Source organism: Equus przewalskii, chromosome 12, assembly GCF_037783145.1.
Source record: "Equus przewalskii isolate Varuska chromosome 12, EquPr2, whole genome shotgun sequence".
Taxonomy (NCBI): domain Eukaryota; kingdom Metazoa; phylum Chordata; class Mammalia; order Perissodactyla; family Equidae; genus Equus; species Equus przewalskii.
Genome location: NC_091842.1, coordinates 25703051 through 25764967, shown reverse-complemented (window position 1 = coordinate 25764967; position 61917 = coordinate 25703051). Strand labels below are relative to the sequence as shown.

At 42.3% G+C, this 61917-nt stretch overlaps 2 protein-coding genes across 23 annotated transcripts; one reads left to right on the top strand and one right to left on the bottom strand.

Annotated features, from left to right (window-relative positions):
- Positions 1 to 1268: 1268 nt before the first annotated feature.
- On the bottom strand, positions 1269 to 20766 carry LYRM1 (LYR motif containing 1). 14 transcript variants are annotated; one of them, XM_008532241.2, is made up of 6 exons: positions 19845 to 19969; positions 12478 to 12714; positions 7840 to 7998; positions 7482 to 7628; positions 3388 to 3480; positions 1269 to 2276 (listed from the first exon to the last, which is right to left on the bottom strand). In XM_008532241.2, exons 3-6 carry the CDS (start codon positions 7996 to 7998, stop codon positions 2160 to 2162), a joined length of 516 nt encoding a protein of 171 aa, XP_008530463.2. In that variant the 5' UTR covers positions 12478 to 12714; positions 19845 to 19969; the 3' UTR covers positions 1269 to 2159. The 14 variants fall into 14 exon arrangements, with proteins under 14 accessions (XP_008530463.2, XP_008530460.2, XP_008530462.2 ...); XM_008532238.2 differs by having other exon boundaries at positions 12653 to 12714; XM_008532240.2 differs by lacking the exon at positions 19845 to 19969 and adding an exon at positions 19053 to 19695 and having other exon boundaries at positions 12653 to 12714.
- On the top strand, positions 19757 to 58305 carry DCUN1D3 (defective in cullin neddylation 1 domain containing 3). Of its 9 annotated transcripts, none has more exons than XM_070568388.1 (4): positions 19757 to 19954; positions 43098 to 43228; positions 51236 to 51771; positions 53049 to 58305. In XM_070568388.1, the coding sequence occupies exons 3-4, from the start codon at positions 51341 to 51343 to the stop codon at positions 53530 to 53532; spliced, it is 915 nt and encodes a 304-aa protein (XP_070424489.1). In that variant the 5' UTR covers positions 19757 to 19954; positions 43098 to 43228; positions 51236 to 51340; the 3' UTR covers positions 53533 to 58305. The 9 variants fall into 9 exon arrangements, with proteins under 9 accessions (XP_070424489.1, XP_008530468.1, XP_070424487.1 ...); XM_070568385.1 differs by lacking the exon at positions 19757 to 19954 and adding an exon at positions 20359 to 20546; XM_008532246.2 differs by lacking the exon at positions 43098 to 43228 and having other exon boundaries at positions 19758 to 19954.
- Positions 58306 to 61917: the final 3612 nt, after the last annotated feature.

Sequence of the window (61917 nt, the reverse complement as noted above, 5' to 3'; positions counted from 1 at the left end):
TATAATTTAAAAATTTGAGGTCATTTTCTGTTGGGGCCAATGTGGTAATTAAAGTCTCCCCCTGGGAAAGAGCAGTATGTTCTTCAGAAATCCTGGTGAGTTAGGGGCTGGAGTCCTTGGGCAGAGATGGCCAGCGATCAGCTTGGTGAGAAGCTGCAGGCCCTCCCTATAAATAGCTCAGCAGATGACATCAGACAAACTTTGTCACCAAGCTAGTCCTTGCTCTTTAAAAATCTAGCCGTTGAGTAAATAGTTATAGTTTTCAGTCCTTGTCAGCATTGGAAGAAAATTTCATTGGAAGAGGGGATATAGGGAAGATAGATTCTGCCTTTGAAAGTCCAAAGATGAAGATCTTATAGTCTTGGAGAGACAATGAAGGAAAAAAAACCTATTATGAACAAACATAGGTTACATGGAAGGTTTGGTAGGAAATTGACAATTCTCTTTTTGTGTACTTGCATATGCATCTTTGCAAAGGAGGCTAGGCATATAAAATTCACATTTAGGTAAGATTCCTGCCACACACAAGAGACTAGCTAGCAATTAGATGGACTTCCAACTTGGAGGAGGCTGGGTGAGAAGGTTTCTTCTACACTCAACAGAGTGAGACAAAAATTGTACAGTCAAAATCACTTCGAGTTATTTAGAAAGGGACCACGATCGAGACAGGCAAGCCATGTCTCACTCAGTCCAGCACAGCCAGTTTTTCTTCCAATGCAAGAACAGATCACTGTTTCTTTGGTTGACCACCAGATGAAGTAGTTGGCTTGGGTTCACAGGCCCTATGTTGCATGAGAAATACTTAAACATTAGAACCACCTCCAGGCAGGGAGATGCTTCCACAATGAGACCAGATGGAAGGAAAGTGACTGATGGAACAGCAGCTTCCTGTCTCACAATTCAAACTAGGTTGGAGTATGTGCTCACTGAATGGCCAACACACCTGCCAGCATATTTAAATTTCTCTGCCTCTCTTTACCAAAGACCTATAGCTGCAACTGTGTTAAATATGCATATGCTATTACCCCACTAACACAGTATTATATTTGTTTTTCATGTCATTGCCAAACCCTGCAATACTTACCCTGAGCATGAAAAAGTGTGCTCCTGCTCACAGGAGCAGGTTTTGAGATTGAAATACAATGCTTATCTAGAATGAGAAGATCTGTACAACAAGGGAATCCTACATCTATGTATGGGCAGGAAGTCATCAACTGCTGCTTCTGAGGGTCACAAGACCATTTTGGAAAAGAATACAGAGACCAAAATTGATAGAGACTTGTTTTTATTGGTGATGCCCATCCTCTTTGGAGCTAACAGGGAATGATACTGATGTACAAATGACTTGCTGTTGGTATCTCCTCTGACTCCGCACACACAGTGGTGTAAATCTTTCATGTTTTGATCTCTCCTTGTTCCATTTCTCTTTAGACATAATTTGAAAGCCAGCTTGGCCCTTGTACTTTCTAATTATGTTAAGGTAAAATACTCATAATGAATGCAGTATGAGTTTCAAGTGAGCCTTTCAGATCATAAGTGCATCCTAAGTAAGCAGAGGGATTAAGATAAAGTAAACATATGCGTGTAAACAAAGACACGCGCTTTTGTGTGTGTGTATGTCGGGGGCAGGGACAGAGCTCATATAAAATTAAATAATCATGGTTTATGTGGAAATTGGAAGGGTCAAAAAACAACAAAACACAGGAAAAAAAGCCCACTTTAAGTAAATCTGTAATGTGAAAAAAACTTAAAAATATTCTGAGAGTGGTATATAGTTTTATAGTAGTCATGAGAACATCCAGCGACTGGCTAATTTCTTTGTATCAGCTGGCATGTCTGGCGAATGGCATTCCCATGAAAAGCTTTGTCATCCTTCAGTCTTCCTCCCACAGGCTTTATCTTGTTTCCAAATGATGCTTCAGCGAGGATGTAAGGTCCATGACCCCTAGCGTTAGTGTTGTCCACTCAGGCAGCAAGACCCTGACCAACTGTAGGGACGTGTGAGCACACATCATGAAATGAGTACCAATATTTTGGACGATATGATATTTGGGAAGATATTTGAATTTTTATCCCAATCAAGAAGAAGGGTTTTGTTCATCTGGTTTACATTCAAGAACTAGTGGCTCAGCCTTCGGAGAAACAAACTTTTTTCTGGGTTAGGAAACCTCATCATGAGACTGGAGATAGACTGGTTTGGAAAGCTTCCTCAATTTTTCCTGGCTTCGAAGTCCCCGGCCTCGTAGTGGGATAAGGCCCATTGGAGGCAGATGAATCTGAATAAGAATAATGATAATATTAAGAATTATAATCATTGCAGCAGCTTATATTCAGTGAGGATTTACTAAGTACCATGCTCTCTGCTAAGCACTAAATCTACACTGACTCATTAATCCTCATAATCCCCACATACATTAATCTTCACAATAATCTCATAAGAAAGTATTCCAGTATTTATAGATGAGAAAATAGAAACTCGGAAATTAAATAACTTGCTCAAGATTATACATTAAATGGTAGAGCCAGGATTTGAATCCAGATGTGTCTGATTCCAGAGCTTGTGCTCTTTGCCATATTGCCTGCACGGAGGAAAAAATGACCAGAGACCACACAGTGAGATGAGAATCCAAAGAAGGTGAGGAAAAAAGCGTGTGTACAAAGATATTCTGTGCGCAGTGGAAAACTGGGACCAACCTAAATGCCTACTGAAAGGGTGCTGGTTAAGTTATGGCCCATTCTTATAATAGGATACAAGGCAACCATTTAAAAGATGGAGCAGAGATGTCCAGAAGAGATGAAGTAAAATAAGTAGGCAACAAACAGTAGGCCCAGGGTCCTATGTACTTTAAGAAAACGTATGTACATGAGTATAGGAAAAAAGACTAACGGATATATTACCAAACTATTAGGCTGAGCCAATACAATATAAAATTGCTGTTTCTGTAGGTCAAAAGTAGAATACTGGCAATTTCATATGGTCCAATGTAATAGTATCACTCCCACAGGGTGAGAATTTTTGGCAATTTTCACCTTCTACCTTATGCATTCCTTTAATATTTGAACTTTATTCTTTTATTAACAACAAACCTATCTTTTATGACAAAAATATATTTCCATAAAAAAGGTGAAAGCCAAAAGAGAAAGCGATATAAATGTGAGCTGGCTTTCCCTTCCATATGTGGGAAAGTTGTACAAGTAGGAGAAATCAGACATTTATTGACATTTTAGTTTGTTGTGATGGGTTGGTGGCATGCAAGGACAGTTTATTTCCAACACGCCTCCTTCAGTAGCTCTAGACTTCTTGGCAAACATTAGCCTTCGTACACATTCTTGGAAATAATGGGGTTGATGAGGATCATATCACATGTTAACTGGAGTCACACTTACTGGCCTTGGGTAAGGAATCTGGTAATGCAGTCCAATTTCAATCCTGGCTGTGCATTCATCTATACACTGCTTAATCAGATCTGTGTCCGTGAGCTATTAAAAGAGGAAAACAAGTGAGGCTATTAGCATCTTTCTAATGCTACATAAAGTATAGATGTACATTTTCTTAAACTTTTTCAGTTCATAGCCAGTCATTTAAATATTGATAACTTGAAAAATCAAAAGCAATTTAATATAAAGCTTACTGTGGATTAATTTAAAAATTATTGAAATAAGTAATAGAAGCACATGGTAAAAATAATTCAGATAATTCGAAAGGACAGAATCTAAAAACGAACTCTCCCTCTTGCCCCTGTCTCCCAGTTTCCCTTCTCAGAGACATTATTGGCAGTTTCCTGTTTGTCCTTCCAGGGACATTCTATGCATATATAAGCATATATGTACATAGTTTTCTTTTCTTACACAAATGATAGCTCATTGTTCTGAATCTTGCTTTTTCTTTTTCTACTAACAACTTGAAGCTCCTTCTATATTACACATATAGAGCTGCCCCATTGTTTTTAACAGCTGCACAAAATTCCAACATAAGGCTGTGTTATAATTTAGTCAATCTTCTACTGAAGGACATTTAGGTTATTTCCAATCTTTTGCCATTATAAACAATTCTATTATGGATTCCTCTAAAAATTTATCTAAAAGATACATTCCTAAAGAGAAAACTGCTGGATCACAAAGTATATGTTCATGCATTTTTCTTTTCTTTTTTTGCTGGGAAAGATTCGCCATGAGCTAGCATCCATTGCCAATCTTCCTCTTTTTGCATGTAAGCCACTGCCACAGCATGGCCACTGACAGATGAGTGGTGTAGGTCCATGCCTGGGAACTGAACCCAGGCCACTGAAGTGGAGTGCGCTGAACTTAACCACTAGGCCACTGGGGCTGGCCCTGTTCATGCATTTTTAATTCTCAGATATTCCATCTAGATTCAAATTACCTTCTAGGAGATTGTACCAATTTACATCACCATGAATAAAATCTAAATTACATTTTCACCAGCACTGAATGAGAAGTGCTTCTCCATTGTCTAAAAACCCCCTGAGTAAGATACTAGGGAATAATCCACCTCTTATTTTGAGCTGTAAACTTTCTTGCTCATTATCAGTGAAAGGAAGAAATGACTTTTGAAATTCCATAATAGTCAAATTGTGGTAGTCCAGTTTCAAGTAAAGGAATGAAAAGTTCATTCTGAAAAACAGAAAGCCAGGTAGGAGAAGGGAAGAAATGCTTTCATTCTGAGGACGGGAAATGAGTCAACATGTGGCTCTGTTAAGGGTTTGCAAGTGGGCCTCAGAGCAGAGCTGGGATTGCATCAGCCCCAGATGACACCCACAGTGATGTCTGGGCTGGCATGGCTTGGAAATTCTAAGGCACTCCTGTCCTATGGTACCTCTTGAGGCAGAGAAGACTTCCAGGAAGTGTAGTGCACAGAATCACAGCTGAGTCCCTTGGGGCAGAGGCTCTGCTTTCTGACCTCTGCGCTTCTCAGAAGCTGTTGTTGTAATGTCCACCTTGAGAACAGATTTTATGTTCCCATTTGCCCAACAGGATTCAGAACAGCTCACGAGATACCTTTGGATTATTATTAAGCTCTTACAGAAAGTGAGGATACGAGAAACTACTATGTCCTCGTGAGGAATTGGGGAGAAAGAAGCCCCTGATAAAGATATGGTTGGGGGCTGAGGCCTCCTAGGGCTCCAGCTGCCCCTCTGACCAAGTTTGGGTTAGAGTTTTCCAAATTCATTCAGATATTACCTGTGTGGTTTTGCCATGTTATGTACCATCTATACTAATATTGAAGTTTTTCTGTAAACATACTCTCTCCTAATCATAGTATTTGTGAAATTGTCTGATGTTCTATTTTCTTTAATCTCACTCACGTACCATCACTGGCCCATACACCTCCCTCTGGCTCACACCACATTGGGTCAATTCAAGCAGAGGCAAAGGAAAGATTGATTATCGCCATAACTAAAATCCCAAAGGGTCTTGAGCAGTCCTCAGGTGAGTGACGCTGCAAAGGTTTACTGGGCACATACTACTATGATATCCCAAGCACCAGGCTGGACATTGTGAGGCCATGGTCCCTGCCTTCACCTATCAAGCTTATTACCTGGGCAGAACAACAACTCTGACACAGGAAGCTATAGAAGAGGCACACTAGTATATAATCAACAAAGGCAATGACTGCTGCAGACTTCTATACAGGAATTTAGAATAGGGGCCACGTGGGGTGGGGTGAGGGCAGAGAAATTGAGGAAGACTTCCTGGAGAAGGTCAATTGAATCAAAGCATTTGTGGGGCTGGCCTGGTGGAGCAGGGGTTAAGTTCGCACATTCCGCTTCTCAGTGGCCCGGGGTTCACTGGTTCGGATCCTGAGTGTGGACATGGCACTGCTTGGGAAAAACCATGCTGTGGTAGGCATCCCACATACAAAGTACAGGAAGACTGGCAGGGCCAGTCTTCCTCAGCAAAAAGAGGAGGGTTGGCAGTAGTTAGCTCAGGGCTAATCATCCTCAAATAAATAAATAAATAATAATAAATAAACCAAGTATTTGTAAATGCTCATTAATTTAGTGACAACCACAAGGCAGGGTCCATGGTATATAGGAGAAAAGTACAAGATATTGTCTGTGTGCTCAAAGAACTCGCAATCTGGTTGGGAAGACTACACCAACATAAATGAAGCAAACAAGAAGAAAAAGAGAATAGGACTAACTACTTAGGAGTAGGTGGAGGTCAGTGGTCTCCAAAGTTTTTGATCGTCTACTCTTTTCAATAAAAATTTCTGAGCCCACAGCTCAGATATATGTATTTATGTCGATTTATAAATGAAGTATTAAGTTCATTAAATGTACAAATAAGTTCATTATAAATATACACAAAATGGCTATTTTTAAAGAATGCGATAAAAATAAATAGAAACAGCAGTTGCAGTCTTTCTTTACATTCCTCAGAAGACTGTTGCACTCTGCCGGGGCACACATGGTCTACACGAGGAGCAGCTCCAGCTTGGAGAAGCTGGAGGACGGTCATAAGGGCAGAGAGAAGCTTCACAAGCACGCTGGCCCCTATACAGCATGGGCTCCAGGGCTTCCAGGAAGGAAGGGGCTGCAGAGTAGGAGGGTTTCTTTTGTAGCACTGATCCCGATTGTAATTTTACATTTCTTTCCATCTAACTCTGAAACACCTCTGAGGGACCATGTCTCAGTTTTGCTCATTTTATATCCCCACCGTCTAGTCTGGTGTTTGGCACATGGTGGGCACTCAAATATTTGTTGAAGGAAAGAATGAGAGCAAAGGATTGCAGAGGGGTGACAGGAGCCATGATAGAAGTGTGCAAGCTGGGAAGGGGAGGTGTTCTTGTGGAAAGATCAGTTCTGCTTTGGATCATTATGCTTGTTGTGTGGGCCTTCAGCTGGCTCATGAGAGGCCGAGGCTGAGTATCCAGATATGGAAGCTGGAACCATAAGGTGGTTGCATGCTCCTCAGGCCTCAGGGCAGAGGGCTGACCTTCAGCAGACCCCTACAGCTGGCAGGAGGGTGTGTGGAGAAAAAAGGGCCACAAAGGAGACAGAGACGGGGTCAGAGAAGGAAAAGTAAAGAGAGTAGATTGTCAGGAAGTTTCATGAGGGGAACAATGACAGCACTGAATCCGTGAGGTTAATGAGAAGGAGGTAAAAATGAAAAGTCAGGAGCTGAAAGCCTCTTTCCATGCTTGGTGCCAGGCAGTCTTCCTAAGGAGCTAAGAGATAATGCTTTATGGTTTGTTGGGATGGGTCAAAATCAAGCCTTTTAGAAATGGCTTTTAGCTGCCTGGGGTCTGGGTGTGCTGTTTCATTAAAGTAGCTAATGGAGGCACTATTTTACTCAATTCTGTGGTCCCAAAGGGCAAACTCAGTCTGCTGGCCAAAGAGGCTTGAGTTCAAAGCTAAATTATGAAGGGAACCCTGTGTCTTAATCCTAGTCTCTTCCTTCTGAATGGTTTATAACTTAGAAGCTTTGAATAGCTTATGAAGTGAAAAAGAAAACTTAACTGCACAGCTCCTGTGGGAGTGGTCGGCAACAGACCCAAGGGCGTAAGGAACTGCTCCTCCCCTGAAAATTCTCATTGGCCTGACTTGTGTCACCTGGGTCATGGGGTCTTCTGAGGACGCTGAGCCACTTACCAGTTGGACCAAGACCTGAAACAAGTGAAGAGAGAAACCAGGCTGGGCTCTGCTTCCCACTGGTTGGGCAAGCTAGCTAGGCTGCGCCTTTGGCCCCTTCTTGCTCCACACTCTGTCACTGTGACTTGTGCTGCTCAGTCCTCTCAATGTTAGGACAGAAACGAAGTGAACAAACACCACAAGAAATTGTTCTCCTCCTTGCAATCTCCAAGTGGGGCCTACTTACATTTTTGTTTTTCTGGAACAGCATTCTGGCTTCATTTACCATGTACTGTTTTTCTTTAATGGTGTCTTCCATCTGCCCTGATGCCGCCTGCCATTTCCTTGCAAGCCTGAAAATTCTGCGGTAGAGGCCAAGAACTTCTTGTCGTGTTGCTGTTGTCATCTTCAGACCCACCAAAATAGAAGAGGGAAAATTTGCATAAAAATTCAATTTGACAGTAGGCAGCTAGGCAGATGTACATTTTTTTAATCAAGCTCTTTAATTAGTCTAGAAATAATTGCTCTTTCTCAACAGATCTGGTTGGTAGCACTGCCAGAACAGCACTGTAGGAATACCAGCTCTCTCTCAGCTGGCCTTGTACACCATCCTACAGTTGCGGGTTGCTCACCCACACCATTTGTGATGACAGCCATTTTTACAAACATGGTAAAACCAAAATTCACATTTACTATTCTTTAAACTGGTAAATTCTTTACCAGAATATCCTAGGAATGATGCTTTTAGTGTGTATTCTGGTAAAATTATATCACTAACCTGAGTGCCTAGGAGAAAGCACATTTAGGATAACTGAATTTTCCACTTAAGTCAGAACTTGAATTTAATGCAGGGGTTGCAAACTCAAGGGCCTCCAGGGCCTGACAGGTAACAAAGTAAAGGAACCTGGTGGGTGGGGATAGTGGCCAACTGGAGAGGAGTGCCCCCTTGAAAGGGGACAGTTGCTACTCAGCCCCAGCCAGCTGCTGCCATGTAGAAACAAGGGCCTAGGAAGGCCAGATTCCCTGATAGTTTAACAATAGGTAGCAATCCAGATTTTTAAAATATGAAATCTCAAAAAAGATACATTTATTATTTTTGAAAATATGAATCCCATGAAGGCAAAACAAAATGAGTCTGGAGGCTCAATTCCACCCAGAGATCTGTAACTTTGTTGAAAATATTTCTCAAAATTCTTCGTCTACTTCTTGTCCACATAAGAACCGTACTATAATGGAAAGTCTTTCTGATGACTGAAGATCTTGTGGCCCCTCTGGGTTTTTACTCTAAAACATCAGTTTTAATTTCAGAGGATTGGCTAAATGAGAATTGACCCAAGTATATTCCCTAAAGCTAACTATTTTTAAAAATTAAATCCCTGTCATCTTTAAGTTATTTTTATTATGAAATATTTCAGATATACAAAAAGACACAGAGAATAATATAACTAACAGCCATATATTCACAATGGACCTTAAAGAATAAATATATATATAGTTGAAACTCCCACTGTACCCCTTCCAAATCAAATTCCCCTTCATCTCTCCTAGAAACCGCTATCCTGAATTTTTTATCTTTCTCACACATATCTTTACACTTAACATTGTATAGTATTGCTTTGCAAGCTTAAAATTTTTATATATATAAAAGGTATTATGTTCTTCTGCAATTTGCTTTTTTGCTCATATCTGTAATATTCACCCATGCCGTTACATTTAGCTCTAGTTCATACATTCTCAGTACCGCAATTCTGCCCACTGTATGATGACATCCCAACATACTTGTCTCTCCTCCTGTTGATGGACATTAGGTGTTTCCTTTCTTTTCTACTTATGCAAAAACCTTACCCTACTTCTTTACTATTTACTTCTACATTTAAAAGAAATTCAGAGAAGATACAAAAAAATGTCCCACTACTAGAGGATTCTGATTAGTCCAATTTAGGAGAATGAATTCTGTACTGCCTGTAACAAAAGGGTAGGCTGGGAAGACAAGGAGAACAGATTGGCGAGTGACTAGCAGGGCCAGGCACTGGGACACCTCATTATGAGTCCTGGACTTCCCTCAAACAGGCTCATCAGGATCGGGAAGTAGGCTGCTCACTGCCTTTTGGGAACACAACCCATTCCCAACCCAAGCAGGAGGGGTCATATATGGAAATGGTATGCTTTAGGGTGGTCCTGAGCTTATGAGAATTTGGGCATCTAAAGAATGCAGATGAAAGCTGGAAGAGGTGTGTTTATCTAGAAATTCTAAGCACCTGCAAGGAATTCATCTTACAAAGAATTTTTCTTTGGAATACGATTGCCCCGCCTACTTATCCTGACCCTGCTGACCTTTCTTGAGTAATGAGGAACAAACTAAGACCTAACCATTTGAGGAAAAGCTTGAAAGCACTACTTCACCCAATTCAAAAGCTAAAAGGCCTAAAGTTATATTCAACACCAATTCTGACGTTCATGATGCTTAAAAGGAATTCATAAAAGCCAAAAGAGAACATCATGCTTTGTGGCTAATCGTAAAAGATGATGACATTTTTCCTGGTAGGGAAACAGGTTTCTGCGTTTCTGGCTCTCCCTAAAACTCCATGGTTTCATACGAAAATATGTGAGTCAGTTCCTGTGAGGGGCAGAGAGTCTGTAACTAACTTCTATTAATGATTGCTTCACTTCCCTGTCATTAACAGACAAAACTTCCTTGACTGCATGACACTTAAGGAGAAAAGTGGAGGTCTGGCATATTAAAACAGCAGCAACCTTCTCAAAAGTCTGACTTTAATCAGTTTCCTTCTACTCTCTAAGAACCACAACTTCAAACTGTGACTGATCATATGCCATAATCTGATACACAAGCCCTGCAGTGAGGTTACTCGAGGTAACAAGCAGAACTAACAATTGATATTTAATAGGACTATTTTCAAAACATGTCAATTAATGTTTAAATGTTTTGAAAACTAATTGTGAAAGGGAGATGAGTGCTGTCTCTCTTGCCAATATCAGGTGACCCAGAAAACCTAAATCCTAAAGATTTCCAGAGAGAAGGGTCTAAAGCTGTATTCCCCATTGTGCGGTATTAACAAGTCTGGCCAACCACTTCCTTCCAAGTCTTGAGAGAAAAGGCAGGTAAAGAAAAATGCTTCTTTTGTTCTTTTCTTATTGGACTTCTTTTAGTTCTCTGAGGGAATCACGTTCTTTCTTACCCTAGGGGTACATAACCATCTGCTACCTCTTTCTAGTAGGCTCTGCCCTGACCCCCTCCTATTTCCCTGACCAACCCCTACTCATCCTTCAGGTCCCATTGAAAACATGGATGTCTCAGGAAATCCCCTCCCCCTCCCCTAACCATGGGCATCAGATCAGGTCTCTCTGCTGAACCTTCCCATGGCTCCTTGTATTTCTTCTTTGTAGCACTTATCACTCAGGAAATAGTTTGTTAATGTCTGTCTTCTTCCAATAGAATCTAACCTTTATGAGCACAGTAACCACATCCATCTTATTTACCACTGAATTCACAGCACCTAGCAAGGTGCAGAATCGGAATTTTGTTTGCTAAATAAATGAAAATATCTCTGCTACAGAAAGCTTGTGATTCTAGAAACAAAATCAGTAATATAAAAAAAAAATTTTTTTAGAGCTCTTTTCCTTTTGGTTTGTATTTTTGGCTTTGTCCCTAGAAAAAATATTTTTCTCTTTGTTCCTAGACAAGGTGCCTTTTCCATAAGAGTTTTCTTTCCTATGGATTTAATGCCTTGAAACCAACATTTATTCCCCTAAAACTATCAATGATCTCTCACTACTGATGCAAGGCCGAGGCAGTTCTTTTCCTTTTTCACTAGTAGTATGGGTCGACCTGAAGCAATGGGGTCTGTTGGGATCTTCCCACAGGAGACATCAGGAATATTAAACTGTTTAGAGGACCACAATCAAACTGCAGTCTCACTAGCCATGAAGTCTATTCTTTTTCTTCCTTTTCTTTTTGTGAGGAAGATTGGCCCTGAGCTAACATCTGTTGCCAATATTCCTCTTTTTGCTTGAGGAATATTGTTGCTGAGCTAACATCTGTGCCAATCCTCCTCTATTTTATGTGGGATGCCACCACAGCATGGCTTGATGAGTGGTGCTAAGTTCATGCCCGGGACCCAAACCTGTTAACCCTGTGCCGCCGAAGTGGAATGCAGGAACCTAACTACTACACTACCCTGCCAGCTCCCTGAAGTCTATTCTCATAGAATTTTTACAATTAAAGTTTTATAGTTTTCATTCTGAGACTGACATTTCTTCAAACTCTGCTTCATATTACCTCCTTAACGCCAAAAGCCCAGAATGAGGAAAGATAAGAGATACAAACTGTGCCTGGAAGGAGATGTGACTGGAAACTGGCCTCTTTTTTTCAATTGTACCCCACATATAAACACAGTGCTGAGATAAAATGAGTTACCAAGCACCTCCATTGCAGCCTGGGCCACCAAGAAAAGGCTGACCAGTGCTGGTGCCAGTACCTTTTGGCCTCTGGTCACGGTCAGAAGTCTCCCCTACAGCAGGTGTCCCAAAAATTGACTTGGGAGGTGACTTTTTATGTACAATACCAATATGTACTTTCTTAGTTATGATTCTTTGGACGTGTATTAGAAGAGCCCATCAAATCCACGATGGAAAGTGACTTCAATTTTGTAGTGATACAGAGCTTCCTTTAAATAAATGATTTACACAATTTTTAAAGCTGGTTTAAAATATAGGTAAGTGAGAGTAAAAATTGTGATGTGGAGTCTGAAAAACAGAAGCTTGGAAGCAGCACCCTGCTGGGTCACGCCTCCGTGTTTATCCTGGCGGGGCGTTCCACTTCGAATGCCTCTTTTCTGCTAGCCACCCGAGCCCACCTAGGAGATACCTATTTCCTCCCCAGCTTGTCTGGAGCTCCTTTCTCTCGGCTTCTATCACAGCCAGCTGTTGCTCCTTTGCAATTTCAGTGTGTCTTCTTCTCAGAGTCTCTGGATTCCTGGAGGGCAGGGACTGTGTTTTGCTCATTAGAGTAATAATAACAACTATGGTTGCTGTGCACTTACTCTGTGCAGAGGCTTCGCCAGGTGCTTTACATATATCAACTTCCATAACCATCACAACAATCCTGTAAGATAGACACCACCATCATCCCGTTTTACAAAGGAGGAACCTGATGCAATGAGAGGTTAAGTAACTTGTGCAAGGTCACAGAGCTAGTAGAAGGTAGGGTCAGGATTCAAACCCAGATAGTTTGAAATCAGAGGCCAAACTTGTAATCACTAAATAGGCTGCTCAATCTCAGTAAATGTGGTTGAATGGCTGTTGATTGCTTTAACGAGCTTAGCTAATTGTGACAAAGGGAACTAAACAATTCTATTCCCTTACAAAGAGAGAAAGACCATGTTTTTGCACCTCCAGATGAATTACAATAATCTTTTTATAAGGTTTCCCATTTACCATCTGCCTCTGCCCCTCCTCTGCAACTGCCCTTCTTCAATAATTATGTTACCCACTAGCACCTTTAAAGGAGGCTGTGCACTTGGCTAGGCTGCTCTGCTCTTCTGATCCCTGCAGCAACCCTGCCCCTGACACTCCAAAGGGAGCTCACATCACAGAAGGGACAGCAGGGCTCCGTTACAGTGCTACCACCCTAGGGGCCTCAGTTCTCCCTCCCAAGCGCACAAGCATCCATCCATTCCACATTCATTCAGGGCCTGCCACATGCAGTTCCAGGGATACTGATAAACAAGCTGCCATGGTCCCTGCTCTCCTAATAGCTTAGAGTCTAGCGGCAGAGGCAGATGATATACCAAAAAAACCAAATGATTTCTGACAGTGATATGTGCTTTCAAGGGATGAAACAGTAATATGATACGAATAAGCAGAGGTGGAGGTTAATTTATTTTGAGTAGTCAGTGACATTTGAGCTGAGTCCTGAACAGTGTGAAGGAGCCAATTAATGGGAAGAGTTAAGGGGAATGTGGTGCAGAAAGAGGAACAGCAGGAACAAAGGCTATGAGATGGGAACCAACTTCAATGTTAATGCAGGGAAAGCCTACGGGGTGAGGCCTCAGGTGGGCAGAATCCAGCACAGGCTGAGAGGCTAGGCCCTAGAAAGGCATTTGGTTTATAATCCAATCACGAAAGGAAGACATCAGCAAGTTTTAATTAAGTTGGAGTATCATGGTCTGATTTACATCTTTTAAAATATGCTGGATTTCAAACCATATCCTAAGCACTTAGGACTCTACCAATCTTGCAGATGGTGAAAAGAGTCTTGCCTAATGCCACCTAATTGACAGGAGAGTTGGGATTACGAGTCAAAAAAGCTGGATGATTATTTCCCTAACCATAAGCTTTTCCCTGTTTTTATTTTGGAGTCGGTATTGAGGACTCATAATGGGCAGTGATCAATCTTCTAAAAAAAAAAAAGCACCAGCCACTCACCCTCCCACTTGCTGTTGAGCGCACAAGTGAAAGGTCTGGGTAGGCTCCAAGAACCCACTCTATACAGCACATCTAGGCCCTTGGCATGTCTAGATCTATTTTACAGGAGGCCTATGGGAAGCCTTGCTAGCACCAGGGGCTTCATCCACTTCACCCTTTTCCCAACCTTTGGAACAATTTCCCCCACCTTTGGAAACAGCATACAGGATGAACACTTAGGAGTTTAAGAGCAGAAATGAAAATTCCCTTTCCCCAGATGAAATTTATAGAAGTATGACTCTGGTCTCAGGAATGTCAAAATTCCAAATGTTGGGCTCTCATGAGGCTTTCCTCTCTACTGAAGAAGTGCTGCAGTATAAACAAGGGACAGAAAAGGCAAGGGGAATTAACGGACTTTCAGGCCCCAGGTGGAAGGAAAGACTCTTTCCATTCTTTCAAGATCTGCCCCTAAGTGGAATTTTTTTTTCTCTCATTATAACCAATAATGTAACGTAGTCAATTTTTCTCCCAACTACTTTTAGTTTACTTTTTTTTTGGTGCGGGGTTTAAGGGGGGGAGAGGGTGGAGATTGTGAAACTCACACAAGCAAAATCATTGTCTTATGTGTTCACTGTGCACCAGTAGGGGCCTGTCCCATGTCCTGCTGCCCTATCTCCTTAGATCTGAGTTTTGCCAAATGAAGGCCGCAACTCACACAATCAAAATATTCTTTCTTTGCTTAGTTGTTGATTCTCATCCTTTGGCTTCCATCACTTTTCACAGGGTACCTTCTTCTTTACACTGAGACTGGGTCAGCATCCCTGCTATGTGTACCCTGGGGACCTCTAGCATACCCCTATCATAATGTCCATCTTTCATCCTACTCTCCTGTAATTTTCTGCTTGACTTACCTTTCTTCCTCCACTGTGTGTGTTTTGGTAGGGGAGTGGCGGGGAAAAGAAGGTTGGGACTATGTCTCATTCATTACACTCCTAGACCTGGCACATAATTGGAGCTTGAAATATATTTATTGGAATAATAAATTCACGCACACAGAATAGTCACCAGTAATGCCCATTCTCATCCTGAGCCATAAGCAGTGGCACTCGGACCAAGTTTCCCTGAAGACCCTAGAGCATTTTAAAATACTAATTAACCCTCACAATGATGTTTTCAAGGGTAGTACTGTGGGTATCAGGATAAAGAACTGAGGACTCAGTGTTATTTGGGGAGGAGGCCTTATCAGTTCCACACAGGGCAGTATAAGCTACACAGCTATAATGTAACCCTCATTCTTAAGTTCTTTTAAGACCAGTTAGGGTTTGTCCACTGGAACAAAATGATTTACTATGCTTCCATGAAGCTTAGAACCATGAGAAAAATGCAGTTCTGATACTTTTTTCTTGAAAGACAATCATTTTGGGGAATAAGGTCCATTGCACCCAAATGATCACGGGTCAAAACCAACCCCCAAAATTGTAATTTAAAGCTTTTATCATTTGGAAAACCTTTATGTAACTGAATGCTCTCATAATGCCAAGGCAAACAGATTTTCTTGCCCCAACAGCAGAATAGAGAATAACTGTCTTGGTTTTAGGCATTCTGAGTTTTTCCACATATGTAAGGAACAGGAGATTTAATACAAACAATCAACTAATGGGCTCTGGAGCGGTCAAACCTGGGTTTGAATCCAGACTTCACCACATTGGGCAAATTCTTAATCTTCCTGAGCCTCAGTTTCTTAAAATGTAAAATGAGGTAACATTAGAACCTTCTGCAAAGGTTGAAAGGATAATTCATGAGATAATCCATGTAAATCATTTAGCATTGGGAATTAGCAAAGGCAAACCTTACCTCAATGGAAGGGAATAAAGGAGGAACAATAGGCCTCTTTTATGCTAAGCTTTGTCCGCAGAGGAGGGAAAAGAAATTTGTTGCCTGTTGGCAAATTTATTGCTTTGTGGTAGTAATGGATTTTCCTAAAGCTGTTTCCCTCCGATCGTTAATAATCACTGTACAGCAGAGGGCTATTGTTCTTCAGGATGAGTAAATAACCCTGTTGGAGGCACTGCTTATCTCCAGACCGCAGCGCGTACTTCTTACTGGAAACACAATGCAGGTGCCAACACCAAAGGCATGACCAGGCTTCTCTTCCTATTTTTCTTCCTTTATCTCTTACTTCTTGCTTATCTTTTGGAGCACTTTTCTCCTAGATCTCTTATACTCCCTACTTTCTGGTGTACATCCATATCCTATACAGTATCATCCTTACCCAAATCAAATAACCTTTAAGCTAAACCGTGCCCCAACACCTCTCTCCTCTATTCTTCCTCCCCTCCATGAATACACACACACACACCCCCCCCTCATGGACTTGTTTCCTGTTCTAGATTCAGTTTTTGGTTACTAGAATCCAAAAAAGGAAGTGTAATGCCACACACGGTTTTGCAAATCTCAGGATATGCTTGTGCAGAGTACTTAATCATACCACAGCTATTCTCTGAAACAGCATTTTTTTACATAGAAAGTGACAATATGGTGTGTCAGAGATAGAGGGCAGGGAGGGGAAGGTAGATGGTATTTTTATTTTACTTAAAAGAAATTAGGTTAGGCTCTGTAGTATGGGAAATCTTCAGAACACAGGGAAAACCCAAAATATTGGTGTCTGAAAGACTTCTAAACTATCTCAAACAAGATCATATGAGGCAAGAACACTCATTCTAAATATAACAGCACAAGAGCACATTCATGATTATACTAGTCAGGGGAACTCCAATCGGCTACTGTAACTAAGAGATATATAGCTATTTTTGGAAACCAAGTTTTGGTCCCTCAGTTCAAAAGAAATAGAAGTATCTGTCTCCTTATCAGTATATTTGAAAAGACAAGACAAGGTAAGGGTCAATCAGAGGTGGTGAGAACCAGTTACGGGAATAGGAGGTGGTGTTAGAGTGTGTGTGTGTGTGTGTGTGTGTGTGTGTGTGTGTGTGTGTGTGTGTTCAACCCTTCATAGGAACTAGGGAAGTTAGATAACACAAAACACTTAAATTTAAATTAATATTTAAATCCTTCCTTTGTGATAACTTCCTAAGGAACTGAATTAGGAAACTGATAAAAGGGCTGTAGTTATAACATTAGATATAGGTGCTTTCTAGCACCTGACCCTTGATCAAAACATCTGATAAATAACCTCGCTCTGCACAGGAGTCCCTGCCTTCATGACAGTTTCGAAGTACCCTCCAACTATCAAACAGCTATCAAACAGGAAAGTTCTCTCATCTGCAGAGGCCCTGGAACTCCTTACTAGACAAAACTCCTTGAGAGTAGGAGCAGTGATTGTCCATCTTTACACACGTGCAATGATTAGCACGCAGAGTACCTTCAAATTCCTCCTGTCCAGCACTGACCAATAGAATGTTCTTCCATGATGGAAATATTCTATATCTGTGCTGTCCAACAGTGTAGCCACTGGCCATATCTACTGGGCACCTGAAACATGGTTAGTGCATCTGAGGAACTGTATTTAAAATTTTTATTGTATTAAATTTAAATAGCTGCATGAAGCTAGTGGCTACAGATGGACAGCATAGCTCTAGACCAAGAACTGCAAATCAAATGACCACAGGGGTCAGGCAGGTAGTGGAAGGGAGAGACAAACTTGAGCATTGAGCTACAGACAAAGGGGGAAGTAGCTCATTTGCTCCAGTTGACTGTTGCTGTGTAGGAACCTCAGGCTGGTGTTGCCAGATTGTCTCATTTTCAAATGAAGCTGAAAATCTGGATTTTGATGTCCAATTTTTAAATGTTGGCAAGTAAATTTAAAAAATAATTTAAATCACTTTGTGGGCTGAACAATATGTTTGCAGGCAATATGTGTCTTACCAGTTTGAAATCTCTAATCTAGGCTAACCCCACCCCCCCCCCCCCCCCAGCTCACAGAAAAAGGCCTTATCCAAGGCCACTCTGCTGGTCAGTAGCAGATCCAAGATTCAAACCTAGGCCTTCTGATTCGTCTTCTGATGCCCTTTCTAGATTTTATGAGATTGACCATATGTCAATTGTGGTGGCAGTGGTAACAGTAGCAGGGACAAAAGCCCCTTTATCAGAAGATGTTGAAGTCCAGGACTGATACCTTATGAACACAGTGTTCCTACCTAGCTATAACCACGTGTTGGGCCCTATGGGCAAGGCTCTGTACTAGGAGCCAGTAGGACACAAAGAAGAAATAGTCCATGGGGGAGTCAGACAAATAAACAATTAACCAGCCAAGTCAGGCTTGCTATAATGGACACAAATCACCGGCGGCACAGAAGTCCTAAAGCACTGACAACTAGGAGAGGGAGGGCGGGAAGAGATTTGAGCCAGGCTTTAGAGGAAAGTAGAAGCTGGCTATTGGGAGGATGAGTCTCACTAATTATGAGGGTGGGTCCCATTATTACAGGATATTAAGGGGGCCTCCTTTTATCTTCGAGGCCTTGCCTGTGTCCCTTTGGCTCGTTTCTCCTTCTCTGCGTAATCTCTAAATTTAAAGAGCCCCAAGGAGTTCAGCGGCCTTTCTCTTTATCTACACCCTCTTCTTAGGTGACCTAGGAATAAACCCCTACGTTTATTCTATCTGATTATGACTTTTCCCCTAACTCGAATATTTAACTTCTCAACATCTTCACCTGCATGGTTAATAGACTTATCAAACCTAATATGTTCAAAAGAGAACTTATGATACTCTCTTCTAACCTATTTTCCCTTAGGAGTGCTCATTGGTTCCTTCCTCTCCCATACACTTCACATCCAATTCGGCAGCAAGTCCTGCAAGCTCTACTTCCAAAATACATTCTGAATTGAATTCTCTCCATTTCCACCAAGACTGCAACACTACCAGCACCTCTCTCTTGGCCTAAAGTAACAGCCTCCTAACAGGTTTGACTACTTCTTCCCCTCTCTATCCAGCAACCATGAGTGATTTCTTAAAAAATGTAAACCAGATCAGGTCACTCCCTTTCTTAAAACCCTCTGGTAACCTAATAGCCAAACCCTTACCTTGGTCTAAAAGTCTCGACTTGATCAGGCCCCGCCACTTCATCACAGACCACTCTGGCCCTTGTTCTTTCTGCTCCAAGCCATCTGGCCTTCTCGCGTTTCCTTCCTCTTAACCCTTCCCGTTGAATCTTTTCTCCACCTAGAAAGCTCATTCCTCAACTTCCCCCTTTTCTCGGATCTCCGCCAAACCTGGCCTCCTCCGAACAGCCTTACCTGATTTAGAGTGGCCCTCCCCCCATCTTCTAGGACATCACCCGGTATGACTGTCTTCGGGGGCATTTCTCACTTGCTGATATCTTCCTTACTGATTTACTTTTTAACTTTCTCCTGGACTCGAATAAAAAGTCACGAAGCAAGGCACCCTTCTATGGACTGAGGAAATTAACAAGCTGGTGCTCACTGTCCTAAAAAGTCTCGGAATTCTGTATGGGGCTTCGTTTGGGTCAGCCTTCGCCAGCAAGACGCCTCTAGCCCCCAGCATTGCCCCTCTTAATCTCTCATATACATTCGGGGATCCAAAGGATGCAGAAAAGTCTCAGATGGACCCCAAACTGGCATCTCAGCGCCCCCAAACTAGGCCTCCCCTTCTTGGCCCTCGGGCCGCTTCCCTCGGCAGGTTCCCGAGGCCAATGGCGATGACACTGAGCCGCCCTCGAGAGGCTGGGGTCACACAAGCGCGTCTCCTAGCAACGTTGCACCTCCCCTCCCCCACCCCACCCCTGCCCCTGAGGAGCCAACCCCTTCCCCCAGTCTCCCGCGCCAGGAGTCAGCGTCTCCATCCCCTACACTCACTCTGCGTCAGTCCTGCCTTCCCCACCCACAGAAGTGCCACAGCCCCCAGCGTGCGGGGAGGAGGCGGCACCAGGAGCCCAGCTGAGCCGCAGTCCACCGAGCTCCGGCAGGTCCGGTAGGCCAGGCCAGATCAAACCACCGGGCGAACCTCTGTGGGAGCATAGTCCCGGGTCAGGGGTAGTCTCGAGCCTCCCTCAACTTCAAACTCTAGCCCACCCTCTGCCGTATACTCAACAATGTAGCCCACTTCATCCTTTCCCTATTTTCCCTTTACCCCTTTCGCTATCCTTCCCCCCCCATTCCAGCCAAAAAATGGTCCAGTCCAGCAGCTCCTAGCCCTCCCTCCCGGTCGCTAGGTCTTTGCCCTTACTTGGCGACGGCTTCGTACGTGTTTGCGTACGTCGTGACGCAACATTCCACCCGTTCGCTCCCCACCCCTTTCCTACTCTCCCGCCTGGAGCGGGCGGCCTGCGGGGTTACCGGAAGTGATGATGCAGGAGGCGATGGAGGGGGCGGGGCTTCGGGGCGGCCGCCGCCGGTGGGCCGCAGATGAAGAGGAGGCGGCGGCAGTGGTGGAAGAAGAGGCGGAGGCGGCGGGGGTAGGGAGCCTGGAAACGCGAGCGGGGATGGTAGGTGGTTTGGACCCGCCGGGCCGCCGTCGTTTCCAGAAAGGGTTTGACTGGAGGAACCTCTGGAGCAGCTGTGAGTTTGGGGAGGGGGAGGTTGAGAAAAGGGGGGGCATTGAGAGATGAAGGGGCGGGGGTTGGGTACTTTCGAGAATGGGGGCGGGGTGGAAGGAGAGGAGTGGAAATCAGCGCCTTGTCTGGACTGGTCCCTCTGGAAGAGGAGGCTGCGAGGGGAGCCTGTGGCGTGTCAGCCGCGGAGCTCAGAAAACTTACCCACTGTCCTTGCCTCCCCACCGCCAGCACCCCTCAACCCAGGGCCTGGGGGTCTGGGGGCCGGAGCTGCCCTGGAAGGGGTGCAGTCTCCGGTCCTATGCCCCGGGTAAGCGCTGTGAGGTAGGAGCCCAAGCGGGAGGTGGTGGGTGAATCTCCAGCTCCCTCCGCTCTCATTTCCCTCCCCACCCCCATCCTTCTCTTTAATCATTAACAGCCCTGGAATTAAGGGGCTCAGACCTGAAGGCCTTTCTGTGCACCTTCGCTATAAACGATAACCGTCTGTGCTTGAGGTAATTGGGCTGGAGGCTTTGCCTGTGTCCTGTATAGGAAGTGGGACGGGGTGACAAATGTATTGTTTTCCATTCCCTCTCACCCCTCATCCTCCCTCATACACATCACTCCTTTCCACTTTAATTTTCTGTGGCTAGGTGCTAGACGTCGTGGTTTCGTTTTTCTTTTTTTCCTCATGGTGCTTGGTACCTTGGTTACCTCTTTTGAATTTGGCATTCAGCCTCTATCCCGGATCTTAACTGCACACTTTGTAATAATACTCCAGTTACAGGCTGTGTCACATTGGGAGTACCTCTCAATACCTGCTAGCTCCTGATTAAAATGAGCATTTTCTCCTACGAATACTGGAATTCCAAAGCCCTTGCAAGGATTCCTAAATGGCATCATAGCCCAGGAATCAAGATCTCTTGCTCTGAATACTTTGTGTGAGGAATTTACATGTTGTCAACTCTTTCCAAAATGATTTGATGTTAGGCTAATTCTGGATTTCTGTGTTTCTCTCCACCCACACTTCATGATGCACTTCAGAGAACAGAAAACCTGATATTGCTTTTTTGTTTTTACAATTGGACAATAGCTCTTTTATCTTTTTCTCCATTTGTGTGTCTGGCACACAAGTCTTCAGTGACACATTCGGCTTGTGCTGATTTCCATCTTATTTATTTAGCTGATTCTTTGTGTATAGATGGTCCTAAATGAGACAATGTGATCTGTTTAGTTTAGTTTCGTTTTAAAGAAGAATACAAACCAGTAATGGATGTGAAAAAATTATTTGAAGAAAGCAAAGAATGATTGGAAAGAAGGTTCTTTGTTGATGCTATGTTGGTTTAAAACGCTAAGTATGCTCCTTTAGCCAGTCATAGGGATTTCAGAGTGAAGTGTAATGATTCCTATTTTGATGTTGATGTTTTCTTTGGAAATCCTCTGTTGAATCTGGAACTGTGTTTTCTGAAGAACTTTAAGAGATAGTGCCTAAATTTTAGGGATCCTTTGCTTAGAAAGTATCCATAAATCCTGTCCCTCTGTAACTGAGTTTATGTGCATATTCCTAGAAGAATTATCATAAGGGGTGCCATCCTACTCATCAGGGCTAAAACAAAATATTAAGTGCTTTGATTGTACAAGTAACAGCATGTTTAGACGTTTCACAGAAATGCAACAAAAGAAAAGAATGACTACTGTTCTCACTTTAATTGATTTGGAACCATTGAATAAAAAGTCCAAAATTCATTCACTTAACAAGCATTTGTTAACTGGCTACTAAGTTCTAGCCAGTGTTTTGGGTACTTGGGTGTAAAAAGGTGAACACAAGCATAAGGTCCACACACTCATGGAGCTTACAGGGGAGTTGGGGATGGGGACAGATAATAAATAAGCAGATAAATCAGATTTTGTTAAGTGCTGAAGAAAATAAGAATGATGTGATAGAAAGTGTCTGACTAGGATTCAGTCAAGGAAGACCTGTCTGAGGAGGTGACACTTAAGCTGAGCTTTAGATAAAAAGGAGGCAGCCATGCAAAGATAGGGGAGGAGCCCTCTAGGTTCAGGGACTAGTTAGTGCAAAACTAGCTGGATTGAGGTTGGCAGGTTCTGGGGAGTGAGAAGAAAGGGGTAGGGTGGACGGTGGGGGAGGACAGGGAAGGCCGGGGCAGTGATAGCCAGAGCCTAGTGAGCTAAGGGGAGAGTGAAAAGTGTCAGGGAAGTGGAGGCCGGGCTCAGAATAGGTAGGCAAAATAAGAAAAAGAAAAAGAAATCGATCCTCCTTTTTGATTAATTCTGTTGCCTTTCCTACAGTCTTATCACTTAGTACTTTGCAGGTACTGTTGGACTATTGTAATAAAAAAAAAGTCATCCTGCTGAAAATGAGGGAGAAGTCAGCTGTGGTCATCTGGGGCTTTTCTGGCAGATAAATCTTAAGCTACGTGTTCAGAATTCAGCAGAATGTTCAGTTGAGGGCACACCTTTTTCCTTACAGGATTTTGTTTTATGTGATGCTATTTAAAATTGCATAATAAATGCCCCAAATGTATTCTAGTTTATGAGTCCTCCTTTGCTTCCAGTTGTGTGTGAATTTAGAGTTGAAGGTTGGGCAAGTGATAATAATATGCCCCTTTTGGTCTACAAAGATGCCCATCAAGATCTAAGTTTGAAGTTATTTTTTGTAGGGAGGCAGGGTTTATGTTGCAATATTTCCACTCTTGTCTGGTCTGCCTGATGACTAATAACACTCAGCTGAGGTGTAGTTCAGTGCTAAAAGTTCACTCAGTGGATTATATTAGATAAATGACCATTGTGGGACCAATCCCACTATGTCGGCATCTTTTGGCTGGCACGTAACCAAGGGATGTAACCTACTTTTGCCTTCTGTTGGGGCCATTCTTCTCCAATAGTCAACTGCTTTTCAGCCTCACCTTGACCAGATTGTCCACTTGAAAGGCCCAATCAAGACGACTCCTTGATTTGGCCCTCTTGAGCCATGTCACAGTGGGCTCAGAAATAGAAAGAATATGCTGTTTTCTTCTTTTGAACTGCTCAACAGTGACTAGTGTGTTCTTTGAGTGAATTGGCCCTTTGAGCAAGGCGATAGAGAGACTTAAATGTTGCTTAGGCTGTTTGTAGTGAAGTCAGTATTAGAAATGCTAAATGAAACCTTTTAGTGTTGGGGAAAAATGAATCAGAAATTGAGAACTTGTCACCTGTTTTGGGTTCTAGTACTTAAGAAGCATGGGTAGATGGATCGTTAGAACTATCCTGAATAGAGCTTCCTAGGCAGTCCTGGGAGTAATAGAGGGGACGGAGTAGAGCCTGGTACTGAATTACTGAATTCTGGCTTGAATGCAAATAGGAGGTCTTTTAGTTAGCAAGCAGATGACTAAAGTGGACAGTTAGGGCCAGGCAAAAAATCAACTCCACCCTCCATACTATAGAGTAACTCAAAGAAATAGAGACTTAATGGTGAGATATATATGTATATATATCACTATATGTATTTGGCTTTGGCCTAGTTTAAAGAATGTGGACTTTGTATCCTAATACTGGACTTCAGATGCTCTAGCCAATGGGTTATTAAGCTGTCCACTATTCATCTTCATTTCAATGGTTTATTATAACTCAAGTATGAAAATATCCTGTAGGCTGAAATTTTATCAGCCAGTTTGGAGACTGGTGGCTCTTTTCCGAAAGGGGGTGGATGAGTAGGAGGGGACTTGAACACAGGGAGAAGCCATTGACTCCTACGTAGGCTACTAATAGTGTTTTGGGAAAGAATCTGAGTGTCTAAATGAATTGGGATTCTGGAATCTGAGCTGGCCTTTTAACCGAGGATACCAGTGGATTTGTTTCTTTTTTTTAATAATATTCTTTTTTATAATTTTTGTATTTTCTTTTTTTTTTCCTGCCTTTTCTCCCCAAATCCCCCCAGTACATTGTTGTATATCTCAGCTGTGGGTCCCTCCAGTTGTGGCATGTGGGATGCCGCCCCAACATGACCCAATGAATGGCACCATGTCTGTGCCCAGGATCCAAACTGGTGAAATCCTGGGCCTCCAAAGCGGAGCACGTAAACTCAACCACTTGGCCACGGGGCCGGGCCCCTGGATTTGTTTCTTTTTTTTTTTAAAGATTTTATTTTTTTCCTTTTTCTCCCCAAAGCCCCTCTGGTACATAGTTGTATATTCTTCGTTGTAGGTCCTTCTAGTTGTGGTATGTGGGACGCTGCCTCAGCGTGGTTTGATGAGCAGTGCCATGTCCGCGCCCAGGATTCGAACCAACGAAACACTGGGCCGCCTGCAGCGGAGCGCGCGAACTTAACCACTCGGCCGCGGGGCCAGCCCCCCTGGATTTGTTTCTTAAACTTCAGGGGCTTTTGGATGAACTCTTCTGAAAGATGGGCAACTTAGGAGGCCAGTTGATGCCACTTGCTATTGAAGTTACGGGTGTTTTGCATTGCCTTAGATGACTTAAAATTAATCTGATTTTGCTACTGTTTTGATATATGTGCTGCAGTAGGGAGAGTTCATTGTACACTGGCTGCCAGTTGTTTTGAGGTGAAGTGGTAACTCAGATTGAAACAAAGGTAATTACTTGGTAAGCCCTATTTCCTCAACTCGTGATAATTTACAGTTACCTCTTTGTGTCTATTTACAGATCTTGGTACCAGTGAACCAGGATCAGTTCTCCCTAAATGTTGGGACAGTGTCCTGAAGCTCTTTGCAGAATGGACCAGGATGGTTAATTGAGTTAGTGTCTTTTAATTCAAATCTGGTTTTACTAGTTTGTGTGTCTGTTTTTCTAGGTGATGGAGGGTCTGCCACCTTTTGGGGGAACAAGGAGATTAACACAGCACATGACCATTTAATTAATGAATGATTACAAACTAAAACTTAGCATATTAACTTAGCGAAGTAATGAGAGAAAAGGTTGAAAGTGGTTCAAACTCAAATTCTTTGAAGTTGTGATACACTGAAAGGAGAAAATGTCAAAGTATCTTCTTTAAGATGTGCGCAGGAGCCGGCCCCGTGGCTGAGGGTTAGGTTTGCGCACTCCACTTCGGTGGCCCAGGGTTTCGCCACTTTGGATCCTGGGTGCAGACATGGCACTGCTCATCGGGTCATCTTGGGGCAGCGTCCCATATGGCACAACCAGAGGCACTCACAACTAGAATATACAACTTTGTGGGGGGGCGGGGGGTGCTTTGGGGAGAAGAAGAAAGAAAAAAAGTGAGCTAATGAGACCCTATTTAAATACCATACATCAGAATAGGGAAGCTCACTATGTCAGTCTTGAGGTGGTGATTAGCCCTTGTTGTGGCAAAATAAACTACCTATGGTCAGCACCCTGATACCAACCTGATTGCACAGATAGGCAAGCATCATGTTGATGACTCCTCCTAACTTCCTGAGGGCTTGGCCTTGCTCAGGAGTGTCCTTTGAGCTGTGCTGTGTTGTTGGGTTTCGGGCTGAATTGCAGCATGGAAGCTTAGGTTGCATAGCATTGGGAAGTGTCAATTCATGTTCTGTTTTGCCCTGCTCTACTGGAAGGCTCGGCCTCAGGACCTGGTGACTGGAAATAATTCTGTCACTCAGGCCTGAAGATCCGGACCAGATATGATAACTGATCGAGGATCTTGGATAGCAACCCTGCATAGTGTAGTACTTCTCATTTTGAGGGAATGTTTAGCATCTTTTGTAGCCACTCCCCAATCTCTGCCTGTCAGTCTAGGAGACTGTGTGTTGGAAAGACTTGCCCCCTTATTTTCTTATTAGATTGCTTCCACCCTATCAAGACAGCAGACTTGCCTATAACTTTTAGCTCTTGCTGGTTGATGAAAGGTTTAGACTCTGCAGTGTTTGCCTAAAGTGGGTTGGTGCGTGACCTATAATTTTAATTCTGAACAAGACTCAAGTCATATCATTTACTGTATTGAATGCAGTTATTTCCTCTTCCTCCAGTTTGGGAAGAAGCAGGGAAAAAACCCTCAAAGAACCTTAGAATATCTGGTGTCATATTTTCTCCAACTGGGCTGTGTGGATCCCTCTCAGGGGTCATTGCTGGAGTATGCTTGAGGTAGGGATGAGGGACTTTTGCTGTCTTCCTTCCGTTTCACCCTACTGTGCTTCACTCTGCGAAAGTTACTGTAATATTCTGTTATATTGGGCTTTCTCATAAGATTTCAGCCGAACACAATGTTCTGAGGCTGTAAACAAGTTAAAAGGAGTGATTTAGTAGAGAAATGGAAATCTAGAATGGTTAGTAAACTTGCTTAAAGTTATAGAGCAAGGAACTGGCAGCTACAGGACTAGAATCAGGCCTTCTCTGCACTAATTTTGTTTTCTCATTTACGCTGCCTCAAATGCGTCATTGTAGGCACTCATTAGAATTTGTTTAATTGAATCTTTGGTGTTTGGTCTTCTATATTGCTAATTCTTTACTCAAACATGTTGTTACAAATTACTGTTCTTTCAGAGAAGACTCGTCATAACCGGCTTTGAAGCATATTGAAGCGAAGTTATTAATGGGTTATGATACTATTTAATAGCTGGCCTTTTCTCCTCAGAATATTTCTGAAGGTGGTGATAGTACTTTGAAATAGAAGTTGAGGTTTTATCACTCTAAGTTCTTAACATAAACTAGTGGGCATACTGTAGAGAATACCACTGCAGAATGCTGAACCCGAATGCTTCCTTTTCCCAGTGACTTTCCCTGGAATCTGAACAGGAAAACCCAGGTATAGCCATTGACAAAACAGCTTTAGAACAGCTCTGTGGAAATAACTACGATGGCTACATTCCTTTTCTTTTTTAATCTATGACGGGAATGTGTTTTCAGTTAAACGCTTGCTTCATATCTACTTGATGGCTACCTAGTGGCTGCTCTTTAGACAGGAGGAGAAGGTTAGGAATACCCCTGCAGTGAGAGTGCTGGGACTCTAGTAGCTTGGGTCCTAGATGGCAGGATCATGGACATGCTGGAGGTCCCAGGCCCACAGAGGAGGCATTTTTCCTAGTTGTGGTGACCTTTTCTTTCTTCTAAGTGAGTGAAATTCAAGAGGGAGGGAGCAGTGGTATAGTGAATGCTCTGTGTCCATTTTTAAGAATGTTTCCATGGTTCTTTTTCTCCTAGTGAGTTATTTTTTCTTTGAAATAACTAGTCACTTGTCCAGTCATTTACTCAAAACTGTTCGTTATAGCTGATGCCTATGGTAAGGAGAATTTTGCTTAGGGGTTTCCTACATTTTGTGACAGAGAAAAATCTAAAGACCTTTCTAGAGGTATTTAGATAAGTGGGTTCAATTGTGGGTGAGGAGGACGTGTAAGGGCAGGGTGGTGGTGGTGATATTGTGAACTGGGTGTACAGGGTGAAGAGAAATGCCCATCAGTGATCCAGCTGGGAAAAGGTGGAAAATGCTAACAATGGCACTTGCTGAGAGAAGAGCAGCTATGGAAGGAGCACATCCACAAGATTGTCCAACTCCAGGGAATACCATTCCCAAGGGGAGGGTCGGGGCCTGTAGAGTTGGGTAATGAGTGGCCCTGACCACAGGTGGTGTCTCCTCTGAACGGAAAGTGATGGGGAGGAATGAGTACAGGGAAGCATTGGCTGATTGGACCTCATCAGTCTTCAAGATTGACTAGTTGGTCAGAATTGACTGCTTATGGAGTACTGGCCTAACTTTTTTGAGATTTCTGTCTCTTTTGACTTTATTTTTGACAAATCAGAAGTTGGTAAACAAGAGGGAATGTAATGTCCCTGAGTCCATTAGACTTTGGGTTAAAGTACATAGTGAAGTGAACAGTAGGTGGTGTCTGTTGTTGTTTAACAATATTTACTATTCAAAAGGAATAGTTTCATGTAAACTATTGAGGTAATTCGTGACTCTCTCATGGGGACTATAATAAATGTGAAATAAATCACAACTGAAATTATTAATGAAAGAAAATCTTGTGTGTGTGTGTGTGTGTGTGTGTGTGAGGAAGATTGACCCTGAGTTAATATCTGTTGCCGACCTTCCTCTTTTTGCTTGAGGAAGATTGTTGCTGAGCTAACATCTATGCCAGTCTTCCTCTATTTTGTGTGGGATGTTACCACAGCATGGCTTGACCAGTGCTGCTAGGTCTGTACCCAGGATCCAAACCTGTCAACTCCAGGCTACTGAAGCTGAGTGCATGAACTTAACCACTGCGCCACTGGGCCAGCCCCAATAAAATCATTTTTGACTTCACATTTCTGCAACATTTCATGTTCTCTTTAGCAGGTCAGATTAGTTCTTTAGTCTTTCTTCTTTTAAAAGAAATTTTATTCTACTGAGTGATATGTCCATAAGGCCAGATTTCCTACTAGTGCTGAAAATGGCAAACAGTGCTCTGAACTGGTAACAGCTGTAGATTTAATGATTAGATCAAGCAGGGACATGGCTTCCAAGCATCAGTTAAGTTGGTTTTAACGTGCACCTCTTTTCCTGAGGTTATTAATTATGCCATTCCAACAACAATTCTCTGACACCAACTGAGTGTCCAACAATTCGATTCTGACACGAACTGCCTAGAGTTAGTGCAGACCCCACGAGTTAATGACTCAGTCTCACAGGACTGCCCACTTCAGATGCCAGCCAGAAGTATCAGGTAGCATTATAAAGGATACAACTCAGGAACAGCCAAATAGAAGAGATGTATAGGGCAAGATATGAATTGGGGCCACAGAGCTTCCATGTGCCCTCTGGGCATGTTACCAGCCTCCCAGCACAATGATGTGTTCACCAACCCGGACTCCCTTAGCCTTAAGTTTCGGTTGAGGTTTCATTATGTAGGTGTAATTGATTAAATTATTGGCCATTGGTGATTACGTTCCAGCCACGCTTCCCTCCCCTCTGGTCTGGAGGTGGGGCTGAAAGTCCCAACCTTCTAATCGTGTTTGGTTTTTCTGGCTTAGCCACCCCTCTCTTGAAACTATCTAAGGGCTCCCCCGAGTCACCTCGTTAGCATAAACACAGGTGTGGTCCAAAGGGACATTTTTTTTTATTTATTTATTTTATTTTTTTATTTTTAAAGATTTTATTTTTTTCCTTTTTCTTCCCAAAGCCCCCCGGTACATAGTTGTATATTCTTCGTTGCGGGTCCTTCTAGTTGTGGCATGTGGGATGCTGCCTCAGCGTGGTCTGATGAGTAGTGCCATGTCCGCGCCCAGGATTCGAACCAACGAAACACTGGGCCGCCTGCAGCGGAGCGCGCGAACTTAACCACTCAGCCACGGGGCCAGCCCCCAAAGACATTTTATGGATAACAAAAGACACTCCTATCAGTAAGGAAATTCCCAGGGTTTTAGAAACTCTGGCAGGAACCCAGGACAAAGACTGAATACATTTTTTATTATACCACATTAATACTCCAGTTTTGTATCCCATAAGTAGTAGTGGAATGAGGCTACCTAAAGTTGATTTAGATGATAAGTAACAACGTACATTTACTGTTAATTTGATTTTTTTTTTTGTCAAGAAAGTACAAATTGAGTACCTTAAGATTCCAAGGAGTAAACTCCTCCCTCAATTAATATGAAATGGCATTCCCAGAATGTGTTAGAGATTCTTGAACTGTGCAGTGCACTAGCTCTAGACCCTCCTTAATGGAAGAAATGAGCTCGTTTAATAAGAAATCAGATACACAAAATTCATGTTTCCTTTCAGTGTGACTTTAGAAAGGTTTGATGGACATAATCTATTGGTTAAGAGCCTTGGCCTAGAGTCAGACAGACTGGGTTTTGAGTCTGAAATTTACCACCTACTTGCTACTAGACCTTGGATGAGCTGCTTAACATCTCTTAAGCCTCATTTCCCTCATGTATAAAGTGAGGATGATCACAGTAAATAGTTGTGAGCATTCAATAAGACAGTGCCTTTGAAGGACATGGCAGAGTGCCTGGCATATAAATAAACATTTAATAACATTAGCTCTTATTAGCTACATGCATACATAGCTAAGCTCACCTGGATTGGCAACTCCCAAGGAGCCAGGAAACATTTCATTTTACCACCTCTTATAGGGGACATAAGTGACAATATACAAAACACTGCTAGGCACACACTAGACACAAGTTATTTATTACCTGAAAATAAAACCTGCCCTCTGGATATCTGGTAAGTACAGGAGTGACTCTGTAGTGGAAACGTCCAGCCTGTTTCCAAAGATGGCCTAAAACCCAGAAATGGAAAATCTTCCTCCTGAAACCCTATAAAGCCTTCATGAGTCTAGCACTGGGGATGGGGCCTCAGTGGCTAGGATACTGTTGGATCAAAGAATGGGAAACTGATCCAGGAGACATTTTCATCTTTGGCAATATGCCTCGAGCTTCACTGAGTTGGGCAAAACCACATGAGACTTTGAGAAGGAAACAACAGATTTATTTCAGCTGGTCCAGACGGTCTTTGAGAGAGTCATCTGGCAAGTACCTTGTTGTGTGTGTTGCTTTTCAGAGAAAGTGAAAAGTCCAAATCCACAGGCAAAGGGTTTACCAACTGTTTAAGGTTCACTTGTTGGTGAGCTCCCCTGAGGCCAGGCTTTTAATTTGCCTTGTAGCTCACGCATATGGAGATTTTACTCTACTGGGACCACCGCTAGACTAAGTCCTAGACTCTGCCACCAGTTATTGTGTATCTTTGTGCAAGTTACAGCTTCTCTTTGAGTCACTTTGCTTAACTGTGGTATAAAGGATTTGTGACTAAATCACTTTCTCAAAGTGTGACTTTGGTCACATTTTTAATATATGTTCTGCTAAAACAAGCGCTTGAGTGTGTTTTTGCACTATTGATGGTACATGAGATGATTTTTGGTGGTACATGGATGGATACTTTTCATTTACTAGTTCTATGTTTTAATGTGTTTTAATGAAAACTAGTGTAGCAGACCTATGACTTCATGGATAGTATTGCGTGGGATGATATTAAAGTGGATGTGATTTTTTTAAGCTCTTTAAAAAAATATTAGGTGAACAGTAGTTGGGATGTTAAATGGACATGAAAGATCATAAAGGTTACATGGGAATGAGTGAAGTTTGTAAGTTCTAAGGCTGTTATTCTAGTGCAGTGCCACACCTTCATGAAGTCTTGGTGGTGATGTTACACAGTAAAGCAGGTCCAGGTTTGAATGGATTTAAAGACTTGCCTTACTCAAGAAAATTGACAAATTTCTATTTCTGCATTCATGGCAAAAAACTCTTAAGTAGGTTGTGTAGAGTTTAAAATATCATAGACATTAGTAATGGTGGCTTTTTTTTTAAAAGCGAAAAATGAATAATATTGCTGCTTCTTTCACCTTTAGCAGCTTCCCCGCAGCCTGGGTTGATCTTTAGTTCCTTTCACTCTCTAGTCTTGGGATTCCCCATGGTAGGAGTTGGGGTTCTGACTTGTTCTGTTGAGGAAGGAGAAAAAGCCAGCCCCCTCTCATGAACACATGCCAGTGCATCTTCTCTAGGTTGTGGAAAGCTCATCCTCTGTCCCATCCTAATGACCTGTATGTTACTTCTTGCTGGTAACTGCTTTAATGGTACAGTGTGACATGTGCCCTAAAATGAAGTTAAACACCACAACAGGCTTTGTTTAACATTTCATTTCACTTTCTGTCATACTGCTCATAACATAGGGGGCGCTTGAGAAGTAAAACGAGCAGTGACAGAAATGAAACAAACTATTGTGGGAGGTGCTTTCTTTTTAAGTAAAACCCCAGAATAAAACTGAAATCTCGATTGTATGATAGGAGCCAAGAAAACTGCTTTCAGATGTAGTCTATGGTTTCTTGAGTTTTTTTTTTTTAAACCTTAATTACCTGTGTTCCCTTGACATTTTGTGTGTATCTTAATCGTGTCACTTTTCATTATCTACATTTGGTTGTTGGCCTGTGTTCTGCAAGTGATTTTGTTCTATAATTACCTCAGCATAAAGGGCCGTGCGTCTGGTATAATGCCTTGTAATAAATTGTTGAATGTTTCAAAGTATAGTTTTAAAAAATTGCTGTAAAGATGGTTCCAAGTCTATTATCTGTCTGCACCATGTGTTATGTAGTCAAGATTAGATTAAAATAGAGCAAAATGGTGAGAATGGTGTGGCCCAGGGTTTTTCTCCTCTTTTGTTCATTTAACACAAAATTATACATGATTTCATAATGAGAAAATCTCAGATGCTTCCCAGCTGAGGTGGAATCTAATGTTCCAAGCCATAAACCCTCCTACTTTGTAAATTTTGGTTTTCTCATTCATACTGTCTTGTCTCCTGAGAGAGAAGTGGTGACCTGTGTTACTTGGGACATTGGGAAAGGGAGAAACCCTTTACTTAAAGGCTTTATTTTGCAGGATTAAAAATCCCTTTCCCCACTAAAATCTGTTTCTTGACATGCATGACATTTGTCCTTTGCACAGATTCACAAGAGTAGCTTACTCAGGGTAGATGTCAGCTTCCTGAAACAGAGTCCATTTCCCTTGGTGCAGAGGTTAGCCATTATTATAGGATAATTGCTGGTGAGTCTAGAGAAATTCTGAAAGGAGATGGCCAGCGGTTGTGACATTTGCCTTTGGTCTATAGATAGGATTTGCAAAGCTCGAGTGAAGTTGTTTGTTTCCTCCTCTTCTTGGGAAATTGCCGATGGATCAATGAGTCTTGCTTAAGATCTCTTGTGGGCGGGGGAAGTTGGGCTTTTAAAGGTGAGAGCCACATGAAAGATTATACTTTGCTAATCATACAAATAATTATCTCCATAGAGGTGTAATCTCCATAGAAGTATAAGCATTCAAGACCACACATTTAAAAGAATAAAATATAATTTAGAGTCAGAATGAAAGATCTACAAACATAGTGGTGGAGTTCAAAACCTTTTCAGGCCATTCTTACATGTTACCAGCGCCAGTTACCCTGGACTTCTCATTGTTGACTAACCTTTTAATTCATCTGGAGTCTCTTCACTTCTAAAATAAAGCACTTTCAGGATTTTGGAAACTTGAATTTTCATGGTAACTTCAAGTAAAAAAATAAAACTGTGTAGTAGTCAAAGCCTTTCTTTAACTCTTGACTTTAAGCCTCCCTAGTCAAAGAACCAGAATTGCTTAATTTATCAGAGCATTTGCTTTTCTAGTTTACAGCTCACAGCCATTGCTTGGCCTAGCAGAAAGAGATAATAAAAAGTTATGCAACAGGTAAAAATCTTTCCAGTTGCCTTTTCCCCATTTGGGAGGAGACAGTTTTTCCTTCCCTTGGAGCACTTTGGTCTAAGCTACGTCCTCTTTCTGATTTGTAGCTTTACTATTTGCATACAGTGCTTAAATTGACTCACTCTACCCCAAGTTCTGAAGGTCTCCAGCATTTAGTACTTCTGACTCAGTCCGCTTAAGCAAAAGAGCTTTTGATTACAATAGTAACTTAACAGAATAAACCTTTTAAAAACATTTTTAATAGTACTTAAGGTTTCCAAACAGATCAAGATGTTTTCTAACAAGAATCAGACTATAGTTTTCAAGTTAGACATATATGAGCAAGGAACCAGCCTTCCCAGATGGAATGTTGATCATTCATAGGGGACTTCTGAAACTCAAAACTAGTCTTGTAAGCTAGAAAAATTTGACCTCCAAATTTGATGCTCTCACCATTGTATTCAAAGTGAAGTATGTGTAGTCTGCATTTCTTAAGGGCTGACCCTAGGATTGGATACATGGTGTTTCAGAAAAAAAATATGTTTACATGTGCCAGTTATTCATTCCAATAAATTTGAGTGCCTATTGTGGATATTGTTCTTAAGGACCTTATGGTATGCTAGGAAAACAGACGTAAGAGCAAGTAGAAAATGTTGTAAAATAAGTGCTAAGAAATATCAGTGCTCTAGGTCAACTTGAGTCAGGAGAGTAGTCCTGTGGGAAGTGAAATCTTAGTTAGGCTTGAAAAACCAAGACTAGTGAGTGAGGAGGCATTCCAAGCAGAGGTAACAATATGTGTAAAACTACAGGTGCACGAGAGGCCATGACCTCTTGGGTATGGCAGGTGTTTCAGTATGCCTGAGGGACGTGGAATGAGAGGGGAAGGACAGTAGTTGGGGCGAAATTCAGAATGGCCTTGTATGCCTTGTTGAATTTGGATTTTCCTTTGTAGGTGAAGGGGAACTATTAAATAATTTTGAGTAGGGACATGGCATGCTCATACAGAGTGTGTGTGTGTGTGTGTGTGTGTTTGCGTTTGCGTGTGCGCATGCACGTGCGTGTTAGAAAGATCACTCCAGTGGCAGTATGGGAAGAGATATTGGAGGGAGCCATCCCAGAAGTAGGTAAACTATTTGTGAGAGTACTGCAATAAAGATGGCAGGGGCTTGAACTGTAGAATTACTGAGGAGGGGTAAAGATTCAGGAGTTAGAATTTACAAAGTTTGGCTTAATCTGACAAAAGTTTATTGCTTGCATGTCCTACGTAGGTCAGTAGGCTGAGGGTCCTCTGCGCCATACAGTCACTCAGAGACCCAGGCTGATGTAGATCTTGCTCTCGTGTACTGCACCACCTGTACTGTCTTGGTCACCATGTCAGGGGAAGAGAGATGGCTGAGATGTCATGTGCCAGCTCTGTGCTTGGGCTTGGAAATGATAAGTTTCACATCTGCCTACAGCTCATTGTGTCAGTTCTGCCTACAGCCCATTGGCCAGAAATAGACACATTTCCCCACTGAACTGAAAAGAAACTGGGAAACTGGGGAGCAGATGGAGTGTTTGGTGAGCTTCTCTGTCTGTGTCACAGTGTAGGGACTTGAGTAAAGTGATTTGTTTCTGAGCTTATTTTCTCATCTGTAAAATAGGGATATATCAATAATAGCAACCTCGTAGGGTAGCTTCAGGTATTAACTGCTGTCACGTTTATAAAATGCTTAGCATTGTGTCAGGCGCAATAAAGATATTGGAGGGAACCTTTAAGTTTTATCTTGAGATTTTCTTACTGTGGGTCATACCTAATTAGTAGGTTATAACTAACAAAAACAAAATTTAAAAAAAGTAGCATAAATTAGAGTGCATCATAGAAGCAAGGGTAAATATTGCTTCATGAAACTTGAGGTATACGTGTATTTATATATGCACATTTGGTAAGGATGCAAGATGTATTTCTCACTGAATGTTGCAGGTAACGTTTGAAAGACACTGGTGTAGTCCAATCTCTTATTTCACAGTGATTGAAAGATTTATGCATACCAAACAAAAAAAGTACTCTATTGTAATAGGCCTGTTTGGAAGAGGCAATTTAAACTTCCAAATTTTAAAAAGTGGATTTGAAAAGCCTTATCCGTAATTTTGAGAAAGAGTAAAACATTAGCTTTTCTACTTGATAGCTATGTGCCCTTAAGCAAGTTACTTAGACTTTCTGTACCTCAATTTTCTCATCTATAAAGTGATGATGATAATACCTGCCTCATAGGACATTATTGTTGGATTGTTGGATTAGTTGATATAAGTAAAAATATTTGGAAAAGGATGGCTGGTACATAGTAAACCTTATGTTAGTATTTGTGGACATTATTATGTGAGACTGGCTAGTACTGTGCTTGCAGGTAGATTTTGCAGTGTACTACGTGAAGAGTAGGTGCTTACTTTTCGTTTGATTTTTTCTTTTCTTTCTTTCTTTTTTTTTTGGTGAGGAAGATTGGCCCTGAGCTAACACCTAGTTGCCAATCTTCCTCTTTTTGCTCAAGGAAGATGGTCATTGAGCTAACATCTATGCCAATGTTCCTCTATTTAATGTGGGATGCTGCCACAGCATGGCTTGATGAGTGGTGTGTGTCTGTGCCCAGGGCACTGAAATGGAGTGCACAAACTTAACCACTACGGCACCGGGCCGGCCCTTCATTTGATTCTTTAGAAAGTGTTTGTTAGGTGCCAGTTAGTCCTTTTCACATTACCATGCACACACTCTGCCTTCTTGCAACTTGTAATTTAAGATGCTGTCACTAAATCAGTAACATCCTTTCTCTTCTTTGTACTTGTCATTTTTGACATCTGCTTGGGAGCCATGAATGTTTATGTTCCATAGAAGTAAATAAGGTATAATGCACTCAAGCCTTGAATGCATAATGGAAATAATAAATTGTCTATTATAACAAAGTGTCACAATAGACAATTTTTAAAAAATTCAGTCAGAAGAACTTACTAGGGGAGAAATTAATGAAATATTTTTCTTTCTGGTTTTTAAACAACTTTTTGGCCTGCAAGAAACAAGTATCAAAGTTGTTTTTTAGATCGTTAGGTTGACTTCTCTTGCAGTGAATAGTTGATGTCAGCAAATTGATGTGTAGTGAGAAACATGCTGTGCCCTTGGCGGAGCAGTGGTGGATAATGACTTCCATTTGGATAAGCCCATTGGTGATACTAAGTAGTACCCTGGGTGACTAGGAGTTAATCCCGGCTGCCTGACAGAAGTGGATTTGTTATATAATTTATGGTACCCAGAAGCCCTTTGGAGAGGTCTTTATTATCTTATTATCATGACAGTATCCATCTAGGCCTGAAGATTAATTTTTGTTGTTCTCGTCTAGTTCCACCAGAGTGATTCTCATAACTGAAAGGGTAGCAACTTGCTGTTAAATGCTTGCACTTGGCTTTTGCTTTCACACAAAGGTATGTTAATCAGGAATGGTTGTTAGAAATCCAGAAATGTTTATTAGTGATTTATTAATAGTTTAGAGGGTTTTTTTCCTGTTAAACTGATTTAACTACTAAAAAATGAGTCGTATTTGAGGTTTCAAATTATTTCCTCTTTGACTTGCCTCAGAAAAGGTTTGTTAACACTTCACTGTCTTGTAAATTGCTGCTGCAGCTCATTTGTGTCAGTTCTGCCACTCCTGAAACAAATGCAGGAGTGTCACTTTGGTTTTCCATCAGCTGACACAAGTGGACTTCTTAACTCTTTCACTGGTGGACGTCCACTGTTAAACAAGCTTGTACTATTTTTTATGACTCACTGAGAAGTCATGTCGTGGTGTGATCCCCATCCCCAGCTACCAGTGCTTAAACTTGTAATTTCCAATGTATTGTGTTAAAACAAACTTCTAATTCTGGCTATTTTTCTTTTCAATTTTAGACCTAAAATTGGAAGCTCTATTTTTATAAACACTCTCCTAGAAAAGCCACCGGTGTTGCTACCCCAAATATCATAACTGTGCCCGGGGGCGGGGAGAGCAAGAGCTGGCTGTTTCACATGGTTAAGCAGAATGTGTGGGCCTGCCAGCCGGCGGAGGTGGAGTCTGCCCTTTGCTTTCTTGGCAAGTGCATCTGGCTTTGAAGGCCTTGATTAGGACTTTAGTTCTTGGTCTTTTCTTGCCGTTGTCTCCAGTGGTTCTAAAGAGGTGGAGGACCTCGATGGTCCCCATCTCTTAGCCTCTTTGACAGGGTATGTGCTTCAGCTCTCAGAGTTAAAAGCCGCTCTGTCATCGAGCGAATTTTGGTAAATATGTGGAATGAGATATCTTAAGAAGTGTAAAACTGGCTGTGAGTCCTTTGCATTCAGTAAGCAGTATTCAGAAAAACTGCTGGCTTTTGCTCTTGCATCTCCAAACACCTTAGATGTGATGCCTTTGTTTATTAAGGTAGAGAAGATGCAGTTCAAACCAGCAGCAGAAGGTTTTTCACTGGAGTAGACCTGATTGGTGAACCCTTGGAGCTTCCTAGAGTGCCACGCAGCTATGGCTTGAATAAACCGTCTGGATTTTCTCCCTTGCTAAAAGAAGAGGCAGGAGTGATTTCTGGTATTAATGTGCATTTTTTCCAAGGGACTGAGATGCAGGTCAAAAAGAGGCACGACAAGATGAACGTCTCCCTATTTCTGCTTCAAATTTTGGCTTTTGTTGTTTGAGGTGAAAGTTTGCTTGTAGAGTGAGGAGAAATGGAACTGTATACTGCTGGCTGAGAAGCTGTGTTTGTATCACATTATCTGAGAACTGATGAGGTAGGGAATAATTGGAATAATGAGACAATTCCCTACTTTCTCTTCTCTCTGAAGGTGGTGGAATGCTAGGAGGGGAGGACTCCAGGAGAAATTGGACCTTCGGAACCAGCTCTTGAGAGATGAAATTAAGTTCTGCATCTTTAGGGCTCAACTCCCTTTACTGTTCAGTAATTGATGGCATCATTATATAATTAAAATTGGTATATATGGCTACCGTTTACTGAGCACTGTCTGTGCTAGGGACAGTGTTAAGTAGGTTGGACTCATCATTTATTCAATCATGGGTTAATACATTTAAAGTGCATAAGCTAGTGCCTTGTACAGACATGCTCAATAAATATCAGTGATTATTATGCATTCAGCAGATATTTATCAAACACTTGTTTATATGACGTAGCTTAGGTGCACAGGACAAAGTGGTGAATGAGACAGATAAAATCCCTGCTTCTGTGGCACTTCCTTCTAGTAGGGGGAGCAGACAATAAATAAGTCAACAAATAAGAATTTCAGAGAGTAGTATGTGCTGTGAAGCCGTGAGATAGTACGCTGGATCAGAGTGAGATGGTACTTAAGATTGTTTAGACAGGGAACTTACCTCAGCATTTGAACTGGGACCCGTCTGACATGAGGAACCATTTATTCTTCACAGTGACCCTCTCATTTTCCCAATTTTCAGGTGAGGCACAGGGTGATTAGGTATGTGCTGGACAGCAGATAGAGCTGGGCTGTACAAACCCAGTCATTCTGCATGCAAAGCATGTCCTGTCCTTCGCAGAAAGTGCAAGACTGTCCTGGAGCAGCTGTAGGAGCTGCAATATCTGCAATTGGTTTTTGAGTGAAGGAAACGAATGTGGTTGCAGTGCAGCTAAAACCCTGATGCAATTCAGAAAGTTGCATGTAGGGGCTGGCCCCGTGGCCAAGTGGTTAAGTTCGTGCGCTCTGCTCCAGTGGCCCAGGGTTTCACCAGTTCAGATCCATGGCACTACTCATCAGGCCATGTTGAGGCGGCATCCCACATGCCATAACTAGAAGGACCCACAACTAAAAATATATATAACTATATACTGGGGGAATTTGGGGAGAAAAAGCAGAGAAAAAAAAGATAGGCAACAGTTGTTAGCTCGGGTGCCAATCTTTAAAAAAAAAAGAAAGTTGCATGTAATTTCATGGATACCCCCCCCCATCATTGGATGCAGATTTGAGTGTGAGTATATGTAGGTACAGTTTATTCTGAGGTCCAAAGCTGTCTTCAAATTTTTAAAGGTATAGATGACCAAAAGAGCTTATGGTGCTGCTGCTTTATTTTAGGATTTTCTCATATTGTTTTTTTTTTTCAAAATAGCCCTAGCTGCTAGGACAGAGTTTTAACAGACAGCATTGCAATGGCCATTAAATGGCAGCAATTTTAGCAGGTCAGTATGGGCGGGAAGTGGACAGGAACTGGGCTAGAAACATGAGATGTCTTACTTTGCTAAAGCCTGTAATACCATGATGCCAGCCATCAGGTATAGAGCTCTATTTTGTATTTAATTATCTACTTATGTTTACACATGTTAACGTACCCTTTGGCTTCATGCCATATAAGCACATATTTGTGAAACAAGTAACTATTTAAAACAACAAAGTCCAAACCTTGATGCCTCAAGTTTCAACAAGGAATGTATTTCCAATAAAGACACACAGACATGAGCATTTCCTGTCACTGTCTTCAAACCCTGAATACTTCCTAAATAGGCTCTTCAGTACTTGAACCCAGAGAGAAATTGTTTCAGTAATAGTAATTGAAACCAAGAGGGTAGCCAAGTTCTGGTCAGATCTGGTCTTTCAGTTTCATAGGATGTGGTTTAGATCAAATACCTGTTTCAGCTGGAAGATTGATCATGTTATTATTGTACAGAGAAAGACTTCCGGGAGCTCTTGCCTTACAGCCTTTCACGTGGTGTCTGAGTGCTGGGAGGACGTTCCTCCTTGGGAACGTGAAGTTAACGGAAAATGTGTACACAATAGAATAAAGCAGCTGTAAGTGCTCTGTGGCCGATCTGCTTGTAAAAATTGCAAATAGATTCTTTTTGCTCATTAATCTTAATCATGTTTTAAATAGCATCCTAATGGCCTACCCACTTGTGATGGAATTTTACAGTTTGGGATCATTAGTCCTGGTGTTCAGCCAAGGGTTCCCTTGATGTATTGGGTTGAAATTGTGGCCTAGTAAGTTGGTCCTGGGCAATGAATCGGAACACCTAGGTATCAGATATTCTCTTTCTTTGCTCTGTGAGTAGAAGAGAGCTGAGTGACATAGCCGTGTGTTGGTAGGGACCTTTCTCTTGTGACAGAGAACCTGACATCTGGCTTATGCAAAAGGGATTTTATTGGCTCACATAACCGTGAAGTTCAGGCTTTGATCTGACTTCAGTACAGTTGGATTCTAAGTGCAAATAATGCTTCAAAACCCATTTTCTCTTTGTCTCTTGGTAGTGATTTTATTCTTGGGTCCTGAGTGCATTGGAGGTGAGACCCATCTGATAAGAAGGGACCATTGAATTCTCACAGTCACCTTTGACAGGCGTTATTTTCCCTAGTGGCTCTTTCTGGTAAAATGACTACAGCAGCTCCAACCTCCTATGCATCCAGGGCTAAGATTTACTCTGTCTGGCTTAGGTCATCTGGACATCTCTGGCCCAGTCATTGAAGCCAGGGGCATGTGAGGCTTTGGTGGGCCTGAGTCACATAGTTCAATATGAGCCCCACCCAACTGCGTGGCCAAGAGTAAGGGAGAAGGATCTTCTAGTGAAAATTGAGTAATCACCTGATGAAGAGCCTGCATACTGGATTAGTGGACCAGTCTCTGCTGCATGAAGTAATATCCTTTGATCCACTCTGAAGCTAGAAAGCCCATATAATGAGTCTACAGACTAAATCCAGCCTGTAAACCATTTCCTAGGGTCCCACAGTTCCATTTTGAACAAGCCTCTGGCTCCCTCGGAATATGATTCACTCAAGTTCTAGCTAGTCCATGGGGCCAGACTCTTCTACCCCTGATGCTGAACCTATTGTAAGGGGACTCTTATTCATTAGACCTTAAGATGGACATTATTTTTTTTTGTGTGTCTGCGCAGGGTGGGGGAAGGTTGATTTTCTTTGAAAGAATAAATTGGGGAAATTTAGATATAATTAAAAGATGTCCTTATAATTAATCTTTCTGCTCCCCCACTTCCACCCTACCATTTAACAACACTGTCCTGAAATCCTTGGAGCCAGAATCATTGGATTGATCAGCCTTTTTGATGTAATTTACAGTGAAGCCAAGTTGTCTCTTTATTTGCCTGTTTTCCATCATCCTTTGGTGGTTTGATATTTTTCCTTAAATATACTGTCTTAATGTGCTTTTGGTAAGGATTTTTTTTTTTTAAGAAATTCAATTAGTTGGCAAATATTACAAGATGATGTTGGGAGAAATACATACTCCCAATATAACTGCCATTATATAGATCGACACTATCTTTTTGGAATTCATATTGGATTATATATATAATCTTTTTGCATATCCTTGGATCTGTGGGTTCCACTTACGGGAATATATTGTCAGGAAATAATTATAAGTGTGCTGAGTTTTAGCTATATATTCTGTTTTTATCCCAGTATTGTTTATAATAGTGAACTATTGGAAGCAAGCTAAATATCCACCAGTAAGAGATTAAATTGACAAATTATGGTACCCTCATTCAATGGAAGACTTATCTGACTGTTAAATACGTTTTAACAGAGAGTTTCAACCTTTTTGCACCCCATCTGCAGTGCAGCACCAACTTTTTGACAGATGGAATAGTAGGCTATAAATAGTCGATGGGTACAGTGAAATAGCTGGTGCGTTAGTGGTGACACCAGTACTACTGTTGAATTGCTGCTCTTTTAAAGGCGATTTATGAGAGAAGATTTATATGAAAAAGTGTTCAATGGAAAAGTCTGCAAAATAGAATTTCTCTGTGACCCTAGTTTTGTTTAAAAGGTCCATGTGCATAATATGTACATGCATGTATTTATGTGTGCCAGCTGTATGTGCTCACATGAAAGACTAAAGGAGACACTCCAAAATACTAACTGTAGGTGGTAGGATACAAGGGGACTGTTTTCCTTTATGCTTCTCTGTATTTTCTAAACTTTACAGGATAACTATGTAATACTTTTGAATTTGGCAGCAGGAAAGAAAGCCTTAGTGGCCTCACTTCTCTAACCAGTTTACTGATGTGGTTGAAAACAGATATTCTTTTATTGTACAGGTCCTTTTCTGTCCCTCTTCCTCTTTCCATCTGCCATGCATTAGCAGTCAGCTTTCATCATGGACCTCTAGGAAAAAACCTGATAAATGTGGCCTTAATGGATTTGGACTTTTTTTTTTAAGAATTAGCAAACATTTGAGAGAGAGATTAGTTTCCACGTGATGAACCTGAGGCCTACTTAGAGGAAATGTGGCTTTGGAAACCACATCTATACATTTGTGCTCATTCAGGTGCCCCTTTAAGACATTTGGATGCAGTCATTTATTATCTTTATATATATTGGGTTCCTTCCTCATCTTTCAACTCATTTCACAGTTTCTTCTCTTGCCTTTCTTTTACGTAGATGCAAAAGCAAATCTCATCTCCAGTGAACTGTTTTTCAGTCAGTTGCTGACTACTGAATTCCTCAGGTGACTGAAAAGTGAACAGTTGATGTGGTAATTGGGTGTTTGACGACTAATCCTTTACAATCAGGTAAACCTTCAGGGTGGCTGGCATCCATATGCTAACTGGAAGCAGGGAATTCATGCCTAATCAGTGGTTTGCCTTCACTGGGGCCTAATGAGGCTGTTTTCTAAGGAAGAAAACAAGCTCCAAGCATAAAACCAGAGATGAAAAGTGTAGCAGGCATGCCATTTTTATCATGGTACCAAAGAGCACAAATCTAAGACAGCCCTCTGGTTTTAAACAGGAAAAGGAACTGAAAAGGCCGATTCAAAAACAAAACGAATAGCCAACCTAGAAATCTGGTGCCCCTTAATCATGCCTGCTTTGCACGTAAGTGGGTAGTCAGACCTGTCCAGATCAATAGTGACAGCAAGAAATGTTCCAGGTCTGGGTCAGTAAAATGATATGGCCCTCTTTTGGTTATTTTGAGTCATATAGGATTAAACATGTAGCTCAGCTCTAGAGCCAGAGACCAAAAATGCTTCATTATTTGGTATTTGGAAACTTTATAGTACATGGGTGTATTTGCTTGGTTGTGTTTGGCAAGTAGTATTTGTTCTAGCCAGCCTACACTGGCTTCAGTCCTCAGGCTTCAACTGGATATATATTCTTATTAGTATATTTGAAATATGCAAGGTAGGGAACGGTAAGAACAGTTTAAAAAGAAAAGAAAAATTACTTTGCGCAAAGCTGGCTCGCTGTCCTGTGACCTAAGATTATTTTACAGAAATATAACCAGTTGGTTTATTTTCTTTAAAAAATTTTTTCTCTTCCCTTCCTCCCCTCCCTTCTTTCCTTCATTGCTCTTTTCTTTTTCTTTGGACTTTGAGATTGGTTGATGTAGAAAGTCATGTGTTCCTACCCAACTAACTGGAACTGCTCTCTTAGCTTGCTGCTGCAGTACATTTTAGGACAAAAAGTCTTTTAAAAGCATGAAAATAGCAGCAGACGGGTCTCGTTTGCTTTGGCAGAGGAAACAGTTTTTCTTCCCAAGTAGCTGTGGGTAAGACGTAATCTCCAAAGGTGATCTTGTAAGTTCCAAGTGACAGCAAGCAACTCTGCATTTAAAGTACTCCCTCAATCTTTCCTCCTTGTTATTTTTGCAAGTTTACTTTCTAGGAAGTAGTTTACAAATGGACACCACACATTTCCCATCTTTTTCTCAAGTCATTCAGCATCTGCAGCTGCCAGGTGTGATCCAGGGGTTCTCGTGGTCTTGCTTTGAGACTCCCCCCCGGGGGATGGCTTCTGCCAGTACTGCCGCTTCAGCCCCTGGCAGCTGGAGAAAAGCTGTCTGAGGAACTCATGTTCTCTGGCCTTTGGGTGTATGGCATGTATGGTAAGAAATAAAAACACGCACCCAGCTAGCTCTACAGACTGTTTAGATGAGAGGGAATGATGGGTTTTTTATTGCTAATATGTAGAAACACCAGCATTTGTTAGTGACTTCTTGCTTCTGAATAGACTCTAGATGGGAACAGAATGGGAGGAGTGGATTGGAGCAGTCTGTTCTCTCAAGGAGGTTTCAGAGTAGATCTCGAGTGCCTTGCTGACACTGGGTTTTGGTGCAGCGTTTACCTTCTGTTTTTAGCTCCTCATTTCACAAGGCTGTTCTTTGGGTGACAGGCTCCCCCTCGGTAGCCAGCGCAGCATTCCTCTGAGCAGGCTTTCTGACCCACCCAGCTGCAGCAGTGAGCCACCGTGTTCTGGTCTGTTTTCCATAGGTCAGGGTCTATTGCTGACCCTGCAGAGATCAAACTAAGATGATTAAGCCAGAGGGAAGGTTGCAAAACAGTGTAATCTTTTACCCCTTATTCAGGTTGGAGTAGCCCTGCTTTCTCTCTTCTTTTGGACTTCTTATTTTCTCTTGGCTCTGACAGGCTTGGGCAAGAAGTGTGAGAGCTATTCACTAAGGAGGCAAAGTGCCTGTCCTTAGAAGGCTTGCAAACTTAAAACTTCAGCCTCTTGGGATGCCAAAAGTGAAGGTTGTCCCAGAATATTAGACTTGGAAGGACTAATCCAGACCCCTCACTTTAATGATGGAGTCACAGAAACTCAGAGAGGTTAAGTGACATGTTCAGGGGCACACATTGCTTAGGGAGATGCCCGACCAGAACCGAAGGCTCTCTGGGAGTTTACTCTGTTCATATTGACTCAGTACCTCTGGAGTACACTTCAGTGTTGATAATGTACCTTTTCTTCTTGGGCCATCATCCTCTCCTTAGGGGAAGGGTATATTCTCACACACATCATAGCAGAGAACAGTAGTGAGGCCAGTGATACAGAATGGAGAGTTTAGAATCAGACTGCCTGGGTTTGAATCCCTTTTCCTTTATAGACTGGCTATATGACCTCAGACCAAATCTCTTAAACTCTATTCAGTTTCCCCTCTGGAAAATGAAAATTAGGTTATCTTTCTCATAGGGTTGTAGTGGGTTAAATGTGACAGTTCATGTCAACCCCCTCAATTCATATATGTAATTTAAAAGATATTGCTATAAATAAATGTTTTCAAATCACCTCTCAAACAGGGACCAACCACATTGGCCCTTTGCCTTCTTCCTTTCCATTTCATGCTTCCAGTCATTTAAGGACCAGAACAAGACCCACTGTCTCTCTGAAACCTTTCCATGGGGTGGACTTTGGAATTGGACAGACTGGTTTTATTTCCTAGTCCCACTGCTTAATAGTTAAAAATGCTCAGTTTCCTAATCTGTAAAAGCTCTGATAACCTAGGTTGTTGAGAGCTTTGAAGGTGATGATGCATATGAAGCATGTAGCACCATGTTCCACAAATATTAGTTCCTCTTTGTCAGTCCCTTCACCTTCTTTCCATAACACTAGTTCACGCTCCTCTTTCCTGTTCCTGTCTCCATTTGCAGTGTCTGTGTGGTTTAGCCCTTCATGGTTTTTCTGTTCCATAAGAGGCAGCTCTGTCTCAGCAGTAGATAGTAAGTCCTAGAAGACAGGGGCTTGCCTGATTGTCACTTCATGGAACTGCCTAAGAGACATAAGCAGCTTCCTGATCCCTCTTTGGAGCCAGAGCATCCTCAGGGACTGCAGCCTCTGGGATTGCCCTTGGCCCAGCAGTGCCAGCTCCAGGCCTGGGGCCAGGCAGGCAGTCAAGCCCATCCCTAGGAACAGCAGCCAGGACTGGCACAGGGGAGGAGTGAGGCTGGAGGCTGATGTGCAGAGAGAGAGAAAGGGAGGGAGGCAGAAGCATTTGGAGCCGAGATTGAAGGAGAAAAGCTGGAGGCTGATCTTGGTCCAGCATAAGCTGAGCAGAGTTATTCTCTTCAGTCTTTCAGGTAAACCCGCAAAGCTATAACTGCCTAGAACTAGGTTTCCTGGGTTTGTGGTTTTTGTTTTTTGGGTTTTTTCCTTTATTCTTCTTCCTGCCTTTCCTTTCTCCCCGCCCGTCCTTGTCCCTGGCCCCATTCAACTCATTTTTGCCACTTAGCTGAAGCAGGAGAGCAGAGTCACTTATTTCAAGAACAGGAGAGCTGCTGTGGGCATCTGGGGAGTCCTGCATACCTGAACTGCCCCAGGAGAGCTGGACTGGCTGCTGAAAAGAGCACTGTTCTAGGAGAAGAGAGGCTTGATTCTGTCACCGACTTTGTGATAACAACTACTATAACACTTACTAATACTAATGTTAATACTTACTGAATACCCTCTATGAGCTAGGTATTGGGCCAACATTTTATGTGGATTATCACATTTATTCTACCCACCAGTCCTTGAGGTACAGCTGTCCCATTTTAAAGTTATATGCTGACGGTCACACAGTTGGTGCCATCACTGTGGTTTCAGATCCAGGTTTGTCTGCTCCTAGAGCTCATCCTCTTAATTACTGTGCTCCTGTTTCTTCCTGGATAGTTCCTTGGCCTCGGTGTGCCTCTGTTTCTTTTACTATGAAATGGGGGTAATTACTTCATAGAACTATGTTTACATATGACTATTATAATGTACTAACAAATACAGAGTGGTATTCATTAATAGTGAAGCTCTGTTACTGATGAAATTTGGCTCTGGAGCGCCCAGACTGTGCTGAGGCTCTCCACTTCAGAGAGTTGGCAGGAGGACCGACTGGAAAGGCAGTTCCATTAAATGAGTGTAGTAAATGAGTAGCTAGCTAGAAATCTTGTCTTTTGCAAACCTACAGAGCTGGGACTAAGTGGAAAGGGGAAGGAGTTTGAAACTGCCTGGAAGCTTGCCCCTAGGGACAGGGAGTGACCAGCGATTCAAATTGTCCATAGGGCACAGCGAATTCCCCAACTTGATTTTATCCAGGATCAATCACAAGAAGCCTTATCTTATGGAGAATCTGATCCCCCAGGTATTTCCGGGCAGTGGTACTTTTGAGCAGGGTCAGTGCTATGGTTCAAGAGAGTGTTTCTGAACAAGACCCAAGTGAATGACTCAAGGCAGGAGTAGGCATCTTGGCTGGGCCTGGGGAAGCTGAAGCCTATAGCCCATTGTTCAGATGGGACAAGCTGGGGCTTCCATCAGGCTAACTAGATACCAGTTGGCTGTTAATAATAATGATAGCTGCCATATCAAGTATTTTCTGTGTGGTGGGCAGTGTGTGCCAGGTACCCTTTATCTGCATATCTTGGCTGAATCCTTACAACAGCTCTATGAGGCAGATACCATTTTGCAGGTTGAGGAAATTCAGGTTTTGATCAGGGTCAAACAATAACCAGTGGCAGAGTTGGGCTTTGACTTCAGAGCTGGATCTTTTTTTTTTTTTGGTGAGGAAGATTAGCCCTGAGCTAACATCTCTTGCCAATCTTCCTCTTTTTGCTTGAGGAAGATCATTGCTGAGCTAATATGTGTGCCAATCTTCCTCTGTTTTGTATATGGGATGCCACCCACATGGCTTGACAAGTGATGTATAGGTCCATGCCCAGGATCCGAACCTACAAACCCCAGACCACCAAAGCAGAGCAGGCAAACCTACATCACCAGGTTGGCCCCTAGTGCTGGATCTTTTAACCACGTCAGTGGACTGAAACATCACAGGTTTAGGGCCTCAGGACTAATTCTAGTCCCCACCTCTGGTGAGCCTGAGCCCAAGGGCATCTTGCCTACCTGGATCAGAGTGGCAGGACTCGCTGGGAGAGGGCAGTGGATAGGGCACCCTTGCATACTAGGCAGACCATGTGTTGTTCTCTTTCCAGTGACTGATCGTAAAACTTGCTGCTCTGGGATTGCTGTGGACCCATCCATTGGTGGGCCTTCCTTAGGTGCTCTGGTGTACGTGGGCTCAGTGGTCTAGCCTAGTGGTAAAGGTCATGGTTTCTCAAGCCAGACCAGGTTCTGTTTAACTGATCTTTGGTAATTTACTTTGTGCCTCAGTTTCCCCATCTTTAAATGGGATTGTGGTGAGGATATATGAGTTTTAATGTCCATAAAGTGCTTAGCATAGTGCCTGGCATGCTATCAAGTGTTCAATAATTGATAACTGTTATTATTAGCTATTAGCCAACAGCTAGTGGGTCCAGGGAGACCTTCAATTTTAAAACACTTGAAGTGCTGCCAGCCTGGGACACGGGGCTGGGCACTGTGAGTGAACCTGGGAAAAGCTCTGGGAGCAGAACTATTTTCCCAAAGAAGAGGTAGACACAAAAGGAGGGAGCTCTTTGAGTAATCGGGGCTGCACTCACCATCAGATATGAAAGTATTTTCTTCTGGCTTGAGATCACCACTCCCCTCAACACTCAGCTGGAAGGGGGGCATTTCAAAGAAAGGGACCAGAATGGAAGAAGGGATCTGACCTTCTGTCACTTGCTGATTGGTCATGTCTGAATTGATTTTCCCCTCCTTTTTCTCATCTGCTGTGCATGTTAAAAGTCTTCAGATTTCAGCTGGTTCTGCTGTGTCAGGTCATGAAAGATGCTTTTACATGGAGGGCCAGGTGGATAAATGGGATTAGGGCCTCTTTGGGAGGCCCATCTGTTCCATCCCTACCTGAAGGCCTTGGCACCAGGATTTGGAGGAAGCTGGTATAATGAAGCATCTCTCTGGTGGGGGCAGGGGTGAGTGGCCTGGGGTAGGTGGGTCAGATGGAGGCCAGGAAATCCTCTTATCCTGCCAGGTACCTGGGCCTCCCTCAGCAGCAGGAGCTGAGCAGCAAACCCTGGTGAGTCAGCGTGCCTGGGAATTAGTTGCCAGTCTGCGAGCATGTGGGTTTGTGTAAGTTTGGGCCTTTTGTTTCCTTCAGTACTCTGGTCTTTAGAAACACAAATCTGGAAACCAGACCCTCCACATGCTATAGTCCTGCTTGTTTTGAGATAATTCAGCTTGAACAGTTGCTTCCGGTGTATGCTGGTCTTCCCAGAATTAACCCTTTACCTTTTAAAATTTTAATAGGCTTCCTAGCTGTACTCTTAAAGCATAAAAAGACTTAGAAAAAACTGACTTGGGTCTCATTTTCCACACCAAAAACCCTTATAAGAGTTTCAGTGTATTTTTGAAGCCTAAGTGAAACTGCAAGTCTTGAGAGCATGTGTAGACATGTCTCTTTGTCTTTTATTCTCTGAGTGTGGAAAAATGGGACACACCCTGATATGATACGTCTCCAATAACTAAAGGGATGCTTTTGGTCTTCATTTTAAACTTGTATACTTAGAAATTACCCTTACAATTCCTTTTGGAGATAACTCCAAATTTATCCAGGGACTATTTGGAGGAAGCTAAAGTTCTTTAGGTAAAGTTTAAAGTTCCAACTTGCCTTAAAAAGTACCCTTCTGCCCCACTGCTGGTCTCCTAAGAGCTTTGAATTTGGATCACGAAGGTCCATGAAAGCTCCCGAGAGCTGGAGAGGCATGGGACTGACATTGATTTGGTCTGCTTTCCCTACTGTATTTCTGGTTCCTGGTCTAAATTTCTATTAACATTGCAATTTCAGTTGCTGCAATTATTATAGCAAAACACAAAATTTTATGGGTATTAAATTGTAGATGGATCATCTAGTTTACTAGTTGAAAGTAAGAATAAGAGTCATGAGTAGACAGAGTCTTCAGAGAAATCACCTCACCCCTGGCCCAGAAATTTCTAGCAATTCTTTAAAAAAAAAAAAAAACTTTAATTATGTAAGTAATAAATAAATCACCATGATGAGTTTGTTATGTAACAGTGCAGACTTTTTCATCCAGTCATTATTTACCATTTAGAGATTGTATTTGGGGAAATCAGCCCCTCTTTTAAAGTAGAGACACCCTCGTGGAGGACTGAGCCTGCAGGCCCTTTAGCACATTCATATTTATTGTGATCTTGGCTTGCATTCTACATACAGCCTTGCAGAGGACCTGAGGGGGGAGAAAAAGAAGCTCTGGAACTGGGAATCTTGGTATGGAGTACAGGCTTGGTGGATGGCTCCAATAGGTGGGCAGAGGAAGGGTGGAGAAAGGGTATTTCACCTACTTTGGAGGTGAGATCCAAATTCCCAGAAAGGAATTTGAAGAGATCAGAGACAAATTTCACTTTGCTATTTGGCTAGGACTGTACTTGTAGTCTTAACTCTGCCTTATCTTAGGCCATTATGAAACTCTATAGTTGTCTTGGATGTGGCCACCCCTTCTCCCTACTCAACCTACTTAAAAAGAAAATCTGAGGTGACATTAGAGACTAGAAGATGAATCATTTATTTCCACCTTCTGGCTTAACCCAGGTCCAAATAATTTTCTTATGTAATGGCAAGTTGGCAAGACAGATTTCCTCTGGAATATTTTTGGCAAAACTGTAGTCTTCCTTGATGCATTCTGCACATGAATCAACCTCTTTGTAACCTATGTTACCTTAAGAATTTTAGGAATTTTCCTTATTGGTTCTCCATATGTGCCCTAGCCACTGCATTTCCAAAGTGAAGGTATAGAGCTGCCTTAGGTGGGAGGGGGTGTAAACTCAGGGTATCTCCCTGGTTCATGGTTGGCTCATTGAAATACAGTGGTGCTCCAGTGCATAGTCCCTAGAGAGGAGCTTGCAAAAGTCTCACTTTCCAGCGGTGACTGCTCTCTAATTTCCTTCCAGGTTGGCTGGCTCCTCTGGCTGATGGCATGTTGAGGCACGTGGGCCAGTGGCAGCGAGGGCATCCAATCCAGAGGGGGCCACTCTAGAGGCCAGGCCATCAGCACCATGGGCCAGTGCGTCACCAAGTGCAAGAATCCCTCATCAACCCTGGGCAGCAAGAATGGAGACCGTGACCCCAGCAGCAAATCACACAGCAGGCGGGGTGCAGGCCACCGTGAGGAACAGCCACCAGCCTGTGGCAAGCCAAGTGGGGATATCCTTGTCAATGGGACCAAGAAGGCAGAGGCTGCCACTGAGGCTTGCCAGCTGCCAACATCCTCGGGAGATGCTGGGAGGGAGCCAAAGTCAAATGCCGAGGAGTCTTCTTTGCAGAAGTTGGAAGAACTGTTCAGGCGCTACAAGGATGAGCGGGAGGATGCAATTTTGGAAGAAGGCATGGAGCGCTTTTGCAATGACCTGTGTGTTGACCCCACAGAATTTCGAGTGCTGCTCTTGGCTTGGAAGTTCCAGGCTGCTACCATGTGCAAATTCACCAGGTTAGTCACAAATACTTCATGTCACCAGGTGAGCAGAGGAGGAAAGAGAGCAGCATTGGGCAGTGGTGCCCAGCTAGGATAGAACTGGGTTGGCTTCATAGGGTTTTGGGTAAGTCCTTTTTTCTTTTTCTGACCAATTTCTCTAAAGCTACTCAGCCTCCGAATAACTGGACACCAACCATTTTTGCCTTAAGTTAAATGAGAAGTAATCCATGTTGAGCCACAATGCCAAGCTGCTGCCCAGCCCCACTGCTGTTTCAAACCTTTATCTTTTCTCTTCTTCTTTTACTTATCAATTCACGTACTTCCTCACACACTTGATATTTATTGTACACCTATCATGTGCCAGGCTCTGTGAGTGCCAATACAGTGAGTGCTTCTGGGCATATGCCTCTGTCACTACATGAAGCCACTTGCCCCTTCTAGCTCTTCACACGTTGCCTTCAGCTAGCCTATGGGCCAAGAAAGACAGCTGGCCCCAGTTATCAAGCTGTAGTTGCGCATATCGTCATGATCATGTGTCCTTATAGAGGTTGTTTGTGGGGGAGGACATGGCAGGATCACCCCAAAGTGTGGTTTACAGAGCACTGGGTTATAATAAGAATGGACTTTGAGAACCACCCCATATAATTTCTAGCCCCTGGGTAGGTTACCCAACAGACCTCAGATGCCTTATATCTTCAGTGGATACAGCAGTCTCTGAGAAGATGATCAGCGTGAAACCATGTTGTAAGCTGAAAGTTTATATAGATTTTAAAAGTACACAATTTTTGTTTTTTAATAATAGAACTTTGATCTCTGGTGGCAGAGTCACCCAGGTTCATCCAGAATCTGGCTATAGAAATCTCCCTTGGCAGTCACAAAAAATATTCCAAAAACAAATAATCCATAGAGAATCTAAAAGAAAGCAGGAAGACTTCTGATCTGGGAAGAGAGTCTACAGTAATTACTCTTGCAGAATGGGAAACAGGGTGTATGAAGCAGGAGACCTGGGTTTAGCTTTGGAAAGATGAATGAATGAATGAATGAATGAACCATTATCAGCTGCCTATCATGTGCCAGGCACTGTTAGAAACGGTTGACATATAACTTGATTAGTCTTCACCAAAACCCTATGAAGAGTTTTGACAGATGAAGAAATAGGATTAATTAGCAGAGGAGTTAGAATTCAAATCCAGGCCATCCAGCCTCAAAGCTGTGCTATTAATTACTATATTACCTCTCAGTAAATGATATTGTTTACAATTATTAATTGTGCCCCCTCCTTCCTGTTGCAGGAAGGAGTTTTTTGATGGCTGCAAAGCAATAAGTGCAGACAGCATTGATGGGATCTGTGCACGGTTCCCTAGCCTCTTAACAGAAGCCAAACAAGAGGACAAATTCAAGGATCTCTACCGGTTTACATTTCAGTTTGGCCTGGACTCTGAAGAAGGGCAGCGGTCACTGCATCGGGAAATAGCCATTGCCCTGTGGAAACTAGTCTTTACCCAGAACAATCCTCCAGTATTGGACCAATGGCTAAACTTCCTAACAGAGAACCCCTCGGGGATCAAGGGCATCTCCCGGGACACTTGGAACATGTTCCTTAACTTCACTCAGGTGATTGGCCCCGACCTCAGCAACTACAGTGAAGATGAGGCCTGGCCAAGTCTCTTTGATACCTTTGTGGAGTGGGAAATGGAGCGAAGGAAAAGAGAAGGGGAAGGGAGAGGTGCATTCAGCTCAGGGCCCGAGGGCTTGTGTCCCGAGGAGCAGACTTAGTGACTCTGTCCCAGGAGCAGCAGCAAGGATCTACCTGCTGCCCTGCCGCCAACTGAGGAATTGGACCTTTCTGGAAATTACTGAAGATCCGGATATTTTCTACTTTACACCTTTCTCTGCCTTGTATCTGAAAGGGCTCTAAAATGCTGTATCATGTTTTAGGCACTTTCTTCACTTTTTGGTTATTTTGGTTATTTCTTTTTTGGGGGATCCCCCAAAATATTTGAACCTGGCTACATGTTGTGTATCTTTTTTTTGAAGCCTTCAGATAGAATAGCCTGCCATTTCTTGCACAAATTAGATTTTGGGGGGCGGGTGTAGGGTAGGGCCGGGGAGTGGGACGGTTAGGTTGAATTAACATTACAAAATGATACAGTGCCAGATCTCAGTTTTGCATATTCTGTTTTTCAGGGCAGGTCTGTACTGTGTGTAGTGCTGTTTACATGGTTGAATTTAGGTTGTAATAATTATTTTTAAAGATTTACAGAGTTGAATAGCAGTGTTAACTGTTAACCACATTGCATTAATTCCCAGGCAAATTAAAGCTCTTGGAGAGCAAAGGCCAGCCAAGAGCGTTTGTAGTCTGGTGACAACCCCCTTTTTAGCTAATTTATCCCAAACCCTTATTTTCCTCACTTCTTGCTCATTCCTTCTTTCACCTATTGCATTTCATGTTGAGTTTATCCATCAACATACTGCACCTGTCAGTCAAGTGAGCAGTTTTTTTTAGAACATATTATACTGAGAACCACTTAAGCATTGAATGCAGAGAAAGCAGTGCTACCTCAGTTTTGCTGGAAGTAGACTTTGATAGTTTTCTTTCTTTGATGAGTTTTTCTGTATTTTCATGTTGTAAGTAGAAATACTTTTTTTTTTTTCATTTCCCTTGGAGCCAAAGTTTCTGTTCTTAGTGGTCGGAAAACTGTGCCTGCCGGCCAACTGACTTGAAGGAAAACTGTGGTATGGAGCTCTGCTTGAATTATTTTTTTTTTAATTTTTTTGAATATCATCAGCTTACTTGTCTGGCAAGTGCAGAAGCCTGGGGCTGGCCTGAACTCTGCCAAACAAATATAGAAGCGTATTTAATAGTTAAACGTGTGCCCTTTCCCTTCTTGCTGCACCAATGTTGTCACTTAACCCCCAGGAGTTATTTATTATCTTCTTTGTTAATGTCAGGCTCATTTGGGGTAACGTGATGACTGTTTAGGTTTACATGACCCTCCTCTCCTTCCCTTACCCCCAAATATGTATATATACATATATAAGATATGTATATATTTTACCTATATAAAATATATATATACGCATATATGTATCTATATTCCTTTGTTTCTTTGCCTGCTAAAACTGGCCATAAAAGAGGGAGCTGCCTTCCATATATAAAATATAAGAAGAGTGCCAGGGAACGTCATAATAGAGGCTTTTGAATCTGAATTTGGACCATTTTCACTAAAGAGAAAATGAATTTTCTTAGCCCTTTCCTCACAGGAGGGAGGAGCCCAGTTCCCCAGACTCCTCCGCATGCTCGCTCCATAAGGCCAGCTTTGGCCAAACTGCCAACAAAGAGCTGACTCTGCTCCTGCCTCGTTTCAGTAGAGGGTCCTCTTGTTATTTTTCCATTAAAAAAAAATGTCCTCAAAAAGTGTACTGGAAGGGTGGGTGGCAGGAACTTGTACAGTTCAGCTTCTGACACTTTGGAACAGATTGAAAAGGGAATCTTTTAAATAAAAACTTATAAAAATATTTATATTCTTGAGGTAATGAGAGTTTGTCTATTAAACATTTGGAGTTTTCTCTCCTAACTACCCCATCTCCCAGGTGTATGTTTCTCAGCCTGGGCAGGAATTGCTTATTTTGAGTTCCTTTATTAGCAGCTGTAGGGTTCTGGGCTCCCATCTTTACAAAGATGATTATTTAAGGAGTTTCTGCAGTCGATATTTTTCTAAAATTGAGATTGACATAGGGAACAAGATTGGAGTTTAAATTTTTTTTTTTTTAATCCTAAACCTGACAGTTGCCCCTTCTAGAAGGGCGGATGGGAAACTTTAAAATCAGCCACAGTAGGTTAGCAATACTGATGGAAAGCTGAAGAGGGTCTCAGGCCAGATGCCTGGCTTTGTTCTAGCCTAAGACAGAAGATTGTTGTATAGAGGGTTTCTAGGGGCCCCAGCAGATTCTATGGGCTCAACTGTACTTGTGGTGCCCAGACTGAGGTCTTAAAGAGACCACCTTCTCCAGCCAGTGTGCAACCCCGTTTTTCCTGATTCTGGATTGGGTAGAGGTTGAATAAGGGACAAGGCAGGTAAGGCTCTTGCTGTCCCAGATCAGAAGGGTGTATGGAGAGAAGTGCACAAGAGGGAGGCGTGGAGGATCCTGAGGACTCTGGCGGAACTGGATCCCTTCCCCAGCCACAAGAAGGCATTCCATGCATTAGGTGTACTAGCGGGGGTGGATTTTGTTTTTTAATTAACTATTCAGCTCCGCCCCCAAAAGAGCAATTAAAAATTATCTTTGGTTGTATTTTTAATGATCTATTTGTTACAAAAATGCAAATGAGAAGCCAGAAAAGGGAGCATTCAGGGAGGGACTTAAAGATTTCCTTCCAGGTTGAATCTTTGATGCAAGGAATTGAAGCTTCCGCAATAGCTCTAGGCCAATGCTTGACTTTCTCATGACCACAGGAAAAGTAGTTTTTCTGCAAAGGGATCCAAGATGGGGTGTGTGTAGGGTTTGCAGTTCTACTTGTGTTAAATGAAATGTCCCTGTTCCTCTTAACCTAGAAATAGGTTTGCTGCTTAATGAGTGCGCAGTAATTGTGTGGAAGTGGCTAAACACATGCCCCTCAGGTGAGCCACTGCACCCTTCACTTGAACAGTGTAACACCAGGGTGGTGTGGAGAGAGGCAGGATGTGGATACCATTTTGAAAATAGGCAAATATCTGAGGGTGACTACAACAAACTGAATGTGTGCTGCGAAATTGCTTGGTTTTTGGCAAATGGCTTTGTGAGCTTCTATGATGTTTCTTTAGCCATTTATTAGAAAGCTGTATGAGATGAAGTGTTGCTTTACTGAATTGTTCTTTCCCCATCCCTGCCTGATTTGAATGTATCATTCTTAACCCCACCTCCTGTAATGACACTTTGCTATGCTTCAGCTGGTTGCCTCAGCAGTTCTCTCTCATCCTTGCCAGATATGCCCACATGTGAGAGTTGGGTCCAAGACCCCATGTATACCCTTCTGAGAAGAAAAATCTACAACTGGGTGAAGGTCCAAATTTCAACTAAGCCCCCAGGCCCAAGGAAATATTAAACTTCCCTAAGGAAAGCACAAACTAGCCTTCTTGGAAAGGAAGAAAGGAGTAAGCCACACAGTATTAGTCGGTCTTTCAAACAAACAGTACCGATCTCCCAGGGGCTGGTGCCAAAATTCAGTCCTCAGTGCTGGAGCCTGCAGGGCGTGGGACTCCATAGTTCATGTGATGGCCTCATATACTATACTATGCCAAACTGTATTAAACAATGGTGGGAAATTACTGGGATAAGGACTTGGGTCTAAAAGTTTAAAAACTCAAACAGATTTCTATTTAGGACTGTGTTTGGTTTGCCACATTTAAAGTGAAGTCTTCAGTGTGCAGTGCAGCCCAAATGTAGACCCAATTGTACAATTATAAGGGCTGGAAGGAAGCTGCTAGGTTTTTGTTTTAGTTGCCTGCTGTGCCATTCTTGTGTCTCTAATATTTGGTTAGTGATTACTTGAACATCTTGGTAACTGACAAAGGTCTTCCGTGGGGGACTCCAGCAGTATCTTGTTTAAACAGCTGAAAGGACTATTGAAAGTTATTAAAGTGTGTTAATTGGGACTCATTTGAGGACATGTGATATTCCTCCTCCTCTTACTCCACAATCTGTTTTCTGAATCATATAGAGGGGCTTCCCACCCACCACACCCCCCCCCCTTCAGAGTTTATTCAACTATGGTAAACTGTAACTATAGCATATATCCAGTTTAACCTGGATTGGGACTGCATTTTAGTGAGGATCTGGTGGTTTTCATTATTGAAAGATAAAATTGATGCTTGAGCACTGGTTGCAGAAGCCAAGTGGTTCAAATAGCTTTGAGTAACCATCAGGTTCTGTTTCTGACTGAGGTGCTGGGGCATCACGTCCTTCCTCTTCCTCTTCTTGAAAACTCAGCCTGCTCTTACAGATAGCTAGTACTTCTACCACCCACCTTCCCTCCCTACTACTTTCAACACAAATCTTGGATATTGCCAAAGGAAGCCATTCAGCAGCTGCTGTGGTTTTTTATTTCCCCCCAACACACATTTATTCTGGGAGAAGTGTCTTCCCTCTGACCCTGGCCCCCAGCCCCGAGTGTGAGATTAATTGCCCTTACTTATTGCACTAATGAATATGGTTTCAAAGGGGGAATTTGAAGCAATAGGCAAATGGGGCTTGGATGAACTGGTCCTACAGATATCCTGCCTTAACCCGCTGAGGTGATGAGTTCACTGCTCATGTGACCCTCCACCTTTGTGGATTCCTCTTGGTTTGTGACCATCGTGTCTGTTTCTTGAAGTTGTACAAACTTGTTGACAAAAGTAATACTTTTGTTTGTATTCTCTGCACTGCTGCACTCTCCAAATGGCCCCTTGAATATTTTTATTACCTTGTTACACACATTTTTGTCTTTGTCTACATTATTTCTTTCTTTTGATGTTTTTTTTATTTGAAGGTTACCTGCTGTTGGATTTAATAAATTTGTTTACTTGACTACTGACAATTCTGCAGCAACAACAACAAAAAACAGTGACTTTATTCTGGGGCAAGATTTACCCATTGGGAGCCTATTCCGACATGATACTGGAAAGCAATCCTATGCTTTGGAAAATAATCCAGAGTACCAGGATCCCTAGACTCTAAATATGGATGTTGACCTCCCACTCACTAAGCTTAATGGCCTTTAGGGGTCCCTGTAGCAAAAAGCAAATAAGCCCTCACAGGGCCACTACCTAAACAACCAGTCTTAGCAACTGATGTGAATTCCCATGAGTAATAAAAAGTGAATTTGAGCACTGCTAAGTGGATGGCAAAAGAGACAATCTGAAACTATCAAGTGCCACTGCTTTGTGACCTTTGGCAAATTAGTGAAATTCTGAGTTTCCTCTTATCCATCTGTAAATCAAGAGACTGTTATTTCCACCAGTGTTAGGATTTAAAAGAAAGTCTATAAAGCATCTAAGACACACAAGTTTAAGGTTTCCAAAAGGATGTCAGGAGAGTAATGCAGGAAATCCAGAATGGGAGGATGGGGGGTTGGCATGGTCACACATTACCTTTCACAAGTCACCGCCCCCCTTAGGGGCTCAGCTTCCCTGTGTGCCAAATAGGGGATTGCGGGTGGCTTAGACTACTATGATCCTTGATGGTTCATAAATCTATAAATCTGAATCTGATTATGGTAGACCACTTCTCCCTTAGTTTCCTTTCAATGTATTGCAATCTAGTTACTGTTTATATTTAGGTAAGCTATTGGCCAGCCATCTTACTCACTTCTTTGATGCAGGCCCTGATGGCCTTCCCAAAGATCCCAGCCTCATGTTGGTTATCTCCTAAAAATAATTAAGTACAGTGGTAGGATTAGATGTGTTTTTATTTTTCTTTTCAGTTGGAAAGGGCTTGGGAATCATGGCTACACCTTTGTTCCGTCTAGGGAGAGGCTTTAAGGTTTCCTCAATGGACTGAAATTTTTTCTTTTCCTTATTACCAAAGTCAGCACCAGCTAGAGGCTGGAAGGAAATCTTAGGGGGTGACTTTTTTTTCCACTTAAAAAGTATACCTCCAAAACATGGCTTATTCCCCAGGTGGTTCTTGAGCTTGTGTCCTCTGCACGTTGGCCCTTCTGAGTTATTGAGCCCAGCCAGGGCCTTACATATAGAGGTGTGGGGAATGATGAAGTGAATGACACTGATTTGGGTGCTTATATAGAGCCTGAAGCTATTCAAAGTGTGGTCACAGTGCTGTACAGATTATATATGGCTAAAATCCAATTTTCAATTCAATGAGGGGCAAGCAACGTCACACAATTACCAGATGAGCTTAACTATATGTGGAATGGACTTTTTCTAGCAAGAAAGGTATACTGAAGGTAGTGCCGAGGGTCTGGAGGAGTACAGAAGAATCACCTCAGCACTGGTCTCTTCCCTCCCCTCAAATCCAGTTCCCAAAGCACATGGCTGGGTTGGATGTGCAAGTCATCCTCTAGCTCTGGGATTTGACCTAGATCCGAAGAGTTAGTCTGCTTGGGAAGGAAAGGCCAGGGAGCCAACCTAACCCTTCCATTTTCTTTCTTCTGCTGTGAGTTCTAAGGATGTTCTGTCTTATGAAAGCCAAAAGGCTCTTACCTGGGTTTAAAGTTCTTCCTACAAATGTTCCAATCTTGATTTTCTTGCCTTAAAGGGGTACTGAGAAAGTCCTTGTGAACATGGCAGCAGTGCAATCAGCAGCAAAGCCTCTAAACTTGTAGTGTTCTGTAATCCATGCTGATGGGGATTCTCCATGGGCCCTATGGTTACCTGGGGTGGTGCTGCTGAAATTGCTAGTATATTACAATATAAAGCTACAAAATAGTACTAGTGTAAGATAGAAGAAAACATGGACACATGCTCTTGTATGCATGGATCTACATGACAAAGGAGGCATCCTCCTTTATTGGGTAAGTAAAGATAGATAATTGGGTAAAATCTATTTGAGGAAAAGTTACCATATGTCTAAATAAATTCCAGGAGGAATAAGGTATTAAGTGTAAAAATGAATTCATTAAAAAATATATATGTGTGTATATATACACATATTTGTCAATGGACATTAAATTGATCTCTGGATCAATCAAGACTTTGTAAGTATAAAAGCAAATAGAAATCATAAAATACAAGAACAAACTTCCAAAACTTACTACCTTAAAATAAAAAACTAGAAACATTTTTGCAGTAATTCACAAATGGACACTAAATCCATAACGAGACCTTAAAAATTCAGTATGGAAAAGTACTTAACAACAGAAACATGGGCAAAGAATGTGGACAACTCACTGAAGAAAAACAATTGGCCAAAAAGCTGCTGGAAAAAAGAGATGCCAATCTAAAGGGTATTCAAATAAATAAAAAAGAAAACCTATGATGAAAAACATTTTTAACTTGTCAAATTGGCAAAGATTTGAAACAAATTCATGCTAGCAAACAGTGTAAAAACTTTTCTGGAGTTAAAAAAACTACCTGTTCATATTATTTAACCCAGTAATTTCACTTCTAGGAATTTTTCTTCGAGAAATATCTGCCAAAGATGGATGTGCAAGGATATACCAGGCAGCATCATTTGGGAACAACTTCAGCGTCAACAATAGGGGACTGTTTTAGAAATTGCGGCACACATCAACATGCTAGAATATTATGCATGCAGCTAAAAATTCTGCTTATGAATAATGGAAAAAGCATGATAGAAGATTGTAAAATAAGTGGCAGTCATTGACTCTGAGTGGTGGGATTAGATGTAATTTTAACTTTTCTTTATTTTTCAAGTTTCTATTAATGTGTTTTCTTATAATAGGGAAGAGGTTATTTACAAAACGGGGGACAAAAGGAAATGAAAACGAATGTGGCAGAATGTCTGAACAACCTCACTACAGGTGAGGCCATGAAGGTCGGAGTAATATATTCAAAGCCTAAACGAAGAGTTCTGTAAAAACCCCTGGAGTTGCTTTCTCCCCCAAATGAGAAGCTGCTTCTCCAGCAGCTGCCTTGGCAGCTCTGCATTGGCTGCCTAGAAGGGTGTGGGAGGAAAAATGCACAAACGCACTTATGAATGGAATGTGTGTTTTGCAAGAGGCCAAGTTGGCAGCTTTGGCTTCCAAAAGGTGGGAGCATCAGCCGAAAGAACAGAGTGTGCAGACGGAGGCCTCAGAGGCCTTATGGTCCAGGCCAATCTCTGCAGAGTTCAGGAGTTGGGGGCCCAAGGGGAAATGTCCAGCCCTACCCATCCAGGAGAAGGAAATGGCTTTGGCTATCCTATGAGCAAAGGGAGTGCTCTTGGCACAGGGAGCCCTAATCTGCTTCTGTAGTCCTACACTTGGAAGGTAAAATGTCATTTACTGAAAACTTAATATCTGCTATCCTTAATTTAATCCTCAGAGCAACCTTATGAAGTAGGTACTAATGTCCTCATTTTATTTTTTACTTTTTTATTAATTTTCTTTTTTGAGGAAGGTTAGCTCTGAGCTAACATCCGCCACCAATCCTTTTTGTTGAGGAAGACTGGCCCTGAGCTGACATCTGTGCCTATCTTCCTCTATTTTATATGTGGGACATCTGCCACAGCATGGCTCGATAA

Coding starts and splice junctions, on each gene's coding strand:
- DCUN1D3 (XM_070568388.1), top strand. CDS start 51,341: ATGGGCCAGTGCGTCACCAAGTGCAAGAATCCCTCATCAACCCTGGGC. Junction 51,772..53,048: donor ACCATGTGCAAATTCACCAG/GTTAGTCACAAA, acceptor TTCCTGTTGCAG/GAAGGAGTTTTTTGATGGCT.
- LYRM1 (XM_008532235.2), bottom strand. CDS start 19,331: ATGCCCCCGAAGACAGTCATACCGGGTGATGTCCTAGAAGATGGGGGG. Junction 3,481..7,481: donor ACTCCCACAGGAGCTGTGCA/GTTAAGTTTTCT, acceptor CTCTTTTAATAG/CTCACGGACACAGATCTGAT. Junction 2,277..3,387: donor AGATTCCTTACCCAAGGCCA/GTAAGTGTGACT, acceptor ATTCTTATTCAG/ATTCATCTGCCTCCAATGGG.